This window comes from Momordica charantia (assembly GCF_013281855.1).
Source record: "Momordica charantia cultivar OHB3-1 chromosome 3 unlocalized genomic scaffold, Mcharantia_2.0 BLBB01000003.1, whole genome shotgun sequence".
Taxonomy (NCBI): Eukaryota; Viridiplantae; Streptophyta; class Magnoliopsida; order Cucurbitales; family Cucurbitaceae; genus Momordica; species Momordica charantia.
Window position 1 is genome coordinate 3,957,061 of NW_028275161.1, and position 72,089 is coordinate 4,029,149.

The 72,089-nt window shown below is 38.6% G+C and overlaps 3 protein-coding genes and 2 long non-coding RNA genes across 7 annotated transcripts; 3 read left to right on the forward strand and 2 right to left on the reverse strand.

Moving 5' to 3' along the window:
• Window positions 1-25,495: 25,495 nt before the first annotated feature.
• LOC148212189 (protein TIC 20-I, chloroplastic-like) lies at window positions 25,496-33,092 on the forward strand. 3 transcript variants are annotated; one of them, XM_088121755.1, is made up of 3 exons: window positions 25,496-25,815; window positions 31,183-31,362; window positions 32,124-33,092. In XM_088121755.1, the coding sequence occupies exons 2-3, from the start codon at window positions 31,194-31,196 to the stop codon at window positions 32,762-32,764; spliced, it is 810 nt and encodes a 269-aa protein (XP_087977881.1). In that variant the 5' UTR covers window positions 25,496-25,815; window positions 31,183-31,193; the 3' UTR covers window positions 32,765-33,092. The 3 variants fall into 3 exon arrangements, with proteins under 3 accessions (XP_087977881.1, XP_087977883.1, XP_087977882.1); XM_088121757.1 differs by having other exon boundaries at window positions 25,498-25,815; window positions 32,127-33,092; XM_088121756.1 differs by lacking the exon at window positions 25,496-25,815 and adding an exon at window positions 26,060-29,451.
• A 2,444-nt stretch (window positions 33,093-35,536) lies between these two features.
• Window positions 35,537-37,079, forward strand: LOC148212190 (uncharacterized). Its single transcript, XM_088121340.1, has 4 exons — window positions 35,537-35,750; window positions 35,828-35,941; window positions 36,058-36,219; window positions 36,320-37,079. The coding sequence occupies exons 1-4, from the start codon at window positions 35,614-35,616 to the stop codon at window positions 36,852-36,854; spliced, it is 948 nt and encodes a 315-aa protein (XP_087977466.1). The 5' UTR covers window positions 35,537-35,613; the 3' UTR covers window positions 36,855-37,079.
• Window positions 37,080-37,274: 195 nt separating this feature from the next.
• On the reverse strand, window positions 37,275-37,963 carry LOC148212191 (U-box domain-containing protein 51-like). The gene is made up of 2 exons (XM_088122137.1): window positions 37,896-37,963; window positions 37,275-37,809 (listed from the first exon to the last, which is right to left on the reverse strand). Exons 1-2 carry the CDS (start codon window positions 37,961-37,963, stop codon window positions 37,275-37,277), a joined length of 603 nt encoding a protein of 200 aa, XP_087978263.1.
• An 8,077-nt stretch (window positions 37,964-46,040) lies between these two features.
• On the forward strand, window positions 46,041-46,766 carry LOC148212192 (uncharacterized). The gene is made up of 3 exons (XR_015789910.1): window positions 46,041-46,325; window positions 46,429-46,616; window positions 46,707-46,766. It is a non-coding gene; the product is annotated as an uncharacterized LOC148212192 (long non-coding RNA).
• A 19,758-nt stretch (window positions 46,767-66,524) lies between these two features.
• On the reverse strand, window positions 66,525-69,414 carry LOC148212193 (uncharacterized). Its single transcript, XR_015789838.1, has 4 exons — window positions 68,818-69,414; window positions 68,634-68,732; window positions 68,506-68,548; window positions 66,525-66,808 (listed from the first exon to the last, which is right to left on the reverse strand). It is a non-coding gene; the product is annotated as an uncharacterized LOC148212193 (long non-coding RNA).
• Window positions 69,415-72,089: the final 2,675 nt, after the last annotated feature.

Below are 72,089 nucleotides of genomic sequence, written 5' to 3' on the forward strand. Positions count from 1 at the left end.
ACTTAATGGCGAAAATTACAAAGAATGGAAGTCAAACCTAAATACTATTCTCATGATAGATGATCTTAGGTTCGTCTTGCAAGAGGATTGTCCTCAAGCTCCTGCGCCTAACGCAACTGTAGATGTGCGCAACGCCTATGACAGGTGGATCAAGGCCAATGACAAGGCCAAGGTCTACATCCTGGCGAGCATATCTGATGTGCTTGCCAAGAAGCACGAGGACACGGTCACCGCTAAGGAGATCATGGACTCGCTGCAGAGCATGTTTGGACAACCGTCCTCACAGGCTTGACATGAAGCCCTTAAGTTCATTTACAACTTCCGCATGAAGGAGGGTTCATCAGTGCGAGAACACGTTCTAAACCTGATGGTCCACTTCAACGTGGCTGAGTCGAACGGGGCCGTCATAGACGAGCAGAGTCAGGTCAGCTTTATTCTGGAATCTCTTCCGAAGAGTTTCCTTCTATTCCGCAGCAATGCAGTTATGAATAAGCTGGAGTACACTCTTACCACGCTCCTAAACGAGCTTCAGACCTACCAGTCTCTTATGAAATGTAAGGGACAAGAAGGGAAGGCAAATGTTGCCACCTCAAAGAGGTTCAACAGAGGATCGTTTTCTGGAACCAGGTCTCTGGCCTCTTCTTCTGGAAGTAAGACTTTTAAGAAGAAGAAGGCTGCTGGTAAGGGGTCTAAACCTGACTCAGCTACTGCTGCCCAGAAAGGCAAGGTCAAGGTTGCAGAGAAATGAAAGTGTTTCCACTGCAACATGGACGGGCATTGGAAGCGCAACTGTCCAAAGTACTTGGCCGAAAAGAAGAAAGCCAACGAAGGTAATATGATTTACTTGTATTGGAAACATGTTTAGTGGAGAATGATGACTCCACCCGGATACTGGATTCAGGAGCCACTAATCACGTTTGTTCTTCATTTCAGGGAATTAGTTCCTGGAGGCAGCTTGACGCCGGAGAGATGACTCTCAAGGTCGGAACGGGAGAGGCCGTCTCAGCTGTGGCGGTAGGGGAGCTCAAGTTGTTTACAAACAAGAATATGTATATATTATTAGATAATGTGTACGTTGTTCCTAAAATTAAAAGGAACTTAATTTCAATTTCTTGTTTGTTGGAACAGATGTATTCAATTTCATTTCATTTAAATGAAGCGTTCATTTCAAGAAATGGTGTTAACATTTGTTCAGCTTTACTTGAAAACAACTTGTATGTGCTAAGACCAACCATAACTAAAGCAGTTTTAAATACCGAGTTGTTTAAAAATGCTAGAACTCAAAATAAAAGGCAAAAAGTTTCTCAAAAGGAAGATACCTATCTTTGGCACTTAAGATTAGGTCACATTAATCTCAATAGGATTGGGAGGTTGGTTAAGAACGACATTCTAAGTGAGTTAGAAGACGATTCTTTACCTCCATGTTAGTCTTGTCTTGAAGGCAAGATGACTAAAAGACCTTTTACTGGAAAAGGTTATAGAGCCAAAGAGCCCTTAGAACTTATACATTCAGACCTTTGTGGTCTGATGAATGTTAGAGCTCGAGGAGGATATGAATACTTCATCTCTTTTATCGATGATTATTCAAGGTATGGTTATTTATACCTAATGCAACATAAGTCTGAAGCCCTTGAAAAGTTCAAGGAGTACAAGACTGAAGTTGAAAATCAATTAGGTAAAACCATTAAAACACTTCGATCAGATCGGAGTGGAGAGTATATGGACTTGAGATTCCAGGACTATATGATAGAACATGGAATCACGTTCCAACTCTCAGCCCCTGGTACACCTCAACAAAACGGTGTATCAGAAGGGAAAAACAGAACCCTGTTGGACATGGTTCGATCAACGATGAGCTATTCTCAGTTGCCTAACTCGTTTTGGGGTTATACAGTGGAGACTGCAGTTTATATTTTGAACGTAGTTCCATCAAAGAGTGTTTCTGAAACACCCTTTGAGCTGTGGAAGGGTCGTAAACCTAGTTTACGTCACTTTCGCATTTGGGGAAGTCTGGCACACGTGCTCATGACTAACTCGAAGAAACTGGAACCTCGTTCAAAAGTATGCCTATTCGTAGGTTACCCTAAAGATACTAGAGGTGGTCTCTTCTTCGATCATAAAGAAAACAGAGTGTTTGTATCGACAAATGCTACTTTCTTAGAAGAATGCCATGTTCGAGATCATAAACCACGGAGTAAGGTAGTAATTAACGAGATTTCGGAAGAGGCTACAAACACGTCAACAAGAGTTGTTGATCAAACTGGCACTACAACAAGAGTTGTTGATGAAGCCAGCACATCGCGTCAGTCACATCCACCTCAAGTGTTGAGGGTGCCTCGACGTAGTGGAAGGATTGTGTCACAACCTGACCGCTACGTGGGTTTAACTGAAACTCAAGTTGTCATACCTGATGACGGCGTCGAGGATCCATTGACCTATAAGAAGGCAATGGAAGATATTGACAAGGACAAATGGGTCAAAGCAATGGACCTGGAAATGGAGTCGATGTACTTCAATTCCGTTTGGGAACTTGTAGATCAACCTGACGTGGTAAAACCAATAGGGTGCAAATGGATCTACAAGCGAAAACGAGACGCCGAAGGAAAGGTACAGACCTATAAGGCGAGACTTGTGGCAAAAGGCTACACACAAAGGGAAGGGGTGGACTATGAAGAAACCTTCTCCCTTGTAGCTATGCTTAAGTCCATTAGAATACTTTTGTCCATTGCCACATATTACGACTATGAGTTATGGCAAATGGACGTCAAGACTGCTTTTCTGAATGGCAATCTTGAAGAAAGTATTTATATGTCTCAACCCGAAGGGTTCATAGAACAAGGTCAAGAGCAAAAGGTTTGCAAGCTTAAACGGTCCATATATGGACTCAAACAAGCATCTCGATCTTGGAACATAAGGTTCGATACTGCGATCAAATCTTATGGTTTTGACCAAAACGTTGATGAGCCTTGTGTATATAAGAAGATCGTCAACAACACCGTAGCCTTCTTAGTGTTGTACGTGGATGATATCCTACTCATTGGGAATGATGTAGGTTACCTCACTGACATAAAGAAGTGACTAGCGACTGAGTTCCAAATGAAAGATTTGGGAGAAGCTCAGTATGTTCTTGGCATCCAAATCCTGAGGGATCGTAAGAACAGAACGTTAGCCCTGTCTCAAGCAACTTATATCGACAAGATGCTTGTTCGATATTCGATGCAGAATTCCAAGAAAGGTTTGTTACCCTTCAGGCATGGAATTCATCTGTCTAAGGAACAATGTCCTAAGACACCTCAAGAAGTTGAGGATATGAGACGTATACCGTCTGCTTCAGCAGTGGGCAGCCTGTTGTACGTTATGCTGTGCACTAGGCCTGACATTTGCTAGCCGGTAGAGATAGTCAGTAGGTACCAATCCAACCCAGGATATGATCACTGGACTGCTGTTAAGGGAATCCTCAAGTATCTTAGGAGAACGAGGGACTACAAGCTCGTGTATGGCACTAAGGATTTGATCCTTACAGGATACACTGACTCTGACTTCCAAACAGACAAGGATTCAAGGAAATCCATGTCAGGGTCAGCATTCACTCTTAACGGAGGAGCGGTAGTTTGGCGAAGCATCAAACAAGGATGTATCGCAGACTCCACCATGGAGGCTGAATATGTTGCGGCTTGTGAAGCAGCAAAAGAGGCAGTTTGGCTTAGAAAGTTCTTGACAGATTTGGAAGTCGTTCCAAACATGAACTTGCTCATCACACTTTATTGTGATGTATATTGATACATTATAATATATAGTTAATTATAAATTAAAACTATATATTATGAGAGAAATTATTTGAATGAGATTCAAATAAAATTAATATGAATAAGGTTCATATTAAAACTATAGGTTAAAAATAATGTGCATAAGATGTACATTAGAACTATATGTTATACAAGAGAAATGTTTTAGAATATGATTCTAATTTTATAAATAATTAAGTGTTAATTATTTATGTATATATATATTTATTAATTATTAATTGGATTAATAATTAATTATATTAATTAATTTGATTAATAATTAATTATATTAATTAATTTGATTAATTGATTATATATATATATATATTAATTATTATATTTTTTTAATTATTATTATATATTATATATATATATATATTAATATTAATATTATTAATATTATTATTAATATTAACTCCCCTGCAAAATTGTAGGGGAGTGGGACGAGTTGTGATGTAGGGAGTTACCCCACGTCACCCTTCTTCTTCCTCTCCAAGTATTGGAGAAGCAGAAGAAGAAGTGAGATACAGAACAAGAAAAAGAACTCCCATCCAATTTCTCTCAAAAACTCTCTGAATCTCTCCCTCTCTTCGATCAAGGTGGTACCACAAGCATTAACCCGAGACCCAAGAGGATAGCGAGGAAGACGTAGTGGTGGTGTTCGTGGGAAACCGCAAAAGCAAAGTTCTTCAAAGGTAATGGTTTCCCCTGTATTTTCCCTCTTTCAATTTCGATTTTGTATCCCTAAAATCAGCAACGAAAATCCGCTTCCGCTCCGGGAATCACATCCCTTCACAAGACACACACATCATGCTCAACTAAATCATGAAACATTCATAGTCATGCCTTTCATCACATTATACATTCAAACGTAGGCACATTCCATAAAATTTGGTGACAACCACAACCAGGAACACGTTAACTACCAACCTCTAGTCTCCCTAACATCTCAAGTACCTCTACGCTTATCACAGCTATCCTAGCCTTCCACAGTTAACTCCTTCGAGTAGAGTCGGCCCCTGACCATTTTTACCCAGAGCCCCGACACTGCTGCATCGGCCCTCGACCATTTTTACCCGAGGCCCCGACGACTTCACCATCTATTGGCCCTTGACCAGTTTTACCCAAGGCCCCAATAGCCTTCCTTCCAAAGGACTCCTCGTAACGACCGTCGACCATTTTTACCCGAGGCCCTGACACTCACTCATTCATTTCCTCCAAGAATCCAACTCTCACTAGAGTCTTACTATATACTTTCTTAAGCCATTACCCCTGCATCTTTCAACTCACAAATACAATTCAGCGTGCTTCCACAACATAAACAACATTCTAATAATGAAATAATAAACCAATCATGCTCTCACAATATAACTTTTCTTAACAACGGCTCCACAATGAGTTTCGTCGCAACAAGGCATAACCAAACAAATTTAAAACCATTGGAGTCCGACATAGTTCACCCAAAACACTTAATATCCAGCATCAATATTCAATAAGCATTACCAAGTATAATAACACACAAGTCACGTCGAACAACTCGTGCATATTCAAACAACAAACATTTCCACAGCGATACTCAGCAGTTTAGCAAAGCAGAAACCTCACCATTTTCACCGACATATATCCAACACTACTCCAAGTATACCGATTAACACAACGAGAGTTATTTAGCACAATGACTTAACAAAATTAATATTAAACGCCACAAAACCAGCACATTAGAAACCATTTAACATACATTAACGCACGCACACACCCCTTGTCTACTTACTCACAACCGCGCAATTAAGTTTTTTTTGCGTCGACCTCACACCTAAGCACTAAAACAGAAAAATACAGCAAGTTACGTACACTATTTAGCCTTCGAAATTAATTCTAAAAGGGTTCAAATGACTCATTACCACCAAAACCGACTTCGTATAGGTGTGGGTCACCTAGATCTACCTCGCCAAGGTGTGGGTAGTCCAAATCGAGCTTCGAACGGATGTGGGTAACCGCCAAACGTCCTGAACGATGCTGTAACGCACGAAATATGCTACCAAACGTTGCTGTACACGAGTCTAGGTGACGAAGGAGTCATTCTTTGGACCCGAGCTGTAGGAGGTCGCTGCCAAATCGTCAAGCCGTTACGAAAGGATGTAGAACCGCCGGGGCCGCCGCAAGATCAGTGCAGGACGCGGGAGCCGTCGTGGAAACGATGCAGAAACGAAGCCGCTGCTGAAAATCACGTCGCTGTTGCGGAACCGCGCGCTGTTGTGGTTCGTCGATTGGCAGGAGGACGTCGCCTTCGCGGGCCGCCGCTGCTACGGGTTCAAAGCACGTTGAAGCTATTCACCGGATTTGTCGTCGTTCCGTTCAGAGTGGACTAGCAACACCGGTGCTGCATCAAGGTGCCGGATGAGTTGCTGGAAACGGGAGGAGGGGGCGGCGGGGTTGGGAATGAAGAAGAAGTCGGGGGGGGGGGGGGGGGCTAGGGTAAGAAGAAAGAAAGAGAACTTGGGTGCTAAGGTTTCTTTTTGTTTTCATTCTTTTTCCGTTTTCTTTTACTTTGTTTTAAAACCAACTTAACCCAATAAAGGCCTAATAAGTCCAAGCCCAAGAGAAAAGAAATTCATCCCATCTTAAAACAAGACCCACCACATGGAGTCCGGTAAATATAAATTTAATTGAAGTTTAGAGCCCGATAAATATGACCGCTGTCAAAGATCAGGTAACTTGACAAGGAAGCATGAGATGCCCTTAAACCCAATATTGGAAGTTGAACTTTTCGATGTTTGGGGCATCGACTTCATGGGTCCGTTCCCACCTTCATTCGGGAAGAATTACATTCTCTTGGCTGTTGATTATGTCTCGAAATGGGTTGAGGCTTTGGCCACCCCTACTAACGATGCCAAGGTAGTTTCTCTCTTCTTGTAAAAGTTTATTTTTACTAGATATGGTACACCTAGATGCTTGATTAGTGATGAGGGTACGCACTTTTTGAATAGAGCAGTAAGTAATTTGCTTAAAAAGTATAACATTCACCATAAGATTGCTATTGCATATCACCCACAAACTAATGGACTAGCAGAGGTATCAAATAGGGCAATAAAGTCAATTTTAGAGAAGTCCGTGAATGTAAATAGGAAGGACTGGGCTATTAAACTTGATGATGCTTTGTGGACGTATAGAACTGCTTATAAAACTCCATTAGGCATGTCCCCATATCACATTGTTTTTGGTAAAGCATGTCATCTTCCGTTAGAATTAGAACATAGAGCATATTGGGCTACGCGGAAACTAAATTTTGATTATGTTGCTGCAGGTGAAGCGAGATTGCTCCAGTTACATGAGTTGGATGAATTTCGTCAGTTTTCTTATGAGAATGCCAAGATGTACAAAGAACAAACTAAGAAGTGGCATGATAAAAAGATAATGGATAAGAATTTAGAACCTGGAAACTTAGTTTTGCTTTTTAACTCTAGATTAAAGTTGATTCCAGGTAAGCTTAAGTCTAGATGGTCGGACCCATTCGTAATTGAACATGTTTATCCACATGGAGCGGTGGATTTAAAGGGTTCTAAAGGTAATATCTTTAAGGTAAATGGGCATCAGATCAAGAAATATTATGGCGAGTATATTGACAGAGGTAAAACCTTTGTAATACTGAAAGACTCGTGAGAAAACAGTGGAAATAGTCCCTCGGACAGTTTGGGGGGCGTTTTTATGTAAAATATTTTTTGTCTTCTTTTTGCAAAATTTTTACATTTTCTCCAAGGCTTTTTTGTGTAGATTCCAAATCTAATTTTTGTTTTTGCATTTGAATTTTTCAGGATCAAGATCCGACCCTCGACAAAATTGCACCAACCGCAATTTAAGAAATTTTTTTTTTCGATTTTTGAGTTATGGATTAGGGCTTTCGTGGGCTTTATGTGGGTTATGTTTAAATGGGCTTTGGCTTTTTTTTTAATCAAAAGGAGGCCCAGTTTTAAACCCAATTATGTTTTTAATATGTTTTAAAACACAAAACAAAAAACCCTAGAATTTGAAAACACCCCATCAACGATTTTTCACCAAGATTTTCTCACTTATTTTCAAATATTCTCTCAAGAAATCTCAAAGAATCTCAAAGTCTCTCTCATTTCTCTCTTTTTCGACACATTTAGATTTTATTGGAGAGATTTTTGTTGTTGATCGTGAAGCAAGATCAAGAACCATGGAAGGTTCATCTTCCTCCAAGCCACACGACAAAGAGAATGAGAAGAAGAGAGTGTTGTTGCCTTCACCAACCAAACCAGGTATGATTCCTCTTAAACCTCCTAGGATTTCTTATGAAAAGTTAGTTTTTGATCCTAGGGAAGAAAGAAGAAAATATGAGGAAGCTATAAGAATGAACCCTAGGAGAAATCTATCCATAGGTGGTACAAATTCTGAAAAAATTAATATGGAATCTAATGATGCTAGGGTTAAGAAAGAGGGTCAAGTGAGAAGAAATTAGGAGGTGTTAATAAAGTCTATCTTCGAAAAAATCAATCTTTAGAGGAAAAAGGTGTTGTCTTAGATGAAGAAATAGCTAGACTTCAAGAGAAAGTGAAGATGTTCAGTAAAAATAACGAAATTAGGGACAAAGCGAATGAGAGGGTTTATGCGAAAATTGAGGAACTAAACATAAAATGGCAAGAATTCATGGAAAATTGAAACAAAGTGAGTGAAGAGATTCAACTTGAGTTAAATAGCATGAGTATACGTCGTAGGATGAATCTTTCTCAAGATAACCCCGTTTCCAAGTCTTTAGAACAATCTATCCCTCCCCCTCTTTCCACTACTGTTGTTGTGCATGTTGAAGGTCAAGAACAGGTTAGTGGAGACTCAGAACACGACACGGAGCCCTTGGAGCATTCAGATTCGGCCACGGTTGAAATTCAATGCCAAATTGCGCCTGGCGCAATTATGGATGAGACTCCACCGGTCACTCTTGAAGGTATTTTGTCTCCATCTTTTCCAGATTCTATCTTGACTAAAAAGCCCCTAGTTTTTTATGATTTAGAACAGGAAAGGACAACGTCGAAAATTGCCAAAATTTTGGTGGCGTTGAATGAAGCAAGGGGAGAGGATCCATTAGAGGATGATGGAAACAGTGGGGCAGCACAAGAACAATTGAATGTTGATAGAGTAGATGAAGATTTTGGAGAATTACCCCAAGAAGTGCATGGAGATGAGTTTGAGGACAAAGAAGACAATGACGATATCTCTCAATATGAAGTGAGAGTACGATCTCCGGTGCACGAATCTCAGCAAGTTGATGAGGAGCCCCCTGCAAAAGAGCAAAAAGGAACATCTGGTCCTGTGGATGTCCCTAGTGAGGCCATGGCGGAATCATCTTCCTCTTCTTCACAAGGTAAGACCCCTTCCTTGTCGAGTTTGAATGTTTCTAACCCAAACTTTGTTGCTACTACAGAGACTTCAAATGAGGAGGTGAGTTTGACCAAAGTGGTAAAGAAAACGCAAAAGAAGAAAAAAGTGGCAGAAATTGCGCCTGGCGGCAATTTCTAGGCCTAGGACCTGTGCCGCTATAGCATGTTTGGCTGCCCAAAAAGAAGCCGAGGCTGGTCCATCTAAAAAAGCCAAGAGGGCTAGGGTGCAAAGAGGGGCAGAAGAGCCACTTGAAGAGGCCAACGAACAGGAGCTCGATTCTACCGAACAAACACCATCAAAAGTAAAAATGGTGAGATTGGAGGTGAGGAGGCCCACCTTCACAACACGTGATATCCTCCTTGAGAGAGGTTTTGATGAGACCCAAGAACCGGTGCCAGAATATGTTAGGAGGAAGCTTGTGGAAAATGGTTGGGAGGCGTTGTTTGCCCCAACTACACGTGTATCAGAGGCCTTGGTGAACGAGTTTTACACTGCCATTAACCCAAACCGAGGGGATGTAGTGAGAGTACGGGGTAAAGTGGTAAAATTCTCGCCTTCCATTATTAATACTCACTATGGTTTGTTTAATGCCATAGGTAATGAAATTTTGGTGCATCTATCGGACGAGCAAGTTGAGGAGGCGCGTAGACTTATTTGTAGACCACATATAAGACATGGACCGTCTCAACCACGGGGAAGCTTTCCTTAAAGCCCCTCGACATCAATGAGCAAGCGACGATTTGGATGTATGTGGTGAAGAACCGGTTGATACCCACTTCTCACGGTTCCTCCATTAAGCGCAATAAGGCGATGATGGTGTACATTCTCATGAAGGGCATTGAGTTCAACTTTGGGGAACTCATAAGAAACGAGATACGGAGTTGCTCCGAGAAAATGGTAGGTCCTCTTATTTTTCCTGGACTAATAACTTAGTTATGCTTGCAGGCGGGAGTGGCGGCCGATGATGCCAATGTGTGATGCCCAAGAAGTCGTTCACATCCCTAAGAAGAGTTCGGGGGTATTCCATTGTTCGAGAGGAAGATTCTCCCATTACCGCTGCGGATCTCGAGACCCGAAGGGTGGTGACTAGGGAGCAGTATGATGAGCTTAGGCACAAGTACGAGCTTCTGTTAGTTACTCAACGTGCCACATGTGCTTTCCTCAAGAAGATATACGGTGATGAAGCACCTTCATTCCCCGATGAGCTTGTAGCCTACTTACCATCTTCTTCCCGTTTTCCTACCGATTCCACCAACGATGAATCTTTCGATGATGAGTAGGGAAGTATCTCCCTCTCTTTGTTTCGATATTTGGATCTTGATTTTGTATGTTAGGTTGTTTAGTTTAGGTTGTTTAGATTAGTTTGCAAATTAGGTTGTGTAGGTTGTTTTTGTTCTTTTAGTTTGCATGATAGGGTTTTTAAGCTTAGTTTTAGTTTTAGGTTAGTGTTAGGATGTTGTGCTATTAGGAAGGAATATATGTTGTGTTTTTGCATATGTTTAAAGTTCAAGCTTGCATGCTTCCTTATTCTAGCTACTAGATTGTCTTTAGCTTCTTCAATGCATCTTTTCTAAACTCTCAACATGTTCATCTTTTTAATGAAATGCTTTCCTTTGTTCTTTGTTTTTGTATCTTGTCGATGAGGATTCCTAAGGGCATGAATAGGTTATATTTCCTAGTTTTATGATCAAGCCATGAGTCATTTTCCATTCTTTTTGTTTTGGTTATAAAACTGGGTTCTGCTTCTTTTTGTTTTAAAACCTTAACTTTTTCATTGCTTTGGAAGTCCTTGTCCTTTTTGTGCCAATATTTTGCATCTCTCAAAATTTCTTTCCCTAGTGAGGACACTGTTTCCCTTAAGTTTGGGGGGGACGATGTGTGTCTTTTTGTTTTAAGAAAGAAAATGCATTTTACGTTTTGGAAAAAGAGCCGAGAAAGAAAATGCAAGGAATAAAAGAGTCATATGCAAGAAATTTTTTTTTTCAAAAGAAAGAGTATGAAAAAAGAGTACAAAAGACGAAAAACAAGTCAAAAAAAAGAGTCTTGAGAGAAATAAGAGTGGGGGAAAGAAAAACAAAAGTGAGAGTAAGAAAAGAGTGGTAAGAAACATGAGAGGAAAGAAAATGCACTTACTTTTTCACGAGTCCCACTATAGACATTCATTTTCTTAAAATGGGTGACGTTAGAATCGTGAAGGGTGGTAGCCTACATATTAAGGTGACTTCTTGAAAACCACTGTCGACATCATTTTATGCCAAGTTGTTACCTAACAAGTTTCTATGAGTGGCTGTGGTTTGAAACCGATGTTAGTGTGTTGAAAACCTCAGGGGCTAGTAGCCGGTCCACTTGACGTTAAAATGTTTGAATCAAAACGGAAGTGTGATATTCCATGGTTTTGTAAAAGAGTTTTGTGTTTTAGAAAAGAAGAAGATTTAGAATCGTTTTTATTTTCAAAACAAAGGATGGTTTATGGTTGTTCGCTTGAGAGTAAAGTTAGGACGTTTAGCTTGTGGAGCCTTTCCTGAGACTTATATGATTCATTTACTTAGAACATTTGGATTGTTGGTCATTCATATTTCTAGTGTGTTGATTGTTTTAGATTTGTTGTTGTTGTTTTTGCTTGAGGACAAGCAAATGGCTAAGTTTGGGGATGTGTTAGGGTTGACTTTTTACTACAGAAACATGTGTCGGTAGCCCTGTTTGACCACGTTTTTGACCCATTTTCGATTATTATTTGCCAAAAAGGACCACATATTCTTAAAGTAGAACATACATAGATTATTTATGCATAAAAGTCAAACTATGGTACTGGAAAAATATGAGATAAATGCGGTCAAAGTTGGAAGAAAATAACAGAATTCTGTTTTTTGAAGAATTGCGCCTGGCGCATTTTTGGATGGCAATTTGTCAAAACGCACGTTTTGATTAATGAAAGGCAAGAAGGACATTTCCCACATGTTCAAAACCGTCAGTCCAAGTCCAAGTGAGGTCGTTAGGTGAATCATAACCATTTTCCACCTAAAATGGAGGGGTGTTTCAACCAACCTATGGTGCTATAAAAGGAAGTCATTCATCCCTCAGCAAATCATCCCTTCCAAACATCATTTCATCTTCTTCTAGATGCTCTCTAGTTGTAGAACACATTTTTAGGGTTTATGTTTATGTTCTAGTTGTTCATTTCTTCGTTTTTCATGCTTTTACCTTTCGTATTGCTTTTAATTCAGTTTCTTACTTCCGTTCTTTGTTCATTCTGTTATTTTAAAGTTCTTTAGCGAGTTTCAACTCCCCTCACGCTCGAGAGAGAAGAGGGTCAAGCTAGAACTCCTTGTACGGCTTATTTATTCATTTAAATTCAATGAAAAATACTTTCTTTATTTTTTCGTGCATTTACTTTCATTTAATCACGTTCTAAATTAGATATCAACCTCTTTGTGGAATGTCTTAGTCAAAATGATTTGATTTTCAACACGCTCGGGATTTTGGCCAGATTGTGCCTGACACTTTTTTGGGTTGGTTTTTAAAAACTTCTCTTTACGTCTTTTTTCCACTTGGCCAGTGGGAACTTGATTTATACACCAAAGCTCAACCTTGGGAAAGGTGAGTTAGGTAAAATAATAGGAAACCAATGTGGGATGTGACTTAGGAATAAGCGCATAAAATATGGTCTTAGGCATAGGCCCTCTGACCCATAATGCAAACGAGTTGGTATATATTCTCTAGGATTGTAATCACACATAGGAATATGATTATAGGTTACCCTAGCCTTTGCAGCAACCAAAAGCGGTAGTGAAAGAGCAGAACTCAAATCCCAAGAAAAGTCAGGAATTGCGCCTGGTGCATTTTCCCAACATAGTGTGTTTTCCATGTTTTGCATCAAAACTAAGGTAGGAGTCTCTAATCTTTTTAAAGGTAGAGATAAATTCAACAGGGAGCTGGGAACATAAATTCACAAGATGGAATTCACTCCTCTCCGACTTTAGGGGAGTAGATGAGTGTTCCCTTAAATGCTGACTCTGGGACTTGAACAAGGGGCCCCACCCTGTCATTGGTCGGAGAGGGACTTCCGGTTACTGGTCGGACCATAACCGGCTTGTTCATTAGAAGAGTAGTGGTATTTAAGGAGTAAGATGTCACTCAGGGGTAAAACGGTAATTTGACCCAACTCGAGTTACGAGCACTCGTGAAGGATTGACTTGTCATTTATGGTCGTATATCCATGGACACGAAAACATTCTGCAGTGAGAAGAGTGCAACTGCGGGTCTTTAGTGGAGTGACTCGTAGTTAACGAATGTTGATTAACTCAGTCAATGAGTTTGACCAATTAATCTCGTATCGTTGGAGCTTCGGATCTGTAGGTCCATTAGGTCCCCTTGCTAGCTCATAACGGGTAAAACGAGGATCAAGTTTTTGGAAGAATTTGAACTGCTCAAATTTCTTAAGGGATTATATGTATAGTGATACATTATAATATATAGTTATATCTAAATTAAAACTATCTATTATGAGAGAAATTTTTTGAATGAGATTCAAATAAAATTAATATGAATAAGATTCATATTAAAACTATAGGTTAAAAATAATGTGCATAAGATGTACATTAGAACCATAGGTTATAAGAGAGAATATAGTTTAATTAAATATTAGATATTCAATTAAATGTTAAATAATTAATTGTTAATTATTTAATATTACATTTAATTAATTATTAATATTAATTAATAATTAATTTGATTAATAATTATTTAATATATTATATTTTAATTAATTAATATTTATCAATTATTATTATTAATTATTAATTTTGATTAATAATTAATTATTAAACTCCCCTGCAAATTTGTAGGGGAGTGGGGAGTTAGTATGACGTGTGGAGTTACCCCACGTCATTTTTCTTCTTTTCTTTTTAGATTGCAGAATAGGTCTGCAATGGTTACAGAATAGAAAAAGAAGAGAACTCTCATCTCTCTCAAGCTCTCTCAACACTCCCTCTCATTCCAAACAAGGTGCTCCCACAAGCACAGTCTGTAGACCCAAGAGGATAGCGAGCAAGACTCGGTGGTGGTGTTCGAGGGGAATTCGTTGAAAAAAAGTTCTTCAAAGGTATGGTTTTCCCTTGTGTTTTTCTTCTTTGCATATTGATTTTGTTTCCCAAATATCACAAACAACGGTCCGCTCCGCTCTCCGGATTCACATCCCTTCAATTGGTATCAGAGACAGGTTGTTGTTCTGATTTTTCGGGAGCAAAATCGGTTTTTTGGTGGGTGTTTTCATATTTTCGAAATATGGGTTTGCGGGTTGGAAAATTTCCGGTTTTTGACATTTAGACAGCGTTTTTCTTCTTGATTTGATCATGTAAGGGCCCGGTGTTTTGGGCATATTGTTTCTGTATTGGGTCTGTAAGTCCGGGTCGCACGAAAGTTGTTCGTGGCGTCGGATTTGACGAAAAATTGCAGAAAACAGCGAAGAAGACGAAGCAGACTACGCAGACAGCGCTGTGGCGCTATGCAGCAGCGCCATGGCGCTGCAGGGACAGCACACAGCGCCACGGCGCTGCTGCTGCGGCATTTTGCTGTAGCAGCGCCGTGACATTGCCCTTAGGCGTCGCGGCGTTTCCGTGGTTCCGGTCGCGGTTCGAGGGCGGTTGCAGTCATTTTCTCTTTTTTGTATTATTTTGCTTTCTTAGGGTGCCAAAAACCGTTCCAACTTTGCTATTTAATTATTTTATGCATTATGAATGTATATTTTAATTAAAATCATATTGCATATTGTATGCCATATAGTTTTAAAATCCCACCATATGTTACATGCATAATATGTATGTTTGATATATAGTATGTATGTATGGTCATGCATCATATAGTTATAAATGTTATAATGTATGAATGCATGTTTTATTTTCATAATTAATATAAGTGTTGTATTAATTAGATGAAAATAAAGTTACATTGAGCATGATATTACTTTGGTTAATATAATTGTTATATTAATGTATGCTTATAATGAATGATTATAGTTTTAATTTCTTAAATTTTATAAGAATTATAAAATGTGGTAGAAAGAAATTAAAATCTATGATAAATAATTGCATGCAAACATAGGGTCTAAGTTAATTAATTTTAAAGGGGTTTAAAATTAATTAGACCTTAGGCTATATCTTCTAATATGATTAGGGGGTAGTCTTTTATTTTATTTTAACTAGGTCTAAAATGAAATGATAAAAGACTAAATATAAAATATTGCCTATAAGGGAACCCTGTCTAAGGAAGGTTCTGTCTAGGTTGAGGTATTTAAGCTGACCGTAAGGGAACACCTCTACCTGGGAACCGACCTGGAGGTTGAATTGGTCAATATTTTATATACATGCAATAATGTCGTTGCTTTATTAAAGTGTTTAATGAACTAAAACATTATTGTACAACTACCAATATAATAGTTATATTGGGCCGACTAAAAAAAATCACTTAGTTATTTTCACTTAGGCGGGATTTATCTAAGTAATATACCTTAGTCTTAGAATACTAAGTGGGAGCTAAAGAGAATATGTAATATACAACGTATATATTTGATATACAAAGTATATATAACATACTTTTCTCTCTCTATCACGTTCTGCTTTATATTCACACTGTGAGTTCGATGCTCGGCCTCATGTCGCCCTGGGCGCAGCCTCCCTACGGAAGGTATTTGCATGGTTCAATATCGAGGTGAATGGAGATAATATTCATAGTAAGTGGGAGAAGGACGTGTGACAACACATCCTGGGTTCTCCACCATGAGTTTGCACCGTGAGGTTTCATACATGACCTGCGTGTCGTCCTGGTGCGACCATCCCTACGGAGGGTTCATTGTATGGAATCAAAACCAAGGCAAACTCCAGAAATGGATAAGGGTCTCTTAGGTTTGCTCCAATATTTTCCTTCCCTACGGCGGGATTATTGGGGTGGATCTCTGAGGTCCGAAAATGATGGGTCACACTTACGGGGAGTTGTTAAGTTAGTTAGCAATTTCCTGACCAAATAAACGATGACTAAAGTTTATTGGAATAAGAGTTATTCTGGTGTAAAATTTAGTTGAAAAAGTCTCAATTAAGTGAAGAGTACATGTCTGCCATACGGTAGCTTTTGCTCCAAATCACTGAAACGTCGTTGCAAAACAATTTTGTTAGGGTGTTTAATTACTTTTGCTAAAATTTGATTGGGTTTAAAGGCTAATGCATGAAACTGATATAGGTTGTTTTTACTTTCAGCATGTCTGCTTCCATTATTGCACTCTTAGCCGCTAAAAAACTTAACGGCGAGAATTACAAACAATGGAAATCGAATCTAAACATTATTCTCGTGATAAATGATCTTAGGTTCGTCTTGCAAGAGGATTGTCCTCAAGCTCGTGCGCCTAACGCCACTGTGGCGGTGCGCAACGCCTATGACAGGTGGATCAAGGCCAATGACAAGGCCAAGGTCTACATCCTGGCGAGCATATCTGATGTGCTTGCAAAGAAGCACGAGGACACGGTCACCGCTAAGGAGATCATGGACTCGTTGTAGAACATGTTTGGACAATCGTCCTCATAGGCTCGACATGAAGCCCTTAAGTTCGTTTACAACTCCAGCATAAAGCAGGGTTCCTAAGTGCGAGAACACGTTCTCAACCTAATGGTTCACTTCAACGTGGCTGAGTCGAACGGGGCCGTCATAGACGAGCAGAGTCAGGTCAGCTTCATTCTGGAATCTCTTCTGAAGAGTTTCCTGCCATTCCGCAGCAATGCGGTTATGAATAAGCTGTCTTACCACGCTCTTAAACGAGCTGCAGACCTACCAGTCTCTTATGAAAAGTAAGGGACAAGAAGGGGAGGCAAATGTTGCCACCTCAAAAAGGTTCAACCGAGGTTCGTCCTCTGGAACCAAGTCTGCGCCCTCTTCTTCTGGAAGTAAGACTTTTAAGAAGAAGAAGGCTCCTGGTAAGGGGTATAAACCTGACTCCGCTGCTGCCACTGCCAAGAAAGGCAAGGCCAAGGTTGCAGAGAAAGGAAAGTGTTTCCACTGCAATATGGACGGGTATTGGAAGCGCAACTGCCCAAAGTACTTAGTCGAAAAGAAGAAAGCCAATGAAGGTAAATATGATTTACTTGTTTTGGAAACATGTTTAGTGGAGAACGATGACTCCGCCTGGATATTGGATTCAGGAGCCACTAATCACGTTTGTTCTTCATTTCAGGGAATTAGTTCCTGGAGGCAGCTTGACGCCGGAGAGATGACTCTCAAAGTCGGAACAGGAGAGGTCGTCTCAACTGTGGCGGTGGGGGAGCTCAAGTTGTTTACAAACAAGAATATGTATATATTATTAGATAATGTATACGTGGTTCCTAAAATTAAAAGGAACTTAATTTCAGTTTCTTGTTTGTTAGAACATTTGTATTCCATTTCATTTAATTTGAATGAAGTGTTCATTTTGAGAAATGGTGTTAATAATTGTTCTGCTTTGTTTGAAAACAACTTGTATGTGCTAAGACCAACCATAACTAAAGCAGTTTTAAATACCGAGTTGTTTAAAAATGCTAGAACTCAAAATAAAAGGCAAAAAGTTTCTCAAAAAGAAAATACCTATCTTTGGCACTTAAGATTAGGTCACATTAATCTCAATAGGATTGAGAGGTTGGTTAAGAATGACATTCTAAGTGAGTTAAAAGACGATTCTTCACCACCATGTGAGTCTTGTCTTGAAGGTATGATGACTAAAAGACCTTTTACTGGAAAAGGTTATAGAGCCAAAGAGCCCTTAGAACTTATACATTCAGACCTTTGTGGTCCGATGAATGTTAAAGCTCGAGGAGGGTATGAATACTTCATCTCTTTTATAGATGATTATTCAAGGTATCGTTATTTACCTAATGCAACATAAGTTTGAAGCCCTTGAAAAGTTCAAGGAGTACAAGACTGAAGTTGAAAATAAATTAGGTAAAACCATTAAAACACTTCGATCAGATCGGGGTGGAGAGTTTATGGACTTGAGATTCCAGGATTATATGATAGAACATGGAATTACGTCCCAACTCTTAGCCTCTGGTACACCTCAACAAAACGGTGTATTAGAAAGGAGAAACAGAACCATATTGGACATGGTTCGAACAAGGATGAGCTATGCTCAATTGCCTAACTCGTTTTGGGGTTACGCAATGGAGACTGCGGTTTATATTTTGAACGTAGTTCCGTCGAAAAGTGCTTCTGAAACACCTTTTTGAACTATGGAAGGGTTGTAAAGCTAGTTTACGTCACTTCCGCATTTGGGGATGTCCGGCACACGTGCTCATGACTAACCCAAAGAAACTGGAACCTCGTTCAAAAGTATGCCTCTTTGTAGGTTACCCTAAAGAGACAAGAGGTGGTCTATTCTTCGATCCTCACGAAAACAGAGTGTTTGTATCGACAAATGCTACTTTCTTGGAAGAAGGCCATGTTCGAGATCATAAACCACGAAGTAAGGTAGTGATTAACGAGATTTCTGAAGAGGCTACAAACACGTCAATAAGAATTGTTGATCAAACTGGCACTACAACAAGAGTTGTTGATGAAGCCAGTACATCACGTCAGTCACATCCACCTCAAGTGTTGAGGGTGCCTCGACATAGTAGGAGGGTTGTGTCACAACCTGACCGCTATGTGGGTTTAACTGAAACCCAAGTTGTCATACCTGATGACGGAGTCGAGGATCCATTGACCTACAAAAAGGCAATGGAAGATACTGACAAGGACAAATGGGTCAAAGCAATGGACCTGGAAATGGAGTCGATGTACTTCAATTTCGTTTGGGAACTTGTAGATCAACCTGACGGGATAAAACCCATAGGATGCAAATGGATCTATAAGAGAAAACGAGACGCCGAAGGAAAAGTAGAGACTTTTAAGGCGAGACTTGTGGCAAAAGGCTACACACAAAGGGAAGGGGTGGACTATGAAGAAACCTTCTCCCCTGTAGCTATGCTTAAGTCCATTAGAATACTTTTGTCCATTGCCACATATTATGACTATGAGATATGGCAAATGGATGTCAAGACTGCTTTTCTGAATGGCAATCTTGAATAAAGTATTTATATATCTCAACTCGAAGGGTTCATAGCTCAAGGTCAAGAGCAAAAGGTTTGCAAGCTTAAACGGTCCATATATGGACTGAAACAAGCATCTCCATCTTGGAACATAAGGTTCGATACTGCGATCAAATTTTATGGTTTTGACCAAAACGTTGATGAGCCTTATGTATATAAGAAGGTCGTCAACAACACTGTAGCCTTCTTAGTGTTGTACGTGGATGATATCCTACTCATTGGGAATGTTGTAGGATACCTCATTGACATAAAGAAGTGGCTAGCGACTGAGTTCCAAATGAAAGATTTGGGAGAAGCTCAGTATGTTCTTGACATCCAAATTCTAAGGGATTGCAAGAACAGAACGTTAGCCTTGTCTCAAGCAACTTATATCGACAAGATGCTTGTTCGATATTCGATGCAGAATTCCAAGAAAGATTTATTACCCTTCAGGCATGGAATTCATCTGTCTAAGGAATAATGTCCTAAGACACCTCAAGAAGTTGAGGATATGAGACGTATACCCTATGCTTCAGCAGTGGGCAGCCTGATGTACGCTATGTTGTGCACGAGGCCTAACATTTGCTATGCGGTGGGATGGTCAGTAGGTACCAATCCAACCCAGGATATGATCACTGGACTGCTGTTAAGGGAATCCTCAAGTATTTTAGGAGAACGAGGGACTACAAGCTCGTGTATGACGCTAAGGATTTGATTCTTACAGGATACACTGACTCTGACTTCCAAATAGACAAAGATTCAAGGAAATCCACGTCGGGGTCAGTATTCACTCTTAACGAAGGAGCGGTAGTTTGGCGAAGCATCAAACAAGGATGCATCGCTGACTCCACCATGGAGGCTAAGTATGTTGCAGCTTGTGAAGCAGCAAAAGAGGCGGTTTGGCTTAGAAAGTTCTTGACAGATTTGGAAGTCGTTCCAAACATGAACTTTCCCATCACACTTTATTGTGATAACAGTGGTGCTGTGGCAAATTCTAAAGAACCTCGAAGCCACAAGAGAGGCAAACACATCGAAAGGAAGTACCACCTTATACGGGAGATAGTGCAACGAGGAGCTGTGATCGTCACAAAGATCGCTTTAGAGCACAATATTGCTGATCCTTTTACGAAGGTACTCACGGCTAAAGTGTTTGAGGGCCATCTAGAAAGTCTAGGTCTACGAGCATTGTACAGTTAGTATAGGGCAAATGGGAGAAATGAAAGGGTATAGTGTATGCCCTAGTTTATTGTATTTTCCCTTTGCTTTATGATAATGTACACCCCACTCGAGTTTAGTTCAAGTGGGAGTTTGTTGGGTGTGTTGCCATAAACTCGTAGTTTGTATTTATGTAAAAACAAATGTATATTCAATAAAGTTTTATTCAATAAATTTGTTGTTGAATTCATTGCATTGCATTGTCCAAAGTACAATAAACTAAACATCCGAGGTTATTTTAGTGTAACCAGGCTCGTCCTTTGATTTGTATGGGTGAGAGTGGCTCAAGTTGCCGACTCAATATTCCTATCATTTTGGGGACGAGACCGAGTGGGGAGCTGGGAACATAACTTCACAAGATGAAATTCACCCATCTCCGACTTTAGGGGAGTAGATGAGTGTTCCCTTAAATGCTGACTCTGGGACTTGAACAAGGGGCCCCACCCTCTCATTGGCCCGAGAGGGACTTCCGGTTATTGGTCGGACCATAACCGACTTGTTCATTAGAGGAGCAGTGGTATTTAAGGAGTAAGATGTAACTCAGGGGTAAAACGGTAATTTAACCCAACTTGAGTTACGAGCACTCGTGAAGGATTGACTTGTCATTTATGGTCGTATATCCATGGACACGAAAATATTCTGCAGTGAGAAGAGTGCAACTGCGGGTTTTTAGTGGAGTGACCCGTAGTTAACGAATGTTGATTAACTCGGTCAATGAGTTTGACCAATTAATCTCGTACCGTTGGAGCTTCGGATCTGTAGGTCTATTAGGTCCCCTTGCTAGCTCATAACGAGTAAAACGAGGATCAAGTTTTTGGAAGAATTTGAACTGTTTAAAATAATGTGCATAAGATGTACATTAGAACCATAGGTTATAAGAGAGAATATGGTTTAATTAAATATTAGATATTTAATTAAATGTTAAATAATTATTTGTTAATTATTTAATATTACATTTATTTAATTAATTATTAGTATTAATTAATTATTAGTATTAATTAATTATTAATTTGATTAATAATTATTTAATATATTATATTTTAATTAATTAATATTTATCAATTAATATTATTAATTATTAATTTTGATTAATAATTAATTATTAAACTCCCCTGCAAATTTGCAGGAGAGTGGGGAGTTAGTATGACGTGGGGAGTGCTCCCACAAGCACGGTCTGTAGACCCAAGAGGATAGCGAGGAAGACTCAGTGGTGGTGTTCGACGGGAATTCGTTGAAGAAAAGTTCTTCAAACGTATGGTTTTACCCTGTGTTTTTCTTCTTTGCATATTGATTTTGTTTCCCAAATATCACGAACAACAGTCTGCTTCCGCTCCGGGATTCACATCTCTTCAATTGGTCTCAAAGACAGGTTGATGTTCTGATTTTTCGGGAGCAAAATCGGTGTTTTTGGTGGGTGTTTTCATATTTTCGAAATATGGGTTTGCAGGTTGGAAAATTTCCAGTTTTTGGCATTTAGATAGCGTTTTTCTTCTTGATTTGATCATGTAGGGGCCCGGTGTTTTGGGCATATTGTTTCTGTATTGAGTCTGTAAGTCCGGGTCGCTCAAAAGTTGTTCGTGGCGTCGGATTTAGGGAAAAATTGCAGAAAACAGCGAAGAAGATGAAGCATACTGCGCAAACAGTGCCGTGGCGCTGCAGCGACAGGACACAGCGCCATGGCACCATGTCTGGGCGCCGCGGCGCTGCCCTTAGGCGCCAAGGCGCTGTTCCGAGTGTTTTTCGGCGCGTTTCCGTGGTTCCAGTTCGCGGTTCGAGGGCGGCAGTCGTTTTCTCTTTTTTGTTTATTTTGCTTTCTTAGGATGCTAAAAACTGTTCCAACTTTGCTATTTATTTATTTTATGCATTATGAATGTATATTTTAATTAAAATCATATTGCATATTATATGTCATATAGTTTTAAAGAAGGCTAGGGACTCCTCTTCCAGCTCGGAGGGGCTATTGATCGGTTTCTCTGAAGGCTTTGGGGGAGAGACATAAGGCTGGATCTCCGTGCATACAGGCAGGTCGGCCCCAGTGGGGAAGGGAGACTCGTAGGCGTGCACCCTGCCGCTGGGAGAGGCGGCAGTTGGGTGTGTTGCCCTAAATTCGTAGTTTGTATTTTGTAAAAACAAATGTCTATTTAATAAAGTTTTATTCAATAAATTTGTTGTTGAATCATAGCTTCGCATTGTACAAAATCTAATAAACTAAACATCCAAGGTTATTTATGATGTAATCGGGACAGTATATATATTGGGTATATAGTTGATATACGGGGGATATATTTGATATACCCCTGATATATGAATGGATAATGTCCCGTGAATAACCTAAAGGGTCTATAGTATATGGATAAGGCTGGGTACCTTATCCTGGCAACACTATGGATAACGCCCACTCTGTAAAGGTTACAGACGACTCGATCCAGGTCGTTCGTGTGGAGACATGCGAGTGGGGGTATCCTATACAATGAGTTTGTATCAGACTGGACCACGAAATAGGCAATCTTTAGATGTAACACCGTTAACTAATAGGTTGCTATTTTTTAGGATGACCAGGCAACTCATTCTCTATCCTAAGTGAGTTATGGACTCCTGCCCGTGAGGGCTCGTCCTTTGATCTGTATGGGTGAGAGTGGCCCGAGTCGCCGACTCAACATTTCTATCATTTTGGGGACGAGACCGAGTGGGGAGCTGGGAACATAACTTCACAAGATGGAATTCACTCCTCCCTGACTTTTGGGGAGTAGATGAGTGTTCCCTTAAATGCTGACTCCGGGACTTGAACAAGGGGCCCCACCTTCTCAATGGCCGAGAGGGACTTCCGGTTATTGGTTTGACCATAACCGGGTTGTTCATTAGAGGAGCAGTGGTGTTTAAGGAGTAAGATGTAACTCAGGGGTAAAACGGTAATTTGACCTAACTTGAGTTACGAACACTCGTAAAGGATTGACTCGTCATTAATGGTCGTATATCCATGGACATGAAAACATTCTGCAGTGAGAAGAGTGCAACTGCGGGTCTTTAGTGGAATGACCCGTAGTTAACGAATCTAGATTAACTCGGTCAACGAGTTTGACCGATTAATCTTGCATCGTTGGAGCTTCGGATCTGTAGGTCCATTAGGTCCCCTTGCTAGCTCATAACGGGTAAAACGAGGATCAAGTTTTTGGAAGAATTTGAATTGTTCAAATTACTTAAGGGATTATATGTGTATTGATACATTATAATATATATAGTTAATTGTAAATTAAAACTATATATTATAAGAGATATTATTTGAATGAGATTCAAATAAAATTAATGTGAATAAGATTCATATTAAAACTATAGGTTAAAAATAATGTGCATAAGATGTACATTAAAACTATAGGTTATACGAGAGAAATGTTTTAAAATATGATTCTAATTTTATAATAAATAATTAAGTGTTAATTATTTATGTATATATATTTATTAATTATTAATTGGATTAATAATTAATTATATTTATTAATTATTTAGATTAATTAATTATATATATATTAATTATTATATATATATATTTATATATATATTATATATTATTATTATTATTATTATTATTATTAATATTAACTCCCATTCAATATTGCAGGAGAGTGGGAGGTTTTGTGACGTGGGGAGTTACCGCACGTCACCCTTCTTCTTCTTCAAGTGTTGGAGAATGGAAAGGGCAGGGGTTACAGAACAGAAAAAAAAACTCTCACCAATTCTCTCAAGAGCTCTATCAATCTCTCCCTCTCGTTCCAAAGAAATTCTCCCACAAGAACGATCTCATACCCAGAGGATAGCGAGGAAGGCTCGGTGGTGGTGTTCGTCGGAAATTTGTTGAAGAAACGTTCTTCAAAGGTATTGAGTTTTCTCTGTATTTTCTTTCTTTCAATTTCGGTTTTGTATCTCGAAAATCAGCAACGAAGATCCGCTTCCGCTCCGAGATTCACATCCCTTCAGGTAGGGGGGGACTCTCCTAAGGGGACCTAAAGCTCTCTACCGAGCTCGCCCTCCTAGACCTAGAACTACCACTACACCTATCAGACATTGCTAAGCTAAGGCGAATGTACAGAGAAGAGAATGAGTTACTAATCTCGGCGCGAGAGTCGGAGGGATCTGGAAAATGCGAAATGAGGGGGGAGCCCACAAGCATATATATACACATAGAGACGCAATCCGGAGTGTACACGTGTCTCCAGTTGAACGGCTCAGATCGGGTGCAGGGCCTCGATGGCCGCGACGGGCGCAGGAGTCCTGGGGCAGCCATTCAATGATGCTGTCGGGGCCCATGATTGGTCCAGATAGCTAGCCCCAATCCGAGGGAAGGAGCAAACCCAGGTCGTCCGCCTCACCCCACTTGTCTTTCTGGTGGGTAGCCCGCCACCCAACCAGATAGGGGGCCTCTGTTGAGGGGTGACTGCATGCGGTCGATCTGGGCGTGACTACATCGGGAAAGCCGACCTGTCAGGTCGGCCTTAATGACGAACAGGTAGAGGAGTCGTACGATGGCGCGCAATGGAGCAGGGATTGGACCAGTAGCTGCCAGCGGTCCCTAGCCAAGTTCCTCGCCGAGTAGGGAAATACCCCGATGGGACGTATATCTGCCCACCAATCGCTATAAATACACTCTTCGACCCTGACTCCAGGTACGAAAAACCTGTCTGATGCTTACCAATTGAGCTTGACTTGAATACTAACTTGGGCGTCGGAGTGGTCGTCTCTTTGCAAGTACCCCGAGAAACCGCCTAAGTGCTTGAGGCCGACCTCCGAGGTCATCTTCCATACCTCAGTCAAATCTTGCATCAACATTCGTGAACATCCAAATAATAAATTTTAATTTCAATAATTTCATATTAATTTGATTCAAAACTCAATCAAGAATTTGAAATCATTTCTATTCAACTATCCAAATTCAAATGATTAAAGTCAAGCCTATCTCTTAATTTCTTTTTTGGTTTGCAAATCTATCCTTAACTTTCTCTAAAATTTTTGGTGTTTATTTCACTTTTCAAAATTAGGAAAAAAGAAGGATAAAGAGAGAAACCCTCCCTCGCGGTTGCTCTCGAGAACGCCGAACCCCACCTCGTGCTTTCTCTCCCTTTCGTCTGCTATTCTTCCCCCTTCCCCCAATCTCCGGCGAAGACCCACGAATTTTCCTCTCCAGCGACGCGACTAGTGGCGGCGACACTACGGAATTTCATAACTCGGCAGCGCGGCTCCCCCTGTGAACTCGTTTCTTCTGCAGTGGCGCAACCTAGACCAGCAGCGGCAAGTGTTACCACGGCGGCATCGTCCCTGCTGACCCAAGCCGTTTTGGTGTGGGTCAATTGGTAACAGCTCCCTTAAACCCCTTTTCAATTTTTGATTTAAGTGTTCTGAACCGAATCCTTACTCCGGAAACCTTATCTCTTTTCTTTGAGAATCAAATGGTAGAATGCTCGTTAGGATATCTGTAACTAGTCCTTCCTTGTGAGGTTTGTTTGCTGCATGTTTGTTTGTTTATGTGCTTGTATTTTAATTTATATGTATGTGTGACTTCAAGTTCTGAATCATCAATTTTGGAATGAAGTTTCAGTTTATTATGTTATGACATAAGTTGATATTCTGTTGAAAAGTATGCTACTGTGTTGCTACTTGCTACTATAGTTGTTCACTATGATTATGGAAGCATGCTGCTGCATTGAAATTATTAGGTTGTGAGCATGACTTAGACTAATATATGTGTGTTATGTGGTTATGTAGCATGCTGTGAATTGAATGATGCTAGCTTGGTCATGGATTCAAAGTAGAAAGCATGTTTTAGGACTTAGATTGTGAGTTATGGGATTATACCGGGGAAGTTGAATTAAGTGGGTGAATATTAGAGCCTTGGGTAAAAATAGTTGGGGGCTAATATGCCACTATTGAGTGTCGAGGCTTTAGGTAAAAATGGTCGAGGGTTAATGCGATGAGTTTAATTTAATTGGAGGCAAGTATTGGGCCTTGAGGAAAATAGTCAATGACCAATATGTTACGAAGTCATCGAGGTCTTGGGTAAAAAGGGATGAAGCAATTTGGGGCCTCGAGTAAAGATGGTCAAAGGTCAAATATCAAGTTTGTAATGAAATGTCGAAGCTTTGGGTAAAAATGATCAAGGGACGATATGACTTGAAAGAGTAAATCTTGAAGGGGTTGGAAAGAGTTGGATATAACTTGAAGAGTTAGAAAGAAAAAGGAATTTGGCTCATGTGGTATTTTATGCATGCAGTATTTTGAAAAGTGCCTTGAGGCGTGTGCTTAGGCACTGGGCGCAATAGTGGTGCCTCTCCTTGAAAAGGCAAGGCAGAATTAAGTTGGGGCACTTTAAGTGCGCGCCTCCCTCAAGGCCCAAAAGCCCAAAGCCTTTGTGCTTTACAAGTATCTGTCGGAAAAAAAACTAACAACCCTAAATGTAGAAACCCTTGCATTTAAGGTTTTTTTTTTAATTGCGAAGGCTGTTGGTTGCAAAATCAGGCTAAAGCCTAAACCTTTATCTATTTCTCAAGATTTTCCACCCACGACTTTCGATCCTTTCCGTACATTTGCAATTGTGATACTATTTCGGGATTGTTTCATGTTTTTTGTGGAGCATTAACTCATTATGTTAGAAGACTTGCAATGTTTGAATCATATTTTACTTTTGTATGTCAATTATAACTTAATATCTAGTATAACTTCTTTATTTCCATATATGTTTATGTATATATACTTTTATGTAATTTTATATATTGTGCGCGGTGCACCCCACGAAAAAAAGCATGCACTTTTTTTTTTGTGCCTTGAGCTTAAGCTCCAGGGACTATTGCGCTTTGTGTGCCTCGAGCTTAAAAAATACTGTATGCCTGATGATAACTTATTGTTTGATGTGAGTTTTAAGCATGACTACATTATATATTTATGAGTTATACTTGTAATAATTGATGTTTTAAGCATGTTGTTGTCATGATTATCGATGTGCTTAATTGTTTGTGTGTGGCTTCTCAAGTGGGGCTTGCCGAGTATTCACATACTCACCTCCCCTAAAGATTTTGCAGGTAGCGATGAATTATGTGAGCATGGTGATGGCATAGAGAAGACTTGAATGGAAAAGACCATATGGCTGCGTATTTAGAATGTTATATTTGGTTACTTAAGCCGAGGAATAGGGCAGTTTCAGTTGATTCCCATTTCTAGTATAGGTTTTTCCGTGCTTTGGTTGGTTGCTATTTAAATGTCTTGGAATTAAAATTGTTAGCAAGATAGGTAGAATAGATGATTCTTTTGTTCCATTTGGAGGCAATTTGATTTTATTGATCTGTTTAACGAAAAGTTCTTGATTATTAGTTGAAATCTAGTTCCAATTTATGAAAGTAGTCTTTATGCATTATTCAAACAGAAATTGATTGGATGGTCTTAGTAGTGTTCCCATTTTAGAGGTAGACAATTTGGGGGCGTTATAGTTGGTATCAAAGCAGAGAGTTGTTCCTGTACACTAGCCTAGTAACTAGGTTGTTCGTGTTAATGGTCTTTTTCAGTCTCCTCTCCATCACCAGGTACGTGGATTTGTTTTACCTTATTGATATTTGGTTCTGATATATGTATCTTTCACTTGATATATGCTTAATGCTTGACTTGTTTGTCTGCTTTGTTTATGAATAGTTAGGTATAGAATCCCTAAGCATGTCCTTCACTACCATTTTTCTGCTACCAACTCTAAGCCTTTTTTTTTTTTTTTCCAAAGATGTTGGGATGAGGGCCTTTTGAAGGTTTTGAGAATAGAGGGACTTGAACCCATACAATTTTGACTTTTTCTGGAATAGCTGGCAGAGATTTTTATTTATATTTATTATTATTTTTTTTTTAAAATAAAGAGATCTTTCATTAGAAAAAGAAGAGCAAGACAACTTAAGGGCAGGGTTTGAGGAAACCCCCTTCGAAAACTACATAAGAATGACTCCAATCTCTAAAAACAATAGAGAGATCGGCTGGGACCAACCTGGCTAGTCCCGTCAACCCACTAGGCACAGTTGGCCATTAGGTCTCAATCTTTGGGCTAGATCTTCCTTGGGGCTTTATTTTTGGGCACGATTTGTTTCATTTTAGGTCATGATTTGTGGGATCTATTTAGGATTTAATTTCACTCATAACAGTTATAATTTTAGTTAACAATTGTTCGTTTATATACTTTAACCAATTACTATTGTATAGAAAATTTTTCTTTGATATCAAACTTAGCGTAATTCAACTGATTAAGCATATATTCTCCACTAAAATGTCGGAAGTTTAAATCCCTGTTCTACACATATTTGCAAATAAGTTTTTAAAAAAACATCCATTTAAAAATTTCAAAGAACTCTATCTAAACTATTTTAGATTGGTTTTTCTTCTCTTTCAAAAAGAGTATTATTGAAATGATAAGACAATTAGAAAGGGCCCAATTTGAGCAAGTTCATGGGCCTCCATATTATTTTAGTATTATTCTAGGGGCAACTAGAGGAATGACTATATTAAATAGTGCCAGCCAAAAGTATACAATATCATAAAAATGACTACAAAGTAGTTATAGTTCAATGCTAGAATTTTATGTGGACAAATATACCCTTCCACCAAAATAGCTAAAATTATCTTACAATTACCCCTAAAAATTTTATGGCAAAAATACCCTTGAAACAACTTTTTGCTACAGCTTAGGAAATATTACTTAATCAAATTTTTAGTTTAAAAATTTTCTATTCCTGTGGCACCACCAAGTGAGCTAGGAGCTCACTGCATACTACCAGAAAAGAGTCAAAAGAAGAAGCTCTATCTTCAAAAATCATATGATTCCTTCCAAGCTAAGTATTCCAAAGGAGAGCTCTGACAACACAAGACCATAGGACGTTTCCTTTCCCTTGCAGCCGCCACCCTTGAAGAACTTCAACCTGCCAATCCTCTACAGAGTGCGACATACAACCAGGCTAGCCAAAAAGGTGAAATAATAAGTGCCACCCCTTAGTAGCAAAAGGATAGTGGATGAAAAGTTTGTCTATTAATTCTTCCTCCCTTTAAGTAAAGCAAGCACGTTGATGGAGACCTGGTCCAATTAGGATACTTTCTTTGCAACCTGTTGTGTATGTTAAACAATATGTGAGCTAGATACCATAAAAAAACCTGTACTTTCTTGGGGAACTCTCCCTTCCAAATTAGATTAAGGTGGGGAGTTTTCAGCTTTGGCGTCACATCAAAGAGCTTTGACATTACTAACTTCGTTGAAAAGAGACTTGAAGGCTCTAGGGGAAGTTTCAGCTTTGGTGTAACATCAAAGAACTTCGACATTACTGACTTTGTTGAAAAGAGACCCGAAGGCTCTAGGGACCATACCGCCTTGTCCATTTCCTCCCCGACCTTCATAGCATCGAGTCTAGACACCAGGTCCACCCAACTATCAACATCTCTGTCTAGCAGCCCCCTTCTTAGCCCCAAATTTCAGTCATTCTGCTCCTCATTCTAGCGATTAGCAACAGTTGCATAGCTATTGTGCAATAGCAAATACAGGTTGGGGAAATCATGGGCTAGAGAATTTTCCCTACTCCACCTGGCCTTCCAAAACCTAATCCTTCTCCCTTGATTAGCTTTAAGAGAAAGAAACTTGGGGAAAAAAGCGTTGTTCCTTGCTATATCAAACTGAGGTCTCCCTCTAGCTTTACCTTTGGGTTTTCTGGTCATCCACTCTGGCAATAATTCTTCTCGACAGGACAATCTCCTCTTGGGTGAACCTCCATAGCCACTTGATAAGCAACGCATTCAAGGGAGTTCGTATCACATTCACTAACCAAAGTATGGCAAAGATACCCTCTGTCACTATATGCAGCTATATACAATATCTACTAATACCATGTTTGCCCCTCTATGTAACAAGGGGCCCCACCCCTCTAACAGACTCATTCCCCAATTACATCATCATGTCATCTCCTCACCCCCTCTTTCTAGTGTAAACCTTCCTAATTTGGGGTCTATCAGAATCGCTGAGGCATCCTTTTATTTGCTATAATTTTGGCTGAAACGGTTGGAACTTCATTTCACAATGCTTTGGTTTAGCTTGGTGTGCTCTCCCAAAAAGTTCTAAGTTGGCTTCTAGAGTTGCTCTTAGAGTGGAGGTTTTAAGAAAATGCTAGTGTTATGGTCACATGCCACTAGAGCTCTTCCCTTACTCTTTTGGAAATAAAGAAATGCCAAAAAGTTTTTGGACAAAGGCAGATACTTTTGCCTTTTTTTTTTTTTTTAAAAAATTATGCACAGTTTAGATCCTAGTGCTTTACAGAAATCCTTTTATAACTTTCCCATCTTGTCCCTGTGGCCTTTAGTCTGCACTTTTTGCTTCCTTTCTAGTGCAAGCCTTCCGTTTTGTATAAAAACAGCATTCTGGTCATCAATGTTGAACCTCCATGAAAACTCAAATGTCTGGATTAGCTACTGTTGGTTTTAATATGCTCCTAGCGTTGGAATATCAAAGAGTAAGCTTTAATCATTGAAGAGTGGTAATCCTGTAATTCTGTTGCATGATGAGAGTATGTTACTTTTGCTTTTGCGTTTGCATAAGCATTTATTTATTAATTTGGGAGTTTTATTGGTGGTGCTAAAGCCCAGCTGTTGGATTCTCTTATATTTTTATTTGCCAATGACTTTGTTTCTTACATTGTGCAATGATGTTGCTTACACAGGTGACCTAGATATGATTCTTAATGGATGCACCACGCCCACTGGGTGGTGCTTCTCAAATTCCAGGTTTTGTATTCCTAGCCGTTCTACTGCCTCGCGTACTCCAGGTTGCAGTATGCAAACTGCTAGGATTAGGAGTTCATGGGAACCTCGTTTAGAGCATCAGACATGTTTCTCTAAAGGTGCATACCAAACTTCTCACGATCTTTATTTATCTCTTATTTCAGTCTTTATGTCAAAACAATTATTTGCATACTATTGTGGATACACCATTGTAAAGGAATTCCTATTTGAGTTTTGTGACTCTGGCATCTTAAAGAATGAGGCTTCTGTGATTTCAGCAACTGACCTAATGATAAAATATTTCTAAAAAGTGGAAGAAATGTGAGAGCCCATCTATTGAATTCATGTCATATGTATATTATTGACCTATTTTTATTTGAGGTATGTCAATGATATAATTTATTAATGATATAAAAATGATTGGTATGTTAGTGATGGGCTTTATACCCAAAAATGATATATTAGTGATATACTTTATAGGTTAAATTAAAATTTTAGTCTAAGGTGTGTTAATAGATTTTTGAACTTTAAAAGTGTCTAGTAGGTCTCTAAACTTAATCTTGTGTCTAATTGGTTCTTGACCTATTTGATTTTTTTTTTAAATTAATGAATTTATGGACTTGTTAGATATTTTTAAAAATTCAAGAATTCATGAGACACAAACTTGAAATTAGGGACTACACTTGTAAAACCTGCTTTATATTAGGTATACCAGTAAAATATACTGTATCAATGACACAAAAATGATATATTAGTGACGTAGAAGAGAAAATTGTCATATTTGCAAATACAACAGGTAGTTTTGCTACCCATTATAAAGATTTACACTATCCTTTTTAGTAATAGAGTGAATGGTGTACTAATTGGTTATTTTCCACAGTAGGTCTCTTACCCTTAAAACTACGTGCTGCTTCTTCCCCTCTCTTAAGTGGGGATCTTGGTGGCTTGCTACATACAATCCCAAGGTTACCAAGGCAAAAAAGAATTGGCATGACACCACAAGCATCCAAGGATGTCCCTACGAGTTTCCGTTTCCCTCCAATGACGACGAAACCGAAATGGTGGTGGAGGACACTAGCATGCCTACCCTATCTAATGCCCCTTCACGAAACTTGGATGTATGCTGAAACAGCATACCATCTACACCCGTTCCTGGAGGACTTTGAATTCGCGACATATCCCTTTCTCGGAGCCATTGGGAGACTCCCAAGTTGGTTCTTGATGGCATATTTTTTCGTTGCCTATCTAGGAGTTGTAAGAAGGAAGGAATGGCCACACTTCTTGAGATTTCATGTAGTTATGGGCATGTTGTTGGAGATTGCCCTGCAAGTGATTGGTACAGTAAGTCGTTGGATGCCCCTTGCAGTCTATTGGGGTAAATTTGGGATGCACTTTTGGACTGCCGTTTCATTTGCTTACCTATTCACGGTCTTGGAATGCATACGCTGTGCTCTTGCAGGCATGTATGCTGATATCCCCTTCATCTGCGATGCAGCCTACATCCAGATTCCATATGATTAATGACTCTCCGGTTTTTTCTCTCACACCGTGTGAGTAGACATGTAAGTTTACTACTGCCCTTGTAAAGTGCAGTTGGAAATGAGCATTGAACATACCGAAGATGGCCATTCTCTTTATTCACTCTTTTGGCATTTTCGTTGAGAGTTGTAAAAGTTTTCAGGTAGTCTTTGGAAAACTAGTATCTTTGTCCTTGTAGAAATTGAGCATTCTGTATGGAAGAGCTGGAGAAAATTCATCCCCACTCCTCTGAGAGGGTAAATCTGTTAAATTTAACTTCAAACTTCTCTGCTTTCTTGTGGGCTTTGATTGATAATTTTTCTTTCCTTTACTCCAAAACTATTTTACTCTTGAGAAAACATTCAACTTCAGTTTCAGCTTCCAATATCGAATGCAGAAACCATTTTTGTTTGTTCCTTTTTTTTGAAGTATGGATTGAACCTTCAACCTTATGAAAGGTCATATAGCTGCCTTTGCTGTTTCCTCTTTTAAACTTGTCTGTGCTGTTTTAATATAGACTGGTCGGCCCGATCTAGTGACGCTTGATTGTTGTAGTGTCAAGGCAAGAAAAGAATTGATAAAATGTCGAAATTGAATAAAAAAACCAGAGAAACTTGATGGAATTAATTGTAAATGAAATTGGTTCTATTTTCTTTAATGAATTTGAATCCTGATAGGATATGTTTGAGAATTCTTTTTCCCAACTAAAAGTACTTCTACCATAGTGAAAATGGACTTTTTACTTAAATCAACTTGTTCGGGAGTAATATCAAAGTACTTCTTGAAGAGTTAAAAATGCTTGTATTTTGTGAGAGAGAATTTGCAGGTTTTTTCTGGTCAAAATGTGTTTGTAGGAAAGTACTGAAACGGTATTTAAATAATATATGTTCAGAACAGCAAATTGCATGCCTATTTTGTTTAAATTCGTTTTAAGCACTTTTTTAATGTTAATTTTAATGAAATTAATATGGCATGGATTATGTGATCAACCAGCAATGTAACACTATTAATTTATCTCCTCTCACCTTTCTAGTAAATATGCCATTAAATTCTTAACAAAATTAAGCGAGAGCGAGTATATTTCAGTGATAATTTACATATATCTCCAGTTAAGAGGAACTCAAAATTAAGCGAGAGCGAGTATATCTCAGTGATAATTTACATATATCTCCAGTTAAGAGGTTATGAGTTCGATCCTCCACTCCCAATATAGTCTAAAGCGAGCATAGCTCAACGGTAATTGGCATATATCTCCAACTAAGAGGTTATGAGTTCGATCCCCCACCCTCAATATAGTCCAAAGCAAACACAACTTAGCGGTAATTGACATATAATCCTCACATGTTGTAGTAATATATATATATATATATATATATATATATATAAAATTAACAACTATTTAAGGTAATTATTTTTTTGTCATTCTCATTCCTCTAAATTTTTTATTTCAATATAGTAATACAATTTATTTTTTTAAAATAAAATAAATAAAATTTATAAAAATATGATATAACAATTGATAGCTTTTTAAAAAATAAAAAATTGTAAAAAACATAAATAAAAACACAAATTCTAAAACAAAAATTGGTTCGGAAAAATAATTGTTAATAATTAAAAAATAATTTATTATATGAGTTAATTCAAGCTCGATCCAAAGGGTCAATCCAAGTCTGGTCAAATTTTGGTCTATTGGGCTATGGATTGGGCCATGAGTCTAGGTTTTAGTGGTTGAGTCAATTTAAGCCCAATCCAAACAATGCTTGAGGCCTGTAGAGTTTGGGCTTGGGTCAAGTTCGAGTTTTACTTATTTGGATTGGATTAGGTTGAGTTGGCTCAATGATAAGAGTGATACACCATATACAGATATATTATATTGTATTTAACAAAAATCGAGGGGGGCACGTGCCCCCCTCACATGGATCCGCCCTTGTGCATACCTCTATAAGGTCATGATGACTCCTTTTATAAGGCGAGGGATGTGGAAGGCGAGGAATAAAAGGTCCCGACACTCGATATCTCGTACTTGTCTTTGCAGGAGCAGTAACATCGCATAAAAGACGATTCCCTAACACCTAGGTCACTCCCCAGAATGTTAGCGTTGAATACACTAACGGTCATCTTGAGTTTATACCCAGATCCACATATCTGAGTGGAGTGGTCCACGTGTAACCTCGTATTTAAATAAAAAGTTCCATTTTTTTTAAAAAAAAGTTAAGTATTTGTTTAATAAATATAGGGGAAGTTAACTTCCACAACAAACTAAAAAAAACTATTGAATCAACTGAACAGATGAATACAAAGAAAATTCAAGTACAAATTGCGAGGCGTATAAACATCCGGTTCGAACTATCTCGATAGTATTAGACATAGAAATTTAGATAACCGTCAATCTAAAGATAGCTAAGTAATTAACACCTATACCTCTTAAGTTAAATCTCCGGCTCTAACCAAAAAAAAGTTTGTTGTTTTACACAGCAAAATCGATCAACAAGCCATTTATTAAATATTCAAAGCCGAAACGCTCGCCGTCTATCAGTCTTAAATGTGTTAGAAACTTGGACTTTTCCAGCTTCTAGATTTCCATAAATTCAAATTTCAATCCCAATCCCAATATCATGACTGACGAAAGCACCTTGTTTTCTTCTCTCAATCTCAACATTTTGCCTCCATTTTCCACCATTATTTTTCTCTGTCACATCACCATCTCTCTCTCTCATTAGTTTTTCTAAGCATTTGGTGGGTTTTGGTGGGGTCTTTAGATTGGTTTTTTCCTCCAAATTCCACCATTTTCCCATAGGAAACAAGTTGTAAAAAAGAGGGTCTTTTCATTCTCATCTCTGTTCCTGAAACCCATGATGTCCATCTTGAGCAAATCCAACAGTATGGGCAGTCCCTCTTTCCATGAATTGAAGAAACAAGCTTCTTTCTTTTTCAAGGAGAAAATCAAGACTGCCAGATTAGCCCTCACAGATGTCACCTCTGCTGAACTGTAAGTTCATTTTGAGTTCTTGGTTATGGTGGGGCTGCTTCTGATCTTTGAAATTTCTTCTGTTTTTGCCTTCTCAGATTGACTGAAGAAGCAATCAGTGGAAACCCTGATGCCAGGACTTTGAGTTCCATTTCCAAGGCAGCTTTTGAGCTTGATGACTACTGGAGAATTGTAGCAATTCTCCACAAAAGGTTTTCACTATCTACTTCTCTTTGTTCAATGTTTCAAAGTTCTAACAAAGTTTTGCTGATCATCATGGACAAAACCCATCAATCTTCAAAGCTTTCATTTTCTAATTGTAAGTCAGATTGGTGAAATTTGAAAAGAAGCATTGGAGACTTTCCTACAACTCTCTCATCATTCTTGAACATCTCTTGACTCATGGACCAGAGAGTGTAGCAGAGGAGTTTGATGATGACAAAGATGTTATTACCCAAATGGGAAGGTTCCAATATGTAGATGAAAAAGGGTAATGATTCCTTTTCAAGCTCTCACCCATCTCTAGTTTTGTTGCCAAATGATGCATTGAGCATTTGATGATGATATAAATATTGATAATTTGATTACAGCTTCAATTGGGGCATTTCAGTTAGAAAGAGATCAGAGAGGATATTGAGCCTGCTTGAAAAAGGGTCTCTTCTCAAAGAGGAGAGGGAGAAGGCTAGAAAGTTGACAAGAGAGATTCTAGGATTTGGAAGCTTCTCATTGAGATCAAAGTCTCCAGGAATTCTGGTAGAATCTTCTCAATCCATTGGAAGATATGGGAAGTGCAATTCCAACTCCAACATTCAGGACAATCTTGATCAAGAACATGATCGGGTCCTGTCTGATCAAAAGGCAACAAATCCACAGGGAAACCAAGAAGCTTTGGCTCATGTAGTAGATAGCCAGGAGATCGAAATGCCCGAAACTCGAGAAAGCGTCAAAGAAAACTTGGTTCCAAACAAGGAAGAGTTGCATAGATGGGATAATGGTGTGGGCGAGTCGAACCCGCTTTTGAGTGGTAAAAGAGAGGAGTTCATGGATGGAACTTCAGCTGATGACTATCATCATCCTTTCATCGATGCCGAACCCGAAACGAATGCCTCATTCCTTTCTGGATAAAGATAGAGGAATAGGATTTCTTTTGAGTTCTACTCATGATTCAATGTTAGAGGTCAAAAAGAAGGCTAAAAGTTTAGCATCTCTCGGTATCAAGATTAGAACTGTTTGTGACATTTGTAAGAAACTTGCATGTTTTATGTTGAACTTTTCCCTTTTGACACTCAAAATGACAGAAAAATTCATTTATACAATGAAATGTTTGACACACAAAGCTACTTTCAATTATGTCTATCAAAATCTTCTCCACTAAAATAGTAAACTTTGTATGAACTCACTCCAGTGTAGTAAGTTATGATTTACAAAGCCAGTCATAAATCAAAAGTCTCAAAGTGTGGTTTGGAGTTAGATGCAAACGATTCAATCTCAAATTAGTCATCGGTGAAGATTTCACGATCATTTCCCAACCACCCGCATATCGCTTCACCTTCGTATGTGAATCCATCTGCTGCTATCTATGGATCTTGCATAATCTCCTGCAGGATGGGGCATAAGAAATAAGGTAGCACTGGTGTCTCTTCTAAGACATATAACTGTTTTTGGCCTGTCCTGACTCTTCATTTCACAGCATTGCAGACCAAAGTCTACCAATCTCCTTGCAACAGTTTCAGGCCATTCTCCAGTAGATGAATCCAATACCAATTCTAATTGTCCAGATGATAACAGATTTCGCACTTCGCTCGGGCTGAGCCCGACCGTTGGCTTTCGAGTGAGTAGTTGCAAAATGATTAGCCCAAATGAGTAAACATCAGATTGAGAAGTCAGGACTCTAGTTCTTTGGAACTCTGGATCTGTATATGAGAAAGCACCCTTTGGCTCGGTGCTCGTTGGGAGACTTTGGATGTACGGCAACTCCTCAGATACTAGCCTGAAAATCCCGAAATCACCAATCTTGAAGCTAAGTTGAGAATCTAGAAGGATGATTTCGGGTTTTAGATCTCCATGAACAAGTTTCAGGCTTGGATGAGTGCAAAAAACAAAGAGCACTTGAAACTTCAGCAATGATTCACGCTCGGATTCTCCATGTCAATGGAGGAGTCTTACCCTTTGGAAAAAGGCGGTTTTGGAGACTCATTCGGTGAGTACTCGTATATTAGTGACCAGGCCTCCATACACACACCGAGCAAAGTCACCAAACGAGGTTGTTGTAGTTCACCAAGAAGATATGCCTACAAGTACAAAGATGGATACATGAAGATGGATCATGTATATGGAGGAAAATGATCCCTTTATATAACATCCAAGAGACACCTCTAGAAGACACAAAATATATGGATACATGTATACATATATACTATTCATGTATCTCAATACATTAACTTACATGAACCTAACAATTCATGAATCTAGAAATTCATGTATGTGTCTAGAAATTGAATCTAGCTTAAATTCTAACATCCCCTTAAGCTAGACTTCCATAACTCCAATCTTATCCTTCATTTTCAAGAACAAGCCTGTCTTCAATGATTTTGTAAATATATCTGCAACTTGATCTTGTGTCTTGCAATGAAGGAGAAACTTGGAGTTATGGAAGTCTAGCTTAAGGGGATGTTAGAATTTAAGCTAGATTCAATTTCTAGACAAATACATGAATTTCTAGATTCATGAATTGTTTGGTTCATGTAAGTTAATGTATTGAGATACATGAATAGTATGTATACATGTATCCATATATTTTGTGTCTTTTAGAGGTGTCTCTTGGATGTTATATAAATGGATCATTTTCCTCCAAAAAATCTTCAAAGGCAATATATTCTCCTCCACGATTAGAACGCAACATTTTCAATTTTAAGTTGTTTTTAGGGGTGTTCACGGGTTGGGTTGGGTTAGGTTAGGGGGTTTTTTGGGACCAACCCAAATTTTCGGGTTGACCATATGTTCAACCCAACCCAAATTGATGGCCAACCCAACCCCAACCCAACCTGGGTTGGGTTGTAGCTATTAATGGGTTTTTCTTGTATGCTTCTTTTTTTTTCCTTGAGACCACGAAAAAGAAGAGAGAGACGGAGAAGAAAAAGTTGTCCATGGGATTGGCTTGGATGTCCATTCTTCCTCCCTAGAAGAAAAAGTTGTCAAGATGATGAGAGCAATCAGATCTGAAATTAAGAGAAGACATAAAAGAAGTAGACGCGAGAGAGAGGGCAAAAAAAGAAGAAAAAAAGGCAGAGAGAACCCAAGTAGGGGCGTTAGTTTGAAACTTACCCACTTCAAAACGGGCAGCGGCAGAGTGGCAAGGCAGTGAGACAGCAACGGATGCAGCGGGAGGTGGGGTGGGAGGAGATGGTGCGGCGGCGACAGGAGGAGGGAGCTTCAAGTTCAAGCTTGGATGATGGATAAAAATGGAGGAGAGGATTTGGTTGGGTAAATGGAGGAGAGGAAGAGATTAGAAACTAGAGAGTAAGAATATGAAACCCTAAATGGAAATGGATGGTTGAGATTAAATGAAAATGGATGGCTGAGATTGAACCTAAAAAATAAGGTTTTGATTAATAATTATTATATATATGTATATATTAAAAAAAATAGGATGTCGGGTCGGGGCGAGTCAACCCGAGACCCGACCCAACCCAATGTTTAATCCTACCCATGGGTTGGGTTCGTCGGGTTGTTGAGTTTTTTGAACACCCCTAGTTGCTTTCATTTTCCACCCTTGCCTTGAATGTTTTGAAATACTCAAAAGTAGAACTTTTTTCTTTTAACAGGTAAATCCATGTCTTCCAACTATAGTCATCAATAAATGTGAGAAAATAACGATTACGTCCAAGCGTAGTAGTTCGCATGGGTCCACATAAGTCTGTATGGACTAGCTCGAGAGGTTTTGATGGTCTCCAAGAACCTCCTGTTGGAAATGGATTTCGATGATGCTTTCCCAAGATACATGCTTCACAAAGTTGATCTTCTCTTTTAATATTTGACATTCCTCTCCATATATTGTTGATACATGTTAGACAAAGTGTCAAAACTTAGGTGCCCATATCGATAATGTCAAAGCCATGAAGAGTCCTTTACTAAAGTCTCAAAAACAAAGAAGCTTCTCATGGTACATTTTGATTGGAAACATTTTGTTGTGAGTCATGTGTATCTTTGTTACGAGACTTCCATTCTTGGCTTCGATCTTACATATGCTATCTTTGAAGACAACATTATGTCCCTTCAATAGAAGCTGCCCAACATTTAAAAGATTGTGTTTGAGTCCTGGAACATACTACACATCAGTGATTCTTTTTGCTCCATTCTTTGTCTTCACGATAATATCTCATTTTCCATTGAATGCGAGCTTCTTGTTGTCACCAGTCTTCACTTCATTTTGAAGAGATTCATCCAAAGTTATGAAAATATCCTTTCTTGATAGTGTACTTTGTGAGCTACAATTCATTAGACTTATATTGGAGTTAATTGTTAGTTTTCGTTTCTTTATGACATTATTTACGCACATAAGATATATTTTCCAGGAATGAGTAATCGAGAGGAAATGAGACATAAATTGATCAAATTGAGAGGAAAATATAGCCCGAGCGAATAGAAGACACTACAACACTTAATCAAGCCCAAAGACCCGAGGAGATAGTGCCACGACATCATACCAGAGTGCCGAAAAACTCCGAAGTTTAAATTTCGTGTTTTCTAAATAGTGTAACACCATGGCCCCGTTGCGACGATTTTTAATAAATAGGGTTTTGCAGCCACCGAGAAGGTGGAGTTTGGGAGAGGTTTTTTGGCAGTTTACCTTTTTGGCCAATTTAGATGGCAAGGACACCACTAGAGAGCTTAGGAAAGAGATTTTCAAGGCTCGGGATCGTGGAGCTCGCTTCAGGAACGAACGATTGACACGCCGAACTTAATTTCTTCTCCTTTTCCTTGATTTTTCTAGTTTTGTTATGAACTTCTCATTGTGATTTTATTGTTTTCCATTGAATATGAGAAACTAAACCTCTTATCTTAAGGATTGATGTAGCCATTAAAATTTATGAATTGGTTGTTTAGTTTTTCTTGATTGAATGTTTATGAATATTCTATTATGTTTCTCTATGCTTAATGCCTTTAATCTACTGGCCATAGATTGATTGATTTTAGATTTGAAATCTTACGCTCGGGAGAGGTGATTTAGAGTTAGAACTGGGATGCATAACTAAAGGGGTTTTAAGATCGGGAGATTTAAAAGTCCTTTAGAGGTCGTTAAAAGACTTGTTCAATAAAGCATTTACTTGTTATAAAAACTAGATAGGGATATTGGTTTCTTAATTGGTAAGGAAAATTTGCTTGCGCTTGGGAGAGGCAGTTGAGATTTGAGAGTTTTTGGCCTATAGAATTAATAATTCGTTCAATCTTGAGTAATTAAGTAGTTGGTTCATAGATTCAATAGGTGAAATCAATTCCCTAGAACCTTTCACCCTATTTTTTTTTATCTTTATTAGTGCGTGTTTATTTTCTTTGATTCAGTTTCGATTCTCTAAATAAAATTGAGTGATTGTATTTGTGGTACTTGAGTAAGCTAGAAACCCAATCTAGAGGACGATATCGGTATTCACTTACCATCTACATTAAAACTTGACTCGTACACTTGCGGTAAGCAATTTTCTGCTACAAGTTTTGGGGTCATTGCCGAGGATTGTCAATTATTTAGTTTCACTTGATATCGTGGAGAACTTGCTTGGTCTTAATTTAGAGTTTTTTTTTTCTTTTGTATATACTTTCTGTATCTTGATTTTTTAATTTTAATTTTTGTGTATTGTTTTCCTAGGTGTTTGGTTGAATGATATATGCTTGTATGTGAATCATGTCTTTTTATAATTACAAGTGGCCTTAGGAGGAGTCTTTGACCACCCAAGGGCCACCACTATCATTGAATTCTTATTCTTCAATTTACCCCTCTTGTGACCATGAGAATTCTTATGTCAATTATGGGTGTTTTTATGAAAGTTAAGTGCCTAATGATTATCATTCTCATTATATGAGATATGAAAATTCTTTGTATGGTGACAATGAAGGTACTTGGAGCCAAAATTATCCCAACTAGAGTGAGGAAAATTCGTCTCTTGAAGATTTATTGCGAGAATATATTTTGGAATGTAGAATTAAAAATCTTTCTACAAAAGAATCATAAAGGATGAATAAGATAGAGGCCAAAGCAGATAGGATGGAGGCCACAATTGAAGAAAACAGGGTTGCTCTAAAGCATTTGGAAATACAACTTAGCCAGATAGTTAATTTTGCCACACCATTGAGGCAGAAACTTGTAAAGCTATATGCATTGATAGTGGGGATGAGTTGGAGAACTTTGAGCATGCATAAACCTGTAAAGCTATTTGCATTGATAAAGTGGGCCCCAACTCAGCATAACAGGTATTTTTTCGTTTTACTGCTGCAGTAATTTCTCGGGTAAAAGTTGTCACTGTCAACTCTGTCTTTTTATGTCTTTTTGCTTCTGATGCTGCAGCATCAACAATGTTGCAACAAAACATTCAAAATTAGGCAATTCTTCAAAACTCTCAGCATTGTCTACTAAGGTAAAGATGTTAATGAATGTAAAACATTATTTGCACAAAATCAGTGTAGAATGAGTGTTAGTGTAGCTATCCTTAGCTAATTTATATAAAATTATTGCACAAATGACTCTCTTTTGGAGAGTTATCACTCTCGCTGATATTGGTGAAAAGCTAGATGACGAAAATCAATCTATCATACTCTTGAACTCATTACCCAAAAGTTACAGAGAAATTAAGTCGGCAATCAAATATAGCAGAGACTCACTGACCTTAAGTTTAATACTCGATGCACTACGCTCTAAAGATCTTGAAATCAGAACTCAAAAGAGAGAAACAGAGGCATTAACACTAAGGGGAAGAACAATATCACAAATCGGTAAAAAAAATCAGAAAAGGTTTTAGGACAAGAGTAGATCAAGATCAAAAAGGTAAAGATAAAGAACTAGATTGCTTTTACTGTCATAAAATGGGGTATGTTATTAAAGATTGTCCAAAACTACATGACAAAAACAAGCTCCAAAAAAAGAAAAATGAATCAAACTCTGCAAACATTCGCGAGGGCTATGATTCAGCAGAAGTTCTAATGATTTCTGACATAAATCCATCAAAAGAATGGATATTAGATTCGGGTTGCTCATATCACATGACCTTCACAAGCATTGCTTTGTTGATCTCGAGACAATCAGGAATGTACAATACAAGGTATTGGGTCAATAAGGCTAAAACTCATGATGGGACATAAAAGGTGCTATCTTTAGTAAGGTATGTCCATGATCTTAAACGAAACTTGATATCATTGGGAACTATAGATAAAGCTAGATATAAATACAAGTAAGAGGGTGAAGTTCTTAAAATCTTTAAAGGACTTTTGCTAAAATTGATTGGTAGCTTGAAAAATGGCCTATATTTGTTAAATGGCAGTGTAGTGTTGCGCCTCTGCTTAATAGCTCGAGAGTAAGTGCAAGGCACACTGTCACAAGTAATAATATGGAAATACTCCAAGTTCATCTCCACAGGGACTAGTTTTCTTTTAAAATTGATTTTTGTAAGTCGCTTGAATGAGCAATCAGGTTTGGGATAAAAATTGGTGAATTTGTTGGGAAACACAATTTAAAAGAAAATGAAAAATAGATGTCAAAAGCCAACCCCTACTAAGATTTAGTTCTAAAAAGATGAATTACACCTACCAAATGTGCCAATTTATGCAGACTGGTTCAACTCATATTCCATACTGTTTTGGTTTGTTTAGAAGTTTAGCTAGCATTTACATATGTCTTTGAAACTCTAGAATCCTAAATAAATCAAACTCCAACTTACGTGTAATAGGTAAGAGAGTCTATGCCTATGATCTTGTTTTAGTTATTATTTCTAAGTAACTTCCCGTTTTACCTTGATGAAATTCGTTTGACTCTAACCTTTTCAGAATTAAATTCAAACTAATGTGATTTAAACAAGTGGCCAGCAAGAAAATCAATTGGAATAATTATATCAATCAAGATAAGCAAAAGGAGCGTAATACGCCGTGCTCACTAATAGATGTAATTTATAATGATAAGAACTAAAGCATTTGTAGGAGGGTTGAAGAAATAATTTAGCTACTCATTGAAGTAAAAGGAATGAAATAACAAGTGAAGATAACAAAATAATGTATTTTCATTAAAGTTGGAAAGAAAGTACAAAATTAGAACAAATAGAATTGTAATAAAATAAACAAAGAATAACTGTAGAAAAATTAATTGAAGAACAAAACTTAAATTCTAGAACAAAAACTCAAAAACTAAAGTTTGATAACAAAGTAGAAAGGATAAACAAAAGCATGGAAAATGAAGTGTGTTGAGATGATCATTGGAAAGGAAGAACAAAAGCATGGAAAATGAAGTGTGTTGAGATGATCATTGGGAGGTCCAATTTATAGGCTTGGGGCAAGTAACAAGTTGAGGAATTCATGGGAAGTTAGAACCAATTATGGTTGTAGAGATTTGAGGAAGTGAGACCAAATCTTGGACCAATTACTTGATCAAAAGTGGTTATTCCCGATTTGATAATCTGGGCATCGAATGTGGCTGAAGCATTGTGAAGCTAGATCTTTTAAAGTAATGTGGCTGGCGCATTCCTCTAGTAAGCTGGGAAATCTAGGAGTGCGATGCGCCTGAGGCATTATGATCATCAATTTTCCATTTTTGTTACAAAGTAAACATATTAACATCAATTAGTCTTCATTTACCTATAACTAAAAGTCCAAGTCCTTAATCACAAAATATGCACATTTTTCCTAAGTTATATGCATCCTAAATAACCTTCAACTAAGCATGATAACCTATACATTTTAGCATTTAATCAAGGCTTATCATGTAGCAAATCATTCATCGTTTGTAGCCTTAAACAATAAAGCAAGTCAGGCACAACTATGACATAAAAGAATGACATACATCAGTTAAAGAGGTTTAGTAGAACCGTTAAAACAAAGTTTGTTGGGTCGCATAAAGTCAGTTAATCTACCATTTTGTGAACATTGCACTTTGAGAAAAACTACAAGAGTCAAGCTTAACGGAACTGAACATTCAACTATAGAAATATTAGACTATGTACATTCAAATTGATGGGGACCTGCAAGAGTACAAACACTAGGAGGAGCATGCTACCTTTTTAGTATTATAGATGATCGTTCTCGAAAATTGTGGGTATTCAGTTTAAAAGCCAAGAGTGATGTATTTGAAATGTTTAAACAGTGGAAGGTGCTAGTGGAAAACTAGATAGGGAGAAAAATGAAGGTAATTCGAACTGATAACGAACTTGAATTCCTAAGTGAAGACTTCGAGAACATGTGCAAAAATTTTGGTACTCAAAGACATAGACCACTACTATATACTCTGCAGCAAAATGGGCTAGCCGAGAGATATAATAGAACAATAATGAAAAAGGTCAGACGTATGTTAGCTAATGATAAATTACCAAAGATATTTTGGGGAGAAGCCTTAAATACATTAACTTACTTGATTAATAGAAGTCTCTCAACTGCATTCTTCCCAAGAAATTTGGACTAGAAAGCCACCAAATCTACAATATCTCACATCTTTTGGATGTGCAGCATATGCACATATTAAACAAGATAATCTGGACCCTAGATCAATAAAGTGCACTTTCCTCAACTATCTAAGGGGTAAAAGGACATAAATTGTGGCCTCTTAAAAATGGAGAATCTAGATGCATCATCAGCCGAGATGTAAGGTTTGGGAGAAAGCTGGAAGCATGAGTTATCAAAAGGAAAAAGTTACTGTAACGCCCCGCGTTACTCAGGTTAGCTTGCCTCGAGTTCCGGGAAATTTTTATAACAAAATAGATTTTTATTTATTTATTTATTTCATTTTATTTTATTTGATTCATCAGTTATCTTTATTTAATTTAAGTGTGGCATCTCGGTTATTGTGTATTGCTACAGAATTAGTGGTGAGTTAGTCGCGTGTAGTTATTTATTAAATTATGGTTTAGTACGGATTCCGTTATGTGACACTTGTTTTGGGCCATTGGGCCAATTACGAAATTATATTATTGGCTTGTTTTAACAAGGAGGGGTTGGATAAGTGGACCTTAAACAAAAGGAAAAGAACCCAAGCCCAAAGGAGTTAAAAGTTCAAAACAAATAACCCTAGCCCTTGTTCTTTTTCCTCTTCTTCTTCCTCCCTTTCCCTCTCTTGTTGAAGCCGCTGGCCACCCCCCGTTCGGATTCTTCTTCTCCGGCGAGCAGCTCCATTCAGGCGACGCGACGAACAGCGGCGGCATCGGAGCAGCAGGTGCGGCGTCGGGACAGCAGCACGGCAGTAGCAGCGTCGGGCTCGGGCAGTAGCAGGCGGCGTCGGGCAGCAGCAGGCGGCGGCGCGTGGTCTCGGGCAGCAGCAGGTGCGGCGGCGGCGTGTGGTGGCTGTTCGCGGTGTTTTCCCTCGATCCGACAAACTCCAACGACTCGAATAGCTTAGATCCGGGAAGCCTGGTAATTTTCTTTGACCCACTTTTGTTCGAAGTTAGATTTGGATTACCCACACCTAAACAAAATCGATTTGGAATACCCACACCTAAGCGAAATTGTTTTGTAGTAACGGACATCAAATCGAAGCCGTTGGAGGTCGTTTTGGGCGTTTTTCGCTGCTGTAAAAAAACGTGGACATCAGTGTTTTGGGTTGTGTCCGGCGATGATCTTCATCCGTTCAAAGCTCGATTTACGCTACCCACCCCTTTGCAAGCTAGATCTAATTTACCCACACCTACACGAAGTCGTTTTGCGGTAATGAGACCCTTTGAACCCTCTTAGAGTTGTTTTCGAAGGTTGAACAATATATTTATATTGCTGTATTTTTCCCTTTTTTGTGCTTAGGTGTGAGTTCGATGCAAACTTAAAGACGTGGTTGGGTAAGTAGCACCAGGGGGCGAGTGCGTGCGTTATTTAGCGTTAACGGAATGGTTTTGATGCTGATTTTTAGTTAAAATAATTTAATTGTGCATGTAGGGATTGTTAGTTTTGATTTGTGAACTTTTAGTGATTTTGTTGCCGTCTTTCTATTATTGAACACTTATGTGGAAACATGCTTTCTATTCTTATTGTTGGAGGTGACTAGTAGATTCTGAATTGTTGTGGTTAAAAGTAACTGGCTCATGACGTTTTGCAAACATGTTGTAAATGAAATGCTCGCGTTGTTAAACTGATAATTAGTTTATATTGTTTTAGTTGTGAGCTGTTGGGTGGTGACTTGTTTATTACAAAGAAAAGCATGCTTGTGAACTGTGCAGTGAATTGGAATGTGGGAAATATACTTGTAGGTGGTCTTGGGAGGGCTAGTGGGAGTGGTGAAGGGTGAAGGGTGAAGGGACGAGTTGACAGTCCGTTAAACTATGGGTGGTCTGATCTGAAAATGCATATAAATCGCTTGGAGGTTCAAAGCCTTGAGTAGTTGCCTTGGGAATAAATGACAAGGCCGAACGTCAAATTTCTGTAAATGAGTATTGGGGTCTTGGGGATAAATGTCATGGACCAATACGCTGGGAAGTCATCGGTACCTTGGGGATAAACGGCAAGGATCGGTGCACAGTTCAGGCCTTGGGAATAAATGGCAAGGCCGAACATCAAGTTTCTGTAGAGGAGTATTGAGGCCTTGGGGATAAATGTCAAGGGTCAATGCGACTCGAGGAGTTAGGCTTGAAGGACTAAAGTAGAGTGGTACTTGCGAAGTAGTGGTGCTAGGCCTTGGGAATAAATGGCAAGGTCGAACATCAAGTACTGTAAAAGGAGGGGGGGCGGTATCTTGGGAATAAATGTCAAGAGCCGTCATGCCTCGAGAAGTTAAACGGGGAGTATCACAGGGGGGTGTAGAGGGAGGTTTAGTACTGTGGGACAAGGGCTAGTGAATCATATGGTTGTAGTCTTGGTAGTTCCGACGCATGGTTGTTGTATGTAAATGTCAAGTTATTGTTTTTTTATCTCTCGCTGTCTCTTTAATTGTCTTGCCATCGTTTTATTTTATATGCCGTGACTGTGAGCATGATTTTTGTGTTAGTTAGGAAGGGCTACTTACGGAGTACCTTATGTACTCACCCCCTTTTTATCCTTATTTGTTTTCAGGTGTGAACAGGGCCGACCGTGGTGATGACGTGGAGGGGGCTTGACCGAGGAGGGATCACTAGTCGAGTTAGTGAGGATAGAGGGAAGGGTCGTTTGGTACGAGTAGTGTTAGGATTTATTTTATTGCTAGGTGTGGACCCGAGGAGCGATTTTGTTTTCTTTAGAACTATTTTTTTTATGGATGTTATTGTTAAACGCGTCACTGTTGTCGTTGGAGTTTAGGTGTACGATTGTTTTATTTATTTAAGAATTTTAGCCACTGAGGCGGACATGAGATGTCTTTTTTTTGAAATTGCCCACGGAGAGCGAAGTTTTGACAGTTTATAAAATTGATATTTTTGGTAGAATTGTGGGAATCGAAGCTTTATTTTATTTAAATTATTTCCCAGGGAGTTGGTTATCTCGTGTTTAGAGTTAAGGCTAGACATGTGGATTATTTAGCATTACCTAGGATGGTATATAACGTCTTGGGGCGTTATAGTTACACATCAGAACTCATTTGAACTTGAAAATCAAGTATTTAAACATTACAATGATGATATTCAACAAGAACAAGATTCTGAGTCTGCGGAAACATCTCAACCTATTATGATGATTGAAACAAGTCAATCATCAGTCATTCAAACAGAAACTGGATTGTCAAGTTATCAATTGACTAGAGATAGACACGAAGAACAATCAGGCCACCTATTAGATATGATGAAGCAAATAGTAACATCAATTTTTAAGAATATGGAGCATATTCATTTTTATACAGTGAAGAATTAATGAGCCATGAATTCAGAAAACAATGAGAAATGGAAACAGGCAATGGTTAGTGGACGGACTATCATCCCTTTACAAAATGAAACTTGGGACTTGACTGAAAGACCTAAAGGGCAAAAACTTGTAGATTGCAAATGGATTTACAAGATAAAACCACCTATGAAAGAAGGTGACAAGCCAAGATTCAAAGCAAGATTAGTAGCAAAGGGATTTACACTACAATATGATGTGACTATGATGAGGTTTACTCTCCCGTAGTAACAGACTCTCCTATTCGTGTACTGCTGTCACTTGTAGTTCATTATGGTTTGGAATTAGACCAAATGGATGTTACTACCGCTTTTCTACATGGAGAACTAGAAAAAGAAATATACATGAATGAACCATTGGGCTTCATTAAAGAAAGAGAAGAACACTTAGCTGTAAATTGAAGAAATCCTTATATAGATTAAAACAATAACCAAGGCAATGGTACAAGAGGTTTAATACATTCATCATGGTTGTGGTTTCTATCAAAGCTCATTTGATAGTTGTGTATATGTAAAACGTATAACAGATGAAGTTTCTATCTATCTACTTCTCTATGTCAATGATATGTTAATATCCTCACAAGAAACATCACAAATTGACAAATTAAAGGTTTAAATCAATGGGGAATTTGACATGAAAGACCTTTGTCAAGCTAGAAAAATACTGGGAATGCAAATCCAAAGAAATCGAGGCTAGATTTTTAACACTCATTAAAACACCGTATCTTGATAAGATGGTTAAGACCTTCAAACTAGAAGATGCAAGATTAGTTGCTGTACCACTTGCACAACATTTTAGGTTATTCAAAGCTCAATCTCCAAAATCTAGAGTGGAGGAAACTGAAATTAAACAAATACTATATTCAAATGCTGCCGGATGCTTGATGTACAGTATGACTTGCACTCCACCGGACATAGCTCACGCAATGAGCATAGTCATCCGTTTCATGAGTAATCCTGGAAGGCCTCACTAGGAAGCTAAGATTGCCTAAAAGGATATGTTGATGCTAATTTTGCAGTAGATTTAGACAAAAGTAGATCGACCACTACTATTTTTGGAAACCCAGTAAGTTGAAAGTCCACTTTAAAGTCCATAGGAGAAATACAAAAACCTATCATTTACAGTGATAGCCAAAGTGCTATAGCTCTATCAAAGAATCCCTTATACCACAAACAGACCAAATACATTGACATCAAGTATCATTACTTGAGAGATATAGTGATGAATGACACCATTAGGTTGGAAAAAATTCCCACCGCAGACGATCCAACAGATATGCTCACTAAATCCCTAATAGGTCTTAGTATACACTAAATCCCAGGCTTAGGATTCGAAATCTAAATTTGGCCCTAATCGCTCTGACATTCTCCTTCGACTTGGCTATGCCACCATCTAGTTCTCAGTTACTCTAGGAGGACACCCAACCAGAGATTGCTCCAAGTAAAGCACGCTTAACTTTGGAGTTCTTACGATTGAGTTATCGAAAAGGAAGGTGCACCTTTTTAATTAGGTAGTAACTATCAACTCTTTTAAGCATTTTCTTAACCATGCTTCCATGGTCTTAGGATCTCTCTCATTTAGATGTCGTACCGGTTCATCCATGTACCCCTCCTCTCTACTCGGGCATAACAAGTTTGGTGAATGATAAAGCAAAACAAAGTTTTGTGTACTTTATATATTTTCAGATGATTATTTAAAACATAAGTATGTTTATCTAATACAACATAAGTATAAAAACACTTTAAATGTTCAAGTAGTATAAGACTAAAGTTGAGAGCTAATTAGGTAAGTTTATCACTATACTATGATCAGATCATGGTGGAGTAGTACATTAGTACTATAATTGATTGATAGAAATTGGGATTATTTCCCAACTCTTAGCACGAAGTGCAATTGTGCTAAACAATGTTGCAAGAGGAGAAACATGACCTCGTTAGACTTGGTCACGTCGTTAATGAGTTACACTTCATTACTAGACTTCATTTAAGATATGCAATGAGGATTGCATAATCAACATGATTCCTTTCGAAAGTGTTTTAGGAACAATTTTGGGGTTATGAAAGAGCAGTAAATTTAGTTTACAGTACTTGTAAATTTTGGGAATGTCAAGAATTCTTGTTAAGGACAAAACCGGAAAAAAGAAGAACACATTCAAAGATATGCCTAAGTGTAGGTTTATCACTAAAGAGCCATAAAGTGATCTTTTATACGGTTCTTAAAAGAATAAGACATTTGTATGACAAATGTCACTTTTCTATAAGGAGAACCAAATAAAAGACCACAAACCTTGAATAAGGTAAGATAGTGTTGATAAACTGATTAAAGTGAAACCACCAAAATATTAACAAAAGTTGTTTAATACATTTTAGAGTCAAATGGATCCTGGTCATGAATTAGATATGTCTCATCATAGTGTGAAAGTTGTGAAATGACTCAACCATTGCAAGAGCTAAATGGAAGCTCAAGTTGCCATATTAGATGACAAAAATTGAAGGCTTATTAACCTCATAATAGCAATGAGGGATATTGGCAAAGACTATTAGGTCAACGTCATGAATCTTAAGATAGAGCCCGTACACTCTATCTTTTGTTTGGAACTTGTAGATCTTCTCGATGACATTAAAACTATCAAGGAAAAGAAAAAAGTTTGGTAGGTGAGAAAGTGAAGACCTTCAAAGTGAGACTTGTGGTAGAAGATTAAACATAAGAGGACCATTATGGTAGTCAAAGAAACATTTTTTTCTATGAGAAAATTCTCACTATAATTTTCTCTAAGCATTGGAGGAAAAAGTTCCCCTCGCGTTTCTTTCAATAATGTTTCCACCAAACGTTGGTCCGTTGTTTGAGTCATAGTAAGGAAGATCTTGTGGAGCATCAAATTGAGGATTCTACAAAGGTATTTTCCTAATCCTAATTCACAATTTAGTTCTAAATAGAAATTCGATATCAATCCAAGATTTCAAAACTACTTAGAAAATAAAAATTTCGTTGCAGAATGAATTGTTCGCTCCTACAAGAGGATGCTGCAAGGTCATTCTAGCAGAGAGGGTACTATCGCCGCCACACTACATAATAGTATTGTCGCAATCCCACAAAAGAGGCGCACACGGAGAATTGCATAACGCTATGAGTTTGTAGCACTAATAACTCTCCATAAGAGAGTATTTTGTGGTCTAATTTGGGTATTAATTGTGTGGAAACGTGAGGATCCTTGTTAAAAGGTCGTGGAAAATAGAATAAATCATTTAGTTAGGTTCCGGTGTTGTTAGAATTCTCAATTTCCTCAATTGGAATGAATTATGCTTAATTGTTGAGGTTTTATGTAGGAATTGTAAAATTTGTTGAGGACAAGCTGAGTGAGGCCGAAGCTGCGAGGGTGTTGCTGGAATGTGACTGGAAGAGCATTTATGCTGGAGCTTAAAGCCAGCTAGATGTCCTAGCACATGTGACTACTGGTGGGTGTGTTGCCCTAAACTCGTAGTTTATATTTTGTATAAAAACAAATGTATATTCAATAAAGTTTTATTCAATAAATTTGTTGTTGAATTCATAGCATTGCATTGTCCACAATCCAATAAACTAAACATCCAAGGTTATTTCGTGTAATCGGGACAGTATATATACTGGGTATATATTTGATATACCCCTGATATATGAATGGATAATGTCCTGTGAATAACCTAAAGGGTCTATAGTATATGGATAAGACGGGGTACCTTATCTTGGCAACACTATGGATACAGCCCACTCTGTAAAGGTTACAGACGACTCGATCCAGGTCGTTCGTGTGGAGACATGCGAGTGGGGGTATCCTATACAATGAGTTTGTATAAGATCGGACCGCGAAATAGCCAATCTTTAGATGTAACACCGTTAACTAATAGATTGATATTTCTTAGGATGACCAGGCAACTCATTCTGAATCCTGAGTGAGTTATGGATTCCTACTCGTGAGGGCTCGTCCTTTGATTTGTATGGGTGAGAGTGGCCCAAGTTGCCGACTCAACATTCCTACCATTTTGGGGACGAGACCGAGTGGGGAGTTGGGAACATAACTTCACAAGATGGAATTTACTCCTCCCCGACTTTAGGGGAGTAGATGAGTGTTCTTTTAAATGCTGACTCCGGAACTTGAACAAGGGGCCTCACCCTCTCATTGGCTCGAGAGGGACTTCCGGTTATTGGTCGGACCATAATCGGGTTGTTAATTAGAGGAGCAGTGGTATTTAAGGAGTAAGATGTAACTCAGGGGTAAAACGACAATTTGACCTAACTTGAGTTACGAGCACTCGTGAAGGATTGACTTGTCATTAATGGTCGTATATTCATGGACACAAAAACATTCTGCAGTAAGAAGAGTGCAACTGCGGGTCTTTAATAGAGTGACCCGTAGTTAACGACTGTTGATTAACTCGGTCAATGAGTTTGACCGATTAATCTCGTATCGTTGGAGCTTCTAATCTGTAGGTCTATTAGGTCCCCTTGTTATCTCATAACGGGTAAAACGAGGATCACATTTTTGGAAGAATTTGAACTGTTCAAATTACTTAAGGGATTATATGTATATTGATACATTATAATATATAGTTAATTCTAAATTAAAACTATAGATTATGAGAGAAATTATTTGAATGAGATTCAAATAAAATTAATATGAATAAGATTCATATTAATACTATAGGTTAAAAATAATGTGCATAAGATGTACATTAGAACTATAGGTTATACGAGAGAAATGATGTCATAAATAATTAAGTGTTAATTATTTGATATATATATATGTAATTAATTATTAATTAGACTAATAGTTAACTAATATTTATTAATCAATATGATTAATTAATTAATTATAAATATATATTATTAATATTTAAACTCCCCTGGAAAATTGCAGGGGAGTGGGAAGTTAATATGACGTGGGGAGTTACCCTACGTCATTTTTCTTTTTCATTTTTGTTGCAGAACTGTTCTGTAACATAGAAGAATAGAGACCTCCCAATCTCTCTCAAGCTCTCTCTCTCAATACTCCCTCTCGTTTGAAAGAAACGCTCCCACAAGCGTGTTCTCGAGACCTAAGAGGATAGTACGAAAGATCGTTTGGTTGTGTAACGCCCCAGGAATTTCACCATTTCCAAACAGGGACTGTTACTAAGCCTATCTAAAATTTTCACATAAAAAAGAGAATTTTCTTCACAACAACACTAAGCAATAAAACTACCACGCTTCTGCTGCGCTACTCTGATTTCTAACACTCACAAGAGCTTGAACAATTAGAACAACAACACTAATGTTTTAAGAGAAACTCACATCCTATACAGATAAACCATTTAATACCGACTTCACATTAACCAAACCCTTCAAGGAAACCTTACTAACTATAAACCATCCACTAAATGAATATTAACATCTCGAATGGCAATGAAGCAAAAGGTAATTCAAGTACGATCAACTTAAACAAATGTATTCATAAATATTCTAAGTGGATTACAATCCCGTAGTTCAAGAGGCTAACAAAATTAATGCTCTAAAAGAACAATGAATCGGCAACCTTACGACATCCTTTAGACAATAAAACTAAACAAAACCACCCATTACCAATTCAACTACAACATTAAATGGCCACAACTATCCTAACTAAAAGAAATTAATTGCACACAGCATAGCTAATGGTCTTTCCGATCAAGCCTCCTTCTCGCCATCACCATCCCAAGAGCTAGCTCGATACCTGCGAACTGGAGGGGAAAAAGAGGGATGAGTACAACCACAGTACTCAGTAAGCAGCCCTTATTTGAAGGGTCACGCACAAACAACATATTTATCAAGGAACAACGTGTCATGCTTATTAAAGAATCAACACACACACATTATGCTCAACCAAATCATGAAACATTCACAGTCATGCTTTTCATCACATTATGCATTCAAACATAGACACATTCTATAAACTTCGGTGACAACCACAACCAGTAACACATTAACCACCAACCTCTAGTCTCCCTAACATTACCAGTACCTCTAAGCTTATCTCAGTTATCATACCCTTCCACAGCTATCTCCTTCAAATAGAGTCGGCCCCTGACCATTTATACCCAGAGCCCCGACCCTGCAACATCGACCCTCGACCATTTATACCCGAGGCCTTGAACTCTACATCGACCCTCGACCATTTATACCCGAGGCCTCGATGTCTTACAATCTATTGGCCTTTGACCATTTATACCCAAGGCCCCAATAGTTCTCCTTTCGAAAGACTCCTCGCATCGACCCCCGACCATTTATACCCGAGGCCTCGATACCCAATTAGTGACGTATCAGCCCTCGACCATTTATACCCGAGGCCCTGACACTCACCCATTCACTTCGTAACTTTCATAACTCCACCTATCATTTCTACCCTCCAACTAGGATTTCAGTACTACTTCTCTAATAAAACCAACCACCACAAAGCCCAACAACAACACAACCACTAGTAAGATTTCAATGCATCACGGGTCTCAATGACACAAAGTTTGACAACAACCAATCCGCTCACAGCATAGCACACAAAGCTTCAATAAACAACCCTATGACATTCTTCACATAACATGTTTTTCACAACATAACAAATCCTAATCACTTCCAACAACCCATACAATATCAGTAACTTCCTAAAGTTGTAGACAACAAACCTGAATACCAGTCATATACATATCCAATATATAAAATAACCGCAAGTTACAATAACAACATCGACCTCACAAACCTGTCCAACAATTAAAATAATAAGAGAAACATGTTTATAATGTAAAATCAGCAAGAACAATTTCTATTCACACACATCAACGCACACACCCGCCCCTGTGCTACTTACTTTATTATGTCTCAAAACTCTCACAAGAGTCCTACTTGCTACTAGCCCATGCCTCATGCATCAACAATCTCATAACAGTCCCACATGCGATACCCCAAAATGATCATATATAAAAACCAATCAATTTAAAATAGTCTCGCATGATCCAACAGCTCCAACAGGCTTCGTTCACAAAAAAAGCACAACCAACAACTTAACAAAAATATAATTGATAGATACCCAGCATACCTCAAACACAACCGACTTCTCATAAATATTCAATATGCTTTCGAAACAACAGATTATAGTACCAGTATACATATTTCATCATGAAAACCAATTAGAACATAACAACTATTCAATCATAGTCATCCAAGATTACTTGGCTATAATTTATTCACACAACCACATAATTTTCCCAAGATATATTAACAGTTTTATCAACAATAACGTTTACTAAATGATAACAACGACAAGCAACATGCAAATATCACACATGGGCACACGAGCAAACAACCATATCATATCAGCACACAACAACCAACCCCTCCAGTAAGAAACTACTTACAACAAAGTTCTAATGCGCTACCAAGTTCACCGAAGGGTTCCTAAATCCAAAAGCAAACCAAACTTGATTAGAATTCATGTTAGAAACACTTAGTTTGCATCGAAAGTGAGTTTAGATGATCTGTTACCTACTATCTCACCATAAAACCTCTGGGTTGACGCCGGGAGGTTCGGGCATCCAAAACTGAGTTCGAATGTCCTTATGCTTGCTGTTCCGATGTCAAAAGCGATGGGTAATGCTGGCTTGAGTCTAAATAGGGGTCGGTACCGCGAATCGAACTCCGGACAGGTGTGGGTAAGTGTTTAAAGTCGTCGAGGGGAAGCAAAGGCCACAGATCGGGGCTGTGGGTGGTCGTCGGAGCGCGCACGGCCACGGGCCGCCGTCGGAACGCCGCAGAAACGGCACAACCACTGCAGTAAACCGGAACCGCCCCGAGTTTGGGTTCCAGACTCGTGTGAGACGCCGGAAAAGGGCTGGAGGCGCCCCCTGTTGCCGTCAACGACTGCCGAAGAAGTTCCAAGTCGCGCCGCCGTTCGGGATTGAGAGCCGCCACTGCTGTTCGAGGAAACGTCGTCGCTGTTGGTTCGAGGAACGCTGGTGGAGTTCGTTTGCGTCGTTGTCGCTCACCGGAGAGCTGCACGGAGGGCCGCTGCTCGATGTCAGCCGCCGCCGCGTTCTGCTTCGCCGGAGAAGAAAGGGTCCGACGGCTGGTTTGGGGAAGAAGAGGAAGAAGAAATTGGGGGGGGGGGGGCGGCTGGCAAGGGGAAAAAGAGAACAAGATGTCGTTAGGGTTTCTTTTTTTCTTTTTTCTTTTATTTATTTTTTATTTTTTATTTTTGTTTGAATTTCTTCTTCTTAAAGGAGGCCCAACTAAAACCACAATGGTCCAAACCATAAGCCCCAAAATTACACTCTAGAAATCAAATAAAATCCACAACAATAAAAAATAAAATAGTTAACTGAAACTCTATAACCCAAGTGTAATAATTCAAAGGAAAGTAGAATTTATGAAGAAAAATCCTAAAACCCCTGAATTTAAGATTTAACTAAAAATCTCCTACACAGGTCGAGAACTTAAATTATCTCAATCCAATGAAATTAAACTTAATTCTACTTTAGCCAAAAATTAGAATTTCAAAATTATAAAATCCAAGAATTAAGGTTATCAGCTTAGGGAAAAAAATCCAAAGACACTATTTATCTCTAAAAAGACGAGTCAGAGAACGCGGGGCGTTACAGGTTGTGTTCGGGTGGAATTCGTTGTAGAAAAGTTCTTCAAAGGTAAAGATTTTCCCCAGTATTTACTTCTTCACACCTTTGATTTTGTTTCTCAAAAATCATGAACGAAGGTCCGCTTCCGCTCCGGGATTCACATCCCTTCAATTGGTATCACAGCTGCATTGATGTTCTGATTTTTTGGGAGCAAAATCGGTGTTCATGGTGCGTGTTTTCCTATTTTCGAAATATGGTTTGCGGGTTGGAAATTTCCCGATTTTTGGCATTTAGATAGTTTTTTCCTTCTCGATTTCATCATGTAAGGGCCCGATGTTTTGGGCATTGAGTTTCTGTATTGATTCTGTAAGTCCGGGTCGCTCGAAAGTCATTCGTGGCGTCGGATTGGGCAAAATGTTGCAGAAAACAGCGAAGAAGACGAAGCAAACCGCGCAGACAGTGTCATGGCGTTGCGGGGACAGCACACAGCGCCATGGTGTTGCACTGTAGTGCTGTAGCGCTGTGCAGCGCCATGGCGCCGTGGCTTGGCACTGCAGCGCTGCTGCTGCGGCATTTTGCTGCAGCAGCACCGTGGCGCTGCCCTTAGGTGCCGAGGCGCTGTCCTGGGTGTTTTTCGGCGTGCTTCCGTGGCTCCGATTCGCAGTTCGAGGGCGGTTGCAGTCGTTTTCTTTTTTTTTTTGTATTATTTTGCTTTCTTAGGGTGCCAAAAACTGGTCCAACTTTGCTATTTAATCATTTTATGCATTATGAATGTATATTTTAATTAAAAGCATATTGCATATTGTATGCCATATAGTTTTAAAATCCCACCATAGGATACATGCATAATATGTATGTTTGACATATAGTATGTATGTATGATTATGCATCATATAGTTGTAAATGTTATAATGTATGTATGCATGTTTTATTTTCATAATTAATATAAGTGTTGTATTAATTAGATGAAAATAAAGTTACATTGAGCATGACATTACTTTGGTTAATATAATTGTTATATTAATGTAGGCTTACAATTCATGATTATAGTTTTAATTTCTTAAATTTTATAAGAGTTATAAAATGTGGTAGATAGAAATTAAATCTATAATAAAGAATTGCATGCAAACATAGGGTCTAAGTCAATTAATTTTAAAGGGGTTTAAAATTAATTAGACCTTAGGTTATATCTTCTAATATGATTAGGGGTAGTCTTTTATTTTGTTTTAACTAGGTTTAAAATGAAATGATAAAAGACTGAATATAAAATATTGCCTATAAGGGAACCCTGTCTAAGGAAGGTTCTATCTAGGTTGAGGTACTTAAGCTGACCGTAAGGGAACACCTCCACCTGGGAACCGACCTGGTGGTTGAATTAGTCAATATTTTATATACATGTATTAATGTCGTTGGTTTATTAAAATGTTTAATGAACTAAAACATTTATGTACAACTACCAATATAATAGTTATATTGGACTGACTAAAAATTCACTTAGTTAATTTCACTTAGCCAGGATTTATCTAAGTAATATACCCTAGTCTTAGAATACTAAGTGGGAGCAAAAGAGAATATGTAATATACAGCGTATATATTTGATATACAAAGTATATATAACATACTTTTCTCTCTCTCTCGTTCTCCTTTAAATTCACACTGTGAGTTCCATGCTCGGCCTCGTGTCACCCTAGGCGCGGCCTCCCTACAGAAGGTTTTTGCATGGTTCAATATCGAGGTGAATGGAGATAGTATTCATAGTAAATGGGAGAAGGATGTGTAACAACACATCCTACGGTCTTCGCCATTGGTTTGCACCGTGAGGTTTCATACATGACCTGCGTGTCGTCCTGGAGCGACCATCCCTATGGAGGGTTCATTGTATGGAATCAAAACCAAGGCAAACTCTAGAAATGGATAAGAGTCTCTTAGGTTTTGCTCCAATATTTTCCTTCCCTATGACAGGATTATTGGGGCGGATCTCTGAGGTCCAAAAATGATGGGTCACACTTACGAGGAGTTGTTAAGTTAGGTATCAATTTCCTGATCAAATAAACGATGACTAAAGTTTATAGGAATAAGAGTTCTTCTGGTGTAAAATTTAGTTGAGAACATCTCAATTTAATGAAAGAGTACCTGTCTACCTTATAGTAGTTGTTGCTCTAAATCACTGAAGCATCATTGGAAAACAATTTTGTTAGAGTGCTTAATTACTTTTACTAAAATTTGATTGGGTTTAAAGGCTAATGCATGAAACTAAGATAGCTTTGTTTTTACTTTCAGCATGTCTACTTCCATTATTGCACTTCTAGCTGCTCAAAAACTTAACGGCGAGAATTACAAACAATGAAAATTGGATCTAAACACTATTCTCGTGATAGATGATCTTAGGTTCGTCTTGCAAGAGGATTGTCCTCAAGCTCATACGCCTGACGCCATTGTGGTGGTGCACAACGTTTATGACAGGTGGATTAAGGCCAATGACAAGGCCAAGGTCTACATCTTGGAGAGCATATCTGATGTGCTTGCTAAGAAGCACGAGGACACGGTCACTGCTAAGGAGATCATGGACTCGCTGCAGAGCATGTTTGGACAACCGTCCTCACAGGCTCGACATGAAGCCCTTAATTGCATCTACAACTCCCGCATGAAGAAGGGCTCCCCAGTGCGAGAACACGTTCTCAACCTGATGGTCCACTTCAATGGGGCATAGTCGAACGGGACTGTCATAGACGAGAGGTCAGCTTCATTTTGGAATCTCTTCCGAAGAGTTTCCTTCCATTTCACAGCAATGCAGTTATGAATAAGCTGGAGTACACTCTTACCATGCTCTTAAACGAGCTGTAGACCTACCAGTCTCTTATGAAGAGTGAGGGAAAAGAAGGGGAGGCAAATGTTGCCACCTCAAAGAGGTTCAACCAAGGTTCGTCCTCTGAAACCAAGTCTGCGCCCTCTTCTTCTGGAAGTAAGACTTTTAAGAAGAAGGCTACTGGTAAGGGGTCTAAACCTGACTCCGCTGCTGCCGCTGTTAAGAAAGGCAAGGCCAAGGTTGCAGAGAAAGGAAAGTGTTTCCACTGCAATATGGACGGGCATTGGAAGCGCAACTACCCAAAGTACTTGGCCAAAAAGAAGAAAGCCAACGAAGGTAAATATGATTTACTTGTTTTGGAAACATGTTTAGTAGAGAACGATGACTCTGCCTGGATACTGGATTCAGGAGCCACTAATCACGTTTGTTCTTCTTTTCAGGGAATTAGTTCCTGGAGGCAGCTTGACGTTGGAGAGATGACTCTTAAGGTTGGAATGGGAGAGGTCGTCTCAGCTGTGGCGGTAGGGGAGCTCGAGTTGTTTACAAACAAGAATATGTATATATTATTAGATAATGTGTACGTGGTTCCTAAAATTAAAAGGGACTTAATTTTAGTTTCTTGTTTGTTAGAATATTTGTATTCCATTTCATTTAATTTGAATATGGTGTTAATATTTGTTCTGCTTTGCTTGAAAACAACTTGTATGTGCTAAGACCAACCATAACTAAAGCAGTTTTAAACACAGAGTTGTTTAAAAATGCTAGAACTCAAAATAAAAGGCAAAAAGTTTCTCAAAAAGAAAATACATATCTTAGACACTTAAGATTAGGTCACATTAATCTCAATAGGATTGAGAGGTTGGTTAAGAATGACATTCTAAGTGAGTTAGAAGACGATTCTTTACCACCATGTGAGTCTTGTCTTGAAGGCAAGATGACTAAAAGACCTTTTACTAGAAAAGGTTATCGAGCCAAAGAGCCCTTAGAATTTATACATTCAGACCTTTGTGGTCCGATGAATGTTAAAGTTCGATGAGAGTATGAATACTTCATCTCTTTTTATAGATAATTATTTAAGGTATGGTTATTTATACCTAATGCAACATAAGTCTGAAGCCCTTGAAAAGTTCAAGGAGTACAGGACTGAAGTTGAAAATCAATTAGGTAAACCCATTAAAACACTTCGATCAGATCGGGGTGGAGAGTATATGGACTTGAGATTCTAGGACTATATGATAGAACATAAAATCACGTCCCAACTCTCAGCCCCTGGTACACCTCAACAAAACGGTGTATCAGAAAGGAGAAACAGAACCTTGTTGGACATGGTTCGATCAATGATGAGCTATGCTCAGTTGCCTAACTCGTTTTGGGGTTATGTAGTGGAGACAGCGGTTTATATTTTGAACGTAGTTCCAAAGAGTGTTTCTGAAACACTCTTTGAGCTATAGAAGGGTTGTAAAGCTAGATTACGTCACTTCCGTATTTGGGGATGCCCGGCACACGTGCTCATGATTAACCCAAAGAAATTGGAACCTCGTTCAAAAATATGCCTATTCGTAGGTTACCTTAAAGAGACGAGAGGTGGTCTCTTCTTCGATCCTCAAGAAAACAGAGTGTTTGTTTCGACAAATGCCACTTTTTTGGAGGAAGACCACGTTCGAGATCATAAACCACGGAGTAAGGTAGTGATTAACGAGATTTCTGAAGAGGCTACAAACACGTCAACAAGAGTTGTTGATCAAACTAGCACTAGAACAAGAGTTGTTGATGAAGCCAGTACATCACGTCAGTCACATCCACCTCAAGTATTGAGGGTGCCTCAACGTAGTGGGAGGATTGTGTCACAACCTGACCGCTACGTAGGTTTAACTGAAACCTAAGTTTTCCTACCCGATGACAGCGTCGAAGATCCATTGACCTACAAAAAGGCAATGGAAGATACTGACAAAGACAAATGGGTCAAAGCAATGGACCTGGAAATGGAGTCGATGTACTTTAATTCCGTTTGGGAACTTGTAGATCAACCTGACGGGGTAAAACTCATAGGGTGCAAATGGATCTATAAGTGAAAACGAGACGCTGAAGGAAAGGTATAGACCTATAAGGCGAGACTTGTGGCAAAAGGCTACACACAAAGGGAAGGGGTGGACTATGAAGAAACTTTTTCCCCTATAACTATGTTTAAGTCCATTAGAATACTTCTGTCCATTGCCACATATTATGACTATGAGATATGGCAAATGGACGTCAAGACTGCTTTTCTGAATGACAATCTTGAAGAAAGTATTTATATGTCTAAACCAAAAGGGTTCATAGCTCAAAGTCAAGAGCAAAAGGTTTGCAAGCTTAAACGGTCCATATATGGACTGAAACAAGCATCTCGATCTTAGAACATAAGGTTCGATACTGCGATCAAATCTTATGGTTTTGACCAAAACGTTGATGAGCCTTGTGTATACAAGAAGGTCGTCAACAACACTGTAGCCTTCTTAGTGTTGTACGTGGATGATATCCTACTCATTGGGAATGATGTAGGATACCTCACTGACATGAAGAAGTGGCTAGCGACTAAGTTCCAAATGAAGGATTTGGGAGAAGCTCAGTATGTTCTTGGCATCCAAAGTCTAAGGGATCGCAAGCACAAAACGTTAGCCCTGTCTCAAACAACTTCTATCGACAAGATGCTTGTTCAATATTCGATGCAGAATTCCAAGAAAGATTTATTACCCTTCAGGCATAGAATTCATCTGTCTAAGGAACAATGTCCTGAGACACCTAAAGAGGTTGAGGATATGAGACATATACCCTATGTTTTAGCAATGGGCAGCCTAATGTACGTTATGCTATGCACCAGGTCTGACATTTGCTAGCAATAGGGATGGTCAAAAGGTACCAGTCCAACCCAAGATATGATCACTGGACTTTTAAGGGAATCCTCAAGTATCTTAGGAGAACGAGAGACTACAAGCTCGTGTATGGCACTAAGGATTTGATCCTTACAGGATACACTGACTCTGACTTCCAAACAAACAAGGATTCATGGAAATCCACGTCGGGGTCAGTATTCACTCTTAACGGAGGAACGGTAGTTTGGCGAAGCATCAAACAAGGATGCATCGCAGACTCCACAATGGAGGCTGAGTATGTTGCAGCTTGTGAAGTAGCAAAAGAGGCGGTTTGGCTTAGAAAGTTCTTAACAGATTTGGAAGTCGTTCCAAACATGAACTTGCCCATCACATTTTATTGTGATAAGTGGTGCTGTGGCAAATTCTAAAGAACCTCGAAGCCACAAGAGAGGCAAACACATCGAAAGGAAGTACCACCTTATATGGGAGATAGTGCAATGAGGAGATGTGATTGTCACAAATATCGCTTCAGAGCACAAGATTGCTGATCCTTTTACGAAGGCACTCACGGCTAAAGTGTTTGAGGGCCATCTAAAAAGTCTAGGTCTACGAGAATTGTACAGTTAGTCTAGGGCAAGTGGGAGAAATGTAATGGGTATAGTGTATGCCCTAGTTTATTGTATTTTCCCTTTGCTGTATGATAATGTACACCCCACTCGAGTTTAGTTCAAGTGGGAGTTTGTTGGGTGTGTTGCCCTAAACTCGTAGTTTGTATTTTGTGTAAAAACAAATGTATATTCAATAAAGTTTTATTCAATAAATTTGTTGTTGAATTCATAGCATTGCATTGTCCAAAATCCAATAAACTAAACATCTAAGGTTATTTCGTGTAATCGGGAAAGTATATATACTGGGTATGTATTTGATATACGAGGTATATATTTGATATACCCCTGATATATGAATGGATAATGTCCCGTGAAAAACTTAAAGGGTCTATAGTATATGGATAAGGCTAGGTACCTTATCCTGGAAACACTATGGATACGACCCACTCTGTAAAGGTTACAGACGACTCGATCCAGGTCGTTCATGTGGAGACATGCGAGTGGGGATATCCTATACAATGAGTTTGTATAAGACCGGACCGCGAAATAGCCAATCTTTAGATGTAACACCGTTAACTAATAGATTGATATTTCTTAGGATGACTAGGCAACTCATTCTCAATCCTGAGTGAGTTATGGACTCCTGCTCTTGAGGGCTCGTCCTTTGATTTGTATGGGTGAGAGTGGCCTGAGTCGCCAACTCAACATTCCTACTATTTTGGGGACGAGACCGAGTAGGGAGCTGGGAACATAACTTCACAAGATGGAATTCACTCTTCCCCGACTTTAGAGAGTAGATGAGTGTTCTCTTAAATGCTGACTCCGGGACTTGAATAAGGGGCCCCACCCTGTCATTGAACCGAGAGGGACTTCCGATTATTGGTCAGATGATAACCGAGTTGTTCATTAGAGGAGCAGTGGTATTTAAGAAGTAAGATGTAACTCAGGGGTAAAACGGTAATTTGACCCAACTTGAGTTACGAGCACTCGTGAATGATTGACTTGTCATTATTGGTCGTATATCTATGGACACGAAAACATTCTTCAGTGAGAAGAGTGCAACTGCGGGTCCTTAGTGGACTGACCCGTAGTTAACGAATGTTGAATAACTCGGTTAATGAGTTTAACCGATTAATCTCGTATCGTTAGAGCTTCTGATCTGTAGGTCCATTAGGTCCCCTTGCTAGCTCATAACAAGTGAAACGACGATCAAGTTTTTGGAAGAATTTGAACTGTTCAAATTACGTAAGGGATTATATGTATATTGATACATTATAATATATAGTTAATTCTAAATTAAAACTATATATTATGAGAGAAATTATTTCAATGAGATTCAAATAAAATTAATATGAATAAGATTCGTATTAAAACTATAGGTTAAAAATAATGTGCATAAGATATACATTAGAACTATAGGTTATACGAGAGAAAATCTATAGAATATGATTCTATTTATGTGATAAATAATTAAGTGTTAATTATTTGATATATATATATATATGTTAATTAGATTAATAATTAATTAATATGATTAATTAATTATATATATATTATATATATATTATTAATATTAATATTAATATTAAACTCCGTTGCAAAATTGCAGGGGAGTGGGAAGTTAATATGACGTGGGGAGTTACCCCACGTTATTTTTCTTTTTCATTTTTGTTGCAGAACTGTTCTGTAACATAGAAAAATAGAGAACTCTCAATCTCTCTCAAGCTCTCTCTTTCAACACTCCCTCTCGTTTCAAAGAAACGCTCCCATAAGCGTGTTCTCGAGACCCAAGAGGATAGCACGGAAAATCGTTTGGTTGTGTTCGAGTGGAATTCGTTGTAGAAAAGTTCTTCAAAGGTAAAGACTTTGCCCTGTATTTACTTCTTCACACCTTTGATTTTGTTTCTCAAAAATCATGAATGAAGGTTCGCTTCCACTCCGGGATTCACATCCTTTCAACTACGCAGTAATTCTTCTCATCTGTTTTTCACCACATCCGTACAACTTCCAGGGGGTGCCTTAAATTTTAAGGACCAGATATATAAGTAAAATATACCATAGCGCAAAGGGGGACAAAATTGAGATCCATTAGGAGAGCATTGATTTCAGAGAACATTCCTTGCCTTGTCACCATCTTTTCATCGAAGAAGGAGCTAAAGGACGTGGGACCGACTTCCTTGGCATCACCATCTTACTGAAGAAGCCTCATATTTCTTGCTGTCTACTTTATCGATGGGCTCCATTTCTTCTCTACCCTCTATTCCTTGTTATTTAATGTGCTTTAGTAATCTTTGAATACTATTTTAATAGAAGTGTTTTTATTCTTCCATCTCATTGAATTCGTTCGGCCAATTTATTGAGTGTGTAATGCTTGCTTGAGGTTCAAAAGAGTCCCTGTTGAGTGCGATTTCATCTATTAGCTTTAGATTCCCCTTGTTTGAAGCATGATGGTGAGTACTCAAGAATGATGCTTGATAACTCTCTAAATAGAGAGTTATTTGGGTATGATGTTGGTATAAATTAGCTAAAGATAGCATCCCTTGCACTCTTAGTCTCTGTTTTTGTGCTAAAAAGATCATAAACTGTAACGCCTCAGGATTTTCAGCAATCAAACAGGGAACATTACTAAAAGCCACTTAAAAAGTATCACTCGTACTAGAGAATTAAACCACTAGAAATACAAATTTTGACAATTCTCACCACGCTCCTGCTACGCTGCCCTAATTAATAACACTAACATAAACTTATAAAAAAAACAAACAATGCTAAAGTTCTAACGAACTCAAATCCTTCACAGTTAATAATTTAGCAACAATCCAACCTTATAGAAACCTTTCACCGCAATCTTCACTAATCAAAACCATCCACTACACAAAACTAACTTTCTAGAATAGCAGCAAAGAGAAGGCTAATTCAAGTTCAGCTTGAACAAATGTATTATCCTGATGATTATCCTCAATAGATCACATCGTCAAAGTTCGAGTAGCTAAACTGTCAGCCCTATCACATCCTTTTAAAAAAAAATGGAACTTAACAACCCAATTTAATAATCTCAAAACATACTCAGTTACAAATAAACAACTATAACTATCCTATCCAAATGGAAACTTAACGACGCAGCGTTAAATGGTCTCTCTAGTCAAGTCTCCTCCTCGCCATCACCATCCCAAGAGCTAGCTCGATACCTGCAAAACTAGAGAGAAAAAGAGGGATGAGTACAACCGTACTCAGTAAGCAGCCCTTATCGGAGGGTCATACACAAACAGCATGCTTATCAAGGATACAGCGTGTCATACTTCTCAAAGGACCAACACAACATGTTTATCATTAATCTCGAGCCTTAATTGAAAGAAACATATATCAAGAAGCAGTTTATGTATAAGTTTAACTAAAAAAATGTACCATACATGTCAAACTCAGCCTCACATCTTAACTCACTAGTGCTCTTTCTTGATTCCTCCAAGACTTACTCCTTCAAGTCATACCGACCCCTAACCTCGCGTAGCTAAAGCATCGACACTTCTCTACGGTGTTCGGTGTTGGACCTTGACATTTATCCCCAAGGCCTCGACTACTACTCAACGTATTGGTCCTTAGCAACCTCCAAGCAACTCCTAACCAATCACACTATGTTAGTACTCCGAGTCTAACTCCTCGAATCGTATCGGCCCTTGCCATTTATCCCCAAGGCCCGACACTCATCTACAGAGACTTGGCGTTCGACCTTGTCATTTATCCCCAAGAGTTCAAACTGTGCATCACATTATATTAGTCCTCCAAGTCTAACTCCTCGAATCGTATCGGCCCTTGCCATTTATCCCCAAGGCCCAACACTCATCTACAGAAGCTTGGCGTTCGACCTTGCCATTTATCTCCAAAGCCTTGAACTGTGCATCGACCTTTGACATTTATCCCCAAGGTTTCGACGACTACTCAACGTATTGGTCCTTGACTGCCACCACATCAAGACCCAATACTAATTCAACAAAATAGAATCACCGTGCCGACCCCCGACCCTTTGTACCCGGAGCCTCGACACTCATCTCTACCAAGTTGTGGTATCGATCCCTGACCTTTGCACCTGGAGCCTCGATACCCAACTAGTGACGTGTCAGCCCCTTTTGGCCATGTTAGTTCTCCATTTACTTTATTACATCCCAAAACTCTCACCAGAGTCCTACTCCATACTTTATAGGCCATGACCCATGCAGAAATTATCTCACAACAATGGAACATACGTTATACACAAAACATATGTCACTATCATCCAGACATGGCCATCCAACATCACGATAACACCTTTCTCTCAACACTCAGCATGCGTTACACACCACAGCGCAAATAATTCACAAAAGAGACGTAGCCGACATATATCCATAGACGCATCAAACACTCTAAAAATTTCATAGTAATCAGAACACAACCTAACCCATTCACTTCATTAAGGACCAAACTCTCACCAGAGTCCTACTATATACTTTTTAGGTCATGACCCATGCAGCACTCAACTCACAATAAAACCAGCATGCTTCCAAAACAAAAAAACAGTAAGCTAAAAATGGAATGACAGGTCCACATGCTTGCGCAACACAACAGATTTCTCCCACATTATTTCAGTATGCTTTTATGAACACAACCATACAACGATAAAACCATTCATAATCCATAATGCTTTCAGAAATACCAATAAGTATCAAATCCAACAACGCAAAGCAAATCAATTATAAGCAACCAGAAACAACATGATTTCATTCAACTACTTATAATCATTAGCCAATATTCACAAAGACACAATCAACTTACATATTAATAAATAATAAACACACCAAAAGCACCAAACCATTCATACATATTCATACAACAAACATCCCCCAAGTAAAAACTACTTACAACATGGGTCTTAACACGCTACTAAATCTCGCCGAAGGATTCCCTAAATCAAAGCAACCAAACTTGTGTTAGAAACCAACTCAAAAACACTTAATTTGCTTCGAAACTAAGTTGTGGTGAATCTTTACCCAGTAACTCACAGCAAAACCTCTTGGGTCAGGAGTGGGTCGACGCCAAGGAGGTTCGGACTTCCAAATCCAAGTTCGAAATGCTTCGCGCTTGCTGGTCTGATGTCGAAAAGCAATGAGTAATGCCGATTTGGGTTCGAATAAGAGTGGGTCAATGTAAAATCAGTGCCGGGGGGGTGGGTACCTCAAATCAAGCTTCGTTTTGGTGTGGGTAAGCGTCAAACGTTCTTGGAACGAAGGAATCTTCACGAACCCACCACAAATCATCGCCGAACCAAAATTCCAATTGCTACAAGATGCGCCGCACCGTTTCTGCTACAGATCCTTCCGGAAAACAGATCACGCGCACTTCTGAGCCACCGGAGAACACCCAAATCACCGCCACCAGTAGAGGGTTTTCCGAACAGCTGCGCCGCTGTACCGGTCAAGCGAGTCTGCTGCCGTCGACGACTGCCAAGGGGGTTTCGAAGTCGCGCGCTGCAGAACACACTGCACCTCCGCTGAAATTATAAAAAAATGATGTCGTTGCTCGTGAACCGCCGCCGGTCTGCCGTCGCTGGGTTGCGTCGACTGCAGCTGCCGAGAAGAAACGCCGCCAGGAATCGTCGTGGGTCTACTCTCCGTTGATGCCGCTGCTGAAGCGTGGTCACTGGAGAAGTTGCCGCACTGGAGGAGGAAGTCAAAAAGGAGGGGCGGCGGCTGGACCAATAAAGGGAGGAAGGAGAAGAAGGGGAAGGGAGGAAAGAGATGTTAGGGTTTTGTTTGTTTTCTTTTTTTTTTTATTTTTTTTTTATCAAACCCTTTCCTTTTCACTTATTTAGTTTTGAAAAATTAGAAAGCCCAATAACCCACTAAAAGAAAACAAAAATTAAACTTTAGTAACCCAACTAAAACTCACAACCACCCACAAAATAATTAATTTAACCTCTCCAACCCAAAAGTTAAATCCAAAGAGAAATAAAATTACATTTCCAAGAACCTTGGATTTAAGATTTAATTAAAAATCTAATCAAAAGTTCGAAAACTTGACTTAACCTAATCCAACGAGATTAATCCTAAATATAATTTACCCAAGATTAGAACCTCAAATAAAAGAAAATCAAAAATTAAATTATCAACTTGGGGGAAAAATCCAAAGGGACAAATTAAGTCTTAAAGTAAATTAGCCAGAGAACGCGGGGTGTTACAGACTACCCACCTTAAAAAAAACTTTCATCCTCGAAAGTTGACTAGTCGCACAACTCTAAACACTAGGGTGTTACAGACTACCCACCTTAAGAACTTTCGCCCTTGAAAGTTGACCAGTCAGAGATCCTTGGTGTTTGTCCAAAGTCTTCTTAGTGTATACTTGCACTAATTTTCTCCTAGTTGTGAGGGAGCGAACAAGCACGACAGTGCTAAAGACAACATCGCGATGCTATGATGATATATTTAAATACCACATGTTTTGTTTTATGGTTTGGTGTGTGTGTAAAATTTGTGGCGGTAGTTTTTTGTGGCAAAGAGGTACAGATCGAGTTTATGGGCTGTGGAGTTTCATTGGCAACCCATTCTCGTGAGTCTCGTGATTTTTTCATTTTGTTTCTAAGTAACTATTGTGTAGTGCTTAGAAGCTAAGTGGCTATTATTGTAGCATCTAGAGAGAGTGTTTGCAGAGCGTTGTAAGACCTATTGTAATCTTTTCAACATAGTGGAACTGCATATTGTATAAGATTGGATGTAGCCCCGAGATTGCAGTGAACCAGTATAACCTTTGGTGTTTACTTCTCTTTATACTTCGCACTTCCTTTATTGTTAGTTTAAATTGTGACTTGCTCAATTTCTATGGGAGGGAAAAAGACTAGTTAGATCCTGTTGGATAGCTCGCGTTTTAGAGATATTATATATATATTGTATTTTTTCCCATGGGAAAGAACAATGACTCATATTTTTGGTGGCTCTAATATACTAATTAAACTTAAAAAACCAATCATTAATCTTCACTTTATCGACCTCATATTTGCTAGGAATTACCCAAAGTGCTAGAAGTTCAAAAAGTTCTAGCACGAATCACAGCGTAACGGTCTCATTGAATCATTTTTCGTATACAAAAAGTTCTCATTTCTGATCCAACCATTCTCTAAGTGAAGTTTACAAGTGCTTTCGTCGCATGGAGAGAAAGAAAATCAGACAAGTCGGGACTCAGGACGAGAAAAACGCCTATACGAGGAATTGATTTCCAAAAGCCTATCTTTTTTCCCCCTCAAAATCACTTTTTGCATTGTTATAGATATCATGCATATGTGGAGGCCTTAGCTTTATACATTGTGCATAGTGATGATATTTGGAGCCGTCGCTCTCAGAATTTGTTAAAGTTTCCATAAGTTTAATTTCACTCTGACTGCAGCTTCTGGGGGCCTTTGCCTTTCTTTTGTTTCCTAAAGCATTTATATATAGCGAAAGAGACCTTCTTTAGAAGGCTTCCAACACTGCAACTGTCGTTTTCCTTCTTTATTTATGAATCCCACAAGGCTTCAAAAAGATGTTTGAAAAAGCATTCTTTAGATTTTAAGTTAACTTTGCTTTAAATACTATGACTTTTCTTAAGGCTAAATTACACCAAAAAAAAAGAAGAAGAAGAAAGAAATCCTTGAATTTTACCCATTGTTTAAAAAATACTCCTGTACTTAAAAAGAAGTTTCAATGCTATTTTTGATCTTTTCATAAACGATTTAAAAAATACCCTTTGAACAAATATCAATTAATATTTTAAATGATAAGTTGACGTACCAAAATTTGGAACAATGTGATATTTAATTGAAGTTTACCTGAAACAATTAGCTAGCACTACAATAAATTTGACATTTAATGAGAGTAACAAAAATTCATGGATAAAAATAATGTGGAGCCCACAATCCATCACCATTAAAAGTCAACTTTGTTGTAGTGTCCGGTTAATTTTTCTAGGCAAGCTTCCATTTATTATCATATTGTTTCAGATTATGCCACGTCAACTTTTCGTTCAAAATATTAACTTATGTTTATTCCATGTGTACTTTTTTTTACTTTTATGAAAGGCCAATCGTAGTACTGATACTTTTGAAAGGATAATGATATTTTTAAAACAAATGACAAAATTCAGCGACCTTTTTTTGTAATTTAACCTTTTTTTATTAGTATTTTATATCTTTGATAATATATATATATTATAATATCATAGGTTTAGATGCGTTTTTTTGAAAGTTTCACCGTTTTTATTTTAACATTAATAACTTTATTATATTGTAGATTTCAACATGTGGAGATATTTCACAAATTTATATAAATATAAAATTAAAAATACCAAATTTTGGTGTGTAGTTGTAACCTTCCACATCGAAAGAAGAAATAAAAATAAAAATTATGAAACTATTAATTATATAATTAAATAATCTATATTTGTTATTATGTTATATTTTACTCCGCGGATCGCTTTCA

Coding starts and splice junctions, on each gene's coding strand:
- LOC148212189 (XM_088121755.1), top strand. CDS start 31,194: ATGATTCTTAATGGATGCACCACGCCCACTGGGTGGTGCTTCTCAAAT. Junction 31,363..32,123: donor TCAGACATGTTTCTCTAAAG/GTGCATACCAAA, acceptor TATTTTCCACAG/TAGGTCTCTTACCCTTAAAA.
- LOC148212190 (XM_088121340.1), top strand. CDS start 35,614: ATGATGTCCATCTTGAGCAAATCCAACAGTATGGGCAGTCCCTCTTTC. Junction 35,942..36,057: donor GTAGCAATTCTCCACAAAAG/GTTTTCACTATC, acceptor ATTGTAAGTCAG/ATTGGTGAAATTTGAAAAGA. Junction 36,220..36,319: donor CAATATGTAGATGAAAAAGG/GTAATGATTCCT, acceptor ATTTGATTACAG/CTTCAATTGGGGCATTTCAG.
- LOC148212191 (XM_088122137.1), bottom strand. CDS start 37,963: ATGGAGGCCTGGTCACTAATATACGAGTACTCACCGAATGAGTCTCCA. Junction 37,810..37,895: donor AAACCGCCTTTTTCCAAAGG/GTAAGACTCCTC, acceptor CACTCATCCAAG/CCTGAAACTTGTTCATGGAG.